A 72,089-nucleotide genomic window follows, 5' to 3' on the forward strand; every position below is an offset into this window, starting at 1 on the left:
AAAAGGCCAAAAGAAACTGCTCTAGAGTTCTAGGCAGAGGGTGTGCCAAACTTTTCGCAAAACCGCAAAATACTTTTTAAGGTACGGGCGGTCGATCTTCGTGAATGCTGTGTTCACTGCATTGCGATCAGTAGGGCGGCCGACACGGCTTCCTAAGGATAAAGGATATATGCCTATAGGGGTCTCCCAATATATACGCGACGGTACGTGGGAGAACAATCCGTACTAGCGCTATCGTCCCTCAGGAGGAATCACCCACCTTCCACGAGATCGACAGTCACTAGGCTTAACGACGCCGGAACACGTCTCTAGCCTAGACCTCTATGTTGTGAGTTATGTTGCAAAGCGTTGTTAGGTTCATTCAGTTTATTTTAAGTTGATCTTTTTAGAAGTTTTCCTTTCAGGATCACCACGAGATGTATGGTACAATTCCTAAATGCAGTCTAAGATGATAAGCAAGCTTTATTATCTTTTCAACTTTGAAAATCCCAGCTACTAAGGGAAAAGAAAGACACCATCTTTTCTCAAAGAGCAATCAGCACACTCTAATGCACTCTTCCCTAAATCAAGCATGCAAACTTATAAAAATGCAAATGCACAATGCGGGTGTTTGTTTTCCGCTTTCTTAGTATCGATGCCTACAAAGAAAGCTTTTTGTACAACTTTGAATTTGCTTTTAAATGACAAGTACAAACAAGTTCACTTTTCGAAAACAACAAGGGTAGAAGAGATTACAGCACTTAACGATTTTCGAAACAAAGACTTGTTTTGACACTTAAAAGAGACAAATTCAAACCAATAAGCAAAAGTAAATGTATAATCAATCTACAAACAGCCAATGAACTCTCTTCTAAGATCACAATCAATCAGATCTGAATCAAAGGCTACAGGATGACTACTTTGCTCATGCAAAGGAAAACTGTAAATGACGCCACAAACACATAAAAACACTCACAGTCTTTTTGTACAAAAGGAGGTGGAATCTAAGCAAAGAAAAGGGGTTATCTGACTGGTACCTATGCTGGTTAAAGGCTGCAAAAAACAGAGATCAAAACAGGGCAACAGACAGCAGAGAACCCCAGCCGCACAAGGCAAAACTGGTTCAGCGCAACCTAAACACTGAGGACTTGACATTCAGCGCAGGTAGCCTTCACGGGACCTCCGTTGAAATGCAGACTGCCTTCACAGTAGTTGCGCTGAAGGAGAAACTCTCGTTTCCCTCAGGTTCTGGGCCACAGATTGCTCAAAAATCAACAGTTTCAGGCCAAATCAGAAACACAAGCAAGGTATAATCAAAGGGATGCTTTGAGAGGGTACTAAAGACTATCACAAAGGATCATCAAATCATTTGTGAGTCCATTATTCAGATCATAGACAAAATCCAGTGAAGGATCAAGGCAGCAACAGTCTACTTTGCAGAAGCAGTTCGATTGTTGTTGTTGAGTCTATGAAGCAAACAATGATGTAAACACAAATAAAATGACTAAAACAAATTTCCCCAGCGGAGTCGCCAATTTTTTGTGGGGAAAAATGCCTATGCAGGACGATCCTATCCACCTAAGGTGTGACAAAGCCTTAGCAACAAACAGATACAGCTATTCTGGTTTCTTCCTTTATGAAATGTGAAAGAGGGGAGATTAATGGACTCACCGGTGTCTTCCGTTTGTCCCTCGATCTAGATCCTCTTCTCTTTGGATGTTCACAGCTACTTGCCTCCTCGCTCGCCCAAGAGAACAACTACTTGATTCCTGCGAGATCACAAGAGAACAACTACTTGCGACAAGAGAACAACTACTTGCGACAAGAGAATAACACAACACAAAGGAAAATATTCATATTCATAAATGATTCAGGATTAGAAGTAAATCAGATACACTAATGCAATCATACAAATACACCAGTATATAGGAGAAAACCAAGTTAGCTTTATTGATAAATAACAAGGTTCAGGAAGAGATACAACCCAGAGGGCTCCAATCCAGCATCTCCTTCCCAGCAGAATGGAATTCCTATCTTCACCTCCCTTCAAAGCATTAATCACCCAATGATTCCAGTCTCAAACCAACAGCAATTCTTTGCAATAACAAAATTCCAGCCTCCAGATCTCATGGAGTAGAGATCCATATATAGATGTTTGGAGAGAGGATGAGTCAGCTTGAGATCTGACTAGAGTCCTCTCCCTCTGTCATTTCTTGAGTCCACTTGGAGGTTCTTACTTCCACTTGGAGATTTGGAACCTCTTACTCATCACCGGTCGAATTCCCTGAGGCAAGTGTCATTTTGGAAGCTTCCTGGCTTCTGACACCTTGAGGAATGAGTCTGCCACATGTCCAAACTCGCTCAGGGCAGGTAGCTAGTGTTGGAGTTGAAATTCAACGCAGGTAGCCAGTGTAGCAGTTGACATTCAGCGCAGATGCTTAGTGAAGCAGTTGACATGATCCTGAATTGACTTGTTTTTGAGCAGTTTCAGGTGGAGAACTTCTGTGAATTGTTGTGGTTTGTTAGCCTTGTTCCTCTAGGGGTAGGAACAACATGTTTAGGGACTTTGGATCCCTTAGATTATGGACATTTCATGCTCAATGCTGTAAGGCACAAAAATGTCTATAACAGATGGATACTCCGTCCATCATGACGGACCAAAGAGCATGAGTTGATGGATGGAGTAACCCTCCAAAACTTTAGATAGACTAAATATATTACACAATTCTCTAAGGAAATATCACCCAATAAATATAATTTATTACAAAAAATTACAAAATAAAATGACTAATATCTATGAACCTACTTATTTTATATGTTTTCGTTATAAGAGAAAAAACTCACAATGAAAATATCATGCATATAAATATTCCATGTCTTAAAAAATATATAATTTGATATTATAATATATCATTTTAGCTCATTCATGTTTTCGTTATAAAAGAAAAACTCACAATGAAAAATATCATCCATGTAAAGATTCCATGTCTTAAAAAATCTATAATTTGATAGTAAAATATATCATTTTAACTCATTGATTTCTCCTTGAACATTGGAATGTTCTCAAAAACATTGGAATGTTTGTTAAAGCACCTTTGTTATTGACAAGCTAAGAGTTCAATTGTCTTGCTTGAGGTCAATTTTATGGTTGACCTAAATCTACTTGGTACTAAAATTCCATAGACATAATGATCACTAATATCAAAATACCATAAACCACATTAAATCAAAACACACAAAAACTTAATTAACATTTAAATTATAATTATAAGTATTACCTTTTTCAATTACAGTTAATAACTTTTCAACTAAAAACCTTACTATTTACATATCAATATATCAATTATTATATTTCAAAGTGATATTCATAATATTTGAAAAGGAAAGCCTATTCTTTAATTTTTATTAATATATTTGTAACTGTTGTTCATAACTATTTAAAGAAAAACACTGTTATTTCACTTTTCCATATTGTGTTATTATGTTTACAATTTTTAAATAATACTAAATTAATTATAATTTTGAATTATTTTTTCTTAAAAAGAAAAAGTGGTAATAAAACTCAATAATAATATATTTGATATTACACATTTATCAATGAGAAAAGCAATTAAACTAGTTTTAAGTAAGATAAAATTCATATGGAAAAATTATACAAAATTGAAGGGAAATAAATAATTATATTTTTATTTCTCAAGAAAATATAGTTAAATTTGTTATGATGTTGTATTATTTGACATTTCAATAAATTAACATATTGCCTAAGAAATCACTTTATGTCCCATGGATTAGGGCCTTCAATAAATTTTAGAAAAATCAAAATTGGGTTTTACCATTTCAACATTATTGATAAATGTTAACTAATTTACTTATCATGTGTTTCTTTTATAAGATGTTAGAGAGAAATATGGTTCAAGGTATAAAAAAACATGAAATGAAACTTTATGTTTTAGTAATGACTTCTTGCAATGCATACAAAATTTTCGATGTCATATGATGTGTAATCAATAGACTTTCATTAAGAGGACTATGTAGTTGAGGTGTATGAAAAGTTGTGTAGGATCATAAAATCTTAGGCTACAAATGATATGCACTATGTTATGGATTAATATGTGATATAGGCTTGAGGTCAAGACATAAAATAAGACAATATAATCAACTTAGATATTTACATAAGTTGAGGAAGCTAAAATAAGTAGAGGACTTAATTTTTTAGAAGGAAATATGAAATGAGCCCCAACAAGTAATTATACGTAAAACTATTTGGATATAAAATCATTGAGTCACTAAAACATATTTTTAAATACAACTACAATATCTAAAATTCAAAAATGCCTGATAATATAATTACTAGTAGAGTTTAGGCTTCTGTGATCCATATCAAGTTTACAAAAGATTTTTCGGTGAAGATCACATGAAACATCATTTGTCGACGCGTTTACGTCTAAAAAGACCAACAGCTACTTTTGACTAGGTACCGGGGTCAAAACACTTTTTAATAATTTAAGGGAAAAAGTAACCCTAGGGGAACCAATCCCTTAAAATAAAATAAATAAAAATAATTTTATGATAATAGTTAGTTAAAAATAGTAATAAATAATTAAAATATTAAGTAAAAATTAATTCATGATAATAGTTAGTTAAAAATAAATAATTAAAAAATTATATTTAAGGAAAAGAATTTTCCCCAGGGGGACCAATCCCTTAAAATAAATTAAATAAAAAAAATTTTAAGATAATAGTTAGTAAAAAATAATTAATAAATAATTTTAAGATAATAGTTAGTTAAAAATATTAATAAATAATTAAAATTAGTAATTAAAAATAATACATGATAATAGTTAGTTAAAATAAATAATTGAAAATTATATTTAAGGAAAAAAATTACCCTATGGGGACCAAAAATAAAAATAATATATAAATAATATAGTAAATAAAAATAATATATAAATAATTAGTTAAAAATAATTAAAATTTTATAAAAATAATAAATAATTAAAAATAGTGAGTTAAATTAGAGGAATTAAAAACAGGACTATTCTTATGAAAAATTAATATAAGTAAAAAAAAATATAATAAAGTAAGTAAAAATAATAATAATAATAATAATAAATAAATAAATAAATAAATATAAATAAATAAATAAAATAAATAAATAAAAGTTAATGAATAATGAAATAAAAATCAAAATCGCAAAAAAATAAAAAATAAATAAAAGTTAATAAATAATTAAATAAAATAAAAAAAGGATGACTAGGTCGAGAGTGCTGGGACCCAACACTGACTGATCTTCCAACCATCATCTCTATTGAGATTATTCGGCCTCTTTTCAATTTCAAACACCTCCCTAAATTTCCGATGATGGAAGTGCGAAACCTTAGCAATAACACTAGCTTCCTCAATACAAACATGATGATTGGTTTTCTCAGCAAGCTCAGCTAAAGCGGAAGACTTAGTTCGCCTATGCTTAAGGTCTGTTGCATGCTCACTAATCCTCTGATTAATGGAGCGACCAGTTTCCCCAATGTAGGGGGTCCCACAGGAACAGGGGATCAAGTACACACCTTTCATATCTTTAGGGTCGATAGGATCCTTCGCTGATCGGAGGGACATGCGAATGGTGTTTAGGGGCCTAAAGGTCACAGGGACACTATGCGTCCTGAGAATCCGATCAATCTTATTAGTGGTCCCCTGAACATACGGAAGATGGACACCTGGAACTCGCTCCTTTGGTTCTTGTTGAGACAGCGAATTTTTGGAAGCTTTAAGGAAAGCCCTCTGACCCATGAATCTACTATAGCCATTCTCAACAAAGACATCAAGGAGATGGGATTTTGATTTCTCAAAACTCTTCTTATCCGAGATCCTTAGAGCCCGAGTAGCAAGGGTATTGAGAACACCCATCTTTTGAGTCGGGAAATGATGGGAACTGGCACGAAGATACTGCTCAGTATGTGTTTTCTTCCGAAAAACTTGGTCGCCAAGGGAACCATCACTGTTCTTAGAAATAAGAATATCGAGGAACGGAAGGCAACCATCGACCTCCTTCTCCATAGTGAACTTAATGGCAGAGGATTGATTATTGAGATGATTGAAGAAGAGATCTAATTCTTTTTGGCCATGAGACCAGATAACATTGGTGTCATCCACATATCTTCTCCAAAGCTTTGGCAAGAGCTGGGAAGAGTTTAGAGCCTTGGACTCAAAATCTTCCATGAAAAGATTAGCAACGACAGGGGAAAGGGGTGAGCCCATGGTTTTAGGCAAAGGTTTAAATTTTGCCTTAGCTCCGAAGAAAGTCCCTGTAGACAATATCATTTGTGACATTGAGTTTGGGATCATAGATATACCTGATAGGGTCAAGGACACCATTAGGCAAGACTGTACGGTTGTCTTAAGAAAGGCTAAGCCCCCTAAGAGCAACCTTAGCAAGGAAGAATCTGCTGCTCTCAAATCCTTAAACCAGAACAAGGATATCATTGTTTTAAAGGCTAACAAGGGTGGTGCTGCCGTCATTCTTAACAAGGTTGATTACTGCAGTAAGATGTTGGATCATCTTCATAATAGTGGTAGCTACAAAAAGCTTCCTAAGAATCCGTTAAAGAAGGTTGCTAAGAATGTGGCGCTTGCCATTAAATCCATTAGCTCAATGAGTTCCCTACACCATAAACTCATTGAAAGAAACGCTATCACGCCTAGGATCTATGGTCTCCCCAAGATTCACAAGGATGGGGCTCCCTTGAGGCCCATTGTCAACACCATTGGTGGTCGTACCTACCTTCTTGCTAAGTTCCTTGTGTTAAAGCTTAAGCCCTTGGTTGGTCGTATGAAGTCTTTCGTAAAGGACTCTGCTTCCTTCACTAGGGAGCTCAAGGACATCAAGCTTGACCCTGGGGAAATTCTTGTTAGTTTTGATGTTTTTTCCCTCTTCACTTGCATCCCTATTAGTGTGGCCATGGAGGTAATCAACTGCCTAACAGATCCTCACACTGCTAAGCTAGTTGAGATCTGTCTCACCTCTACGTTTTTCTGTTTTGAGGGAGAGTTCTTTGAGCAAACCTGCGGGGTTGCCATGCGCTCACCCCTTTCCGCTGTCGTTGCTAATATTTTCATGGAAGATTTTGAGTCCAATGCTCTAAACTCTTCCCGGATCTTGCCAAAGCTTTGGGGAAGATATGTGGATGACACCATCGTTATCTGGTCTCACGGCCAAAAAGAATTAGATCTCTTCTTCATTCATCTCAATAATCAATCCTCTGCCATTAAGTTCACTATGGAGTAGGAGGTCGATGGTTGCCTTCCGTTCCTCAATATTCTTATTTCTAAGAACAGTGATGGTTCCCTCGGCCACCAAGTTTTTTGAAATAAAATGCATACTGAGCAGTATCTTCATGCCAGTTCCCATCATTTCTCGGCTCAAAAGATGGGTGTTCTCAATACCCTTGCTACTCGGGCTCTAAGGATCTCGGATAAGAAGAGTTTTGAGAAAGAAAAATCCCATCTCGTTGATGTCTTTGTTGAGAATGGATATAGTATATTCATGGGTCAGAGGGCTTTCCTTAAAGCTTCTAAGAATTCGCTATCTCAACAAGAACCAAAGGAGCGAGTTCCAGGTGTCCATCTTCCGTATGTTTAGGGGACCACTGATAAGATTGGTAGGATTCTCACGACGCATAGTGTCCCTGTGACCTCTAGGCCCCTGAACACCATTCGCATGTCCCTCTGATCAGTGAAGGATCCTATCGACCCTAAAGGTATGAAAGGTGTCTACTTGATCCCCTGTTCCTGTGGGAGCCCCTACATTGGGGTAACTCGTCGCTCCATTAATCAAAGGATTAGTGAGCATGCAGCAGACCTTAAGCATAGGCGAACTAAGTCTTCCGCTTTAGCTGAGCATGCTGAGAAAACCAATCATCATGTTTGTATTGAGGAATCTAGTGTTATTGCTAAGGTTTCGCACTTCCATCATTGTCTTTCTTCTCGTTCTAATAATAGGGTTTTAAATCTTTCTAGTTTCTCCTTTCCCCCTTCTGTTTTTAAAGTTTTAGGAAAAGGTTTAAATTTTGCCTTAGCTCCGAAGAAAATCCCTGTAGATGATATCATTTGTGACATTGAGTTTGGATCAGAGATTTACTTGATAGGGTCAAGGACACCATTAGGCAAGATTGTGTGGTTGTCTTAAGAAAGGCTAAGCCCCCTAAGAGCAACCTTAGCAAGGAAGAACCTGTCGCTATCAAATCGTTAAACCAGAACAAGGATATCATTGTTTTAAAGGCTGACAAGGGTGGTGCTTCCGTCACTCCTAACAAGGCTGATTACCGCAGTAAGGTGTTGGATCATCTTCATAATAGTGGTAGCTACAAAAAGCTTCCTAAGAATCCGTTAAAGAAGGTTTCTAAGAATGTGGCTCTTGTCATTAAATCCATTAGCTCAATGAGTTCCCTGCACCATAAACTCATTGAAAGCAACCCTATCACGCCTAGGATCTATGGTCTCCCCAAGATTCACAAGGATGGGGCTCCCTTGAGGCCCATTGTCAACACCATTGGTGGTCCTACCTACCTTCTTGCTAAGTTCCTTGCGTTAAAGCTGAAGCCCTTGGTTGGTCGTACGGAGTCCTTCGTAAAGGACTCTTCATTAGGGAGCTCAAGGACATCAAGCTTGACCCTGGGGACATTCTTGTTAGTTTTGATGTTGTTTCCCTCTTCACTTGCATCCCTATTAGTGAGGCCATGGAGGTAATCAACCACCTAACAGATCTTCACACTCCTAAGTTAGTTGAGATCTGTCTCACCTCTATGTTTTTCTGTTTTGAGGGAGAGGTCTTCGAGCAAACCTGCGGGGTTGCCATGGGCTCACCCCTTTCCCCTGTCGTTGCTAATCTTTTCATGGAAGATTTTGAGTCCAAGGCTCTAAACTCTTCCCGGCTCTTACCAAAGCTTTGGAGAAGATAGGTGGATGACACCAATGTTATCTGGTCTCACGGCCAAAATGAATTAGATCTCTTCTTCAATCATCTCAATAATCAATCCTCTGCCATTAAGTTCACTATGGAGTAGGAAGTCGATGGTCTCCTTCCATTCCTTGATATTCTTATTTCTAAGAATAGTGATGGTTCCCTCGGCCACCAAGTTTTACGAAAGAAAACGCATACTGAGCAGTATCTTCATGCCAATTCTCATCATTTCCCGGCTCAAAAGATTGGTGTTCTCAATACCCTTGCTACTCGGGCTCTAAGGATCTCGGATAAGAAGAGTTTTGAGAAAGAAAAATCCCATCTCCTTGATGTCTTTGTTGAGAATGGCTATAGTAGATTCATGGGTCAGAGGGCTTTCCTTAAAGCTTCCAAGAATTCGTTGTCTCAACAAGAACCAAAGGAGCGAGTTCCAGGTGTCCATCTTCCGTATGTTCAGGGGACCACTGATAAGATTGGTAGGATTCTCAGGACGCATAGTGTCCCTGTGACCTTTAGGCCCCTGAACACCATTCGCATGTCCCTCCGATCAGCGAAGGATCCTATCGACCCTAAAGATATGAAAGGTGTGTACTTGATCCCCTGTTCGTGTGGGAACCCCTACATTGGGGAAACTGGTCGCTCCATTAATCAGAGGATTAGTGAGCATGCAACAGACCTTAAGCATAGGCGAACTAAGTCTTACGCTTTAGTTGAGCATGCTGAGAAAACCAATCATCATGTTTGTATTGAGGAAGCTAGTGTTATTGCTAAGGTTTCGCACTTCCATCATTGGAAATTTAGGGAGGCGCTTGAGATTGAAAAGAGGCTGAATAATCTCAATAGAGATGATGGCTGGAAGATCAGTCGGTGTTGGGTCCGAGCACTCTCGACCTAGTCGTCCTTTTTTATTATTTATTTTATTATTTATTAAATTTTATTTATTTGTTTATTTACTTTTTGTTATTTTGATTTTTTTTTATTTTGATTCTCATTTAATTATTTATTAACTTTTATTTATTTATTTATTTATTATTATTATTATTATTATTTTTATTTTTATTTTTTTTTACTTACTTTATTATATTTTTTTTCACTTATATTAATTTTTCATAAGAATAGTCCTGTTTTTAATTCCTCTCATTTAACTTACTATTTTTAATTATTTATTGTTTTTATAAAATTTTAATTATTTTTAACTAGTTATTTATATATTATTTTTATTTACTAATTTAACTAACATTTCAATTATTTATTAATATTTTTAAACTAACTATTATCATTAAATGATTTTTATGAATTATTTTAGTTACTAATTTAACTAACATTTCTATTATTTATTAATATTTTTAACTAACTATTATCATTAAATTATTTTTATTTATTTTAAGGCATTGGTCCCCATAGGGTAATTTTTTCCCTTAAATATAATTTTTAATTATTTACTTTAACTAACTATTATCATGGATTATTTTTAATTACTAATTTTAATTATTTATTAATATTTTTAACTAACTATTATCTTAAAATTATTTATTAATTATTTTTTACTAACTATTATCTTAAAATTATTTTTATTTAATTTATTTTAAGGGATTGGTCCCCTAGGGGAAAATTCTTTTCCTTAAATATAATTTTTTAATTATTTATTTTTAACTAACTATTATCATGAATTAATTTTTACTTAATATTTTAATTATTTATTACTATTTTTAACTAACTATTATCATAAAATTATTTTTATTTATTTTATTTTAAGGGATTGGTTCCCCTAGGGTAACTTTTTCCCTTAAATTATTAAAAATGGTTTTCACCCCGGTACCTAGTTAAAAGTAGCTATTGGTCTTTTTAGCCGTTGGAGGCTCTGCTCTGTCTATTTAACTTGCTAAGCTGGATCTGTTTCTTCAACTTGTCCTGACGATGTAGCACACTGGTTGGTTCGAAACGCATCGACAAATGATGTTTCATCGACAAATGATGTTTCATGTGATCTTCGCCAAAAATCTTTTGTAAATATAACTACTAATTTTGCAATTTGATTGATTTAGTAGGAAATGAAAGATTCCAAACGAATTATTTAATTACCATTACATGGAATAATAACTACAATAGAAAAAGGACACACTCAAATACAAAATTACAATACATAGAGTTGACAAAGATTGTTTCAAATCTATGAGGAATTATTAATGTATCCTATTTACTTTCGCTAGAGAATACTAAATACTACTCAACACTTGTTCACTTTTTCTTGTTTTAAATCAATTTGGGAAAATTCTACTATCATTTTTTAATCGACTTGATTAAACCATATCCCAAATTCACCCTCACCTCTTATGTAAAACCCCTTTTTGTTCCTTATCTTTTTAGTGTATGACTACGAATGGTATCAATGTTCCCATTACCCTTGATAGGTGTTTTTCTTCCACATCCCATAATGACACATGAATAAATCCCAATCCTCACCAACACTACACTCTCAATTCTTTGTTAATCCTTATTGTTATAAGAAGGAAGACGTTGAATTCTCAAAACCATATTCTTTTTAGGCATGTGTTATTGATAAGCCATGGTATTGGCCCATGGTATTATAATAAAGCTTATTCACAAGTTCATAATATTAATAGCAAAGTGGGGGTGAATATCCATGGTTAAGAATATTGTCATATTGTTATAAAAAAAAGATTGTGAAATAAGTTATGGTTTTGGGCATGTGGTATTGATAAGCCATGTATTAGCCCATGGTATTGTAACAAAGCTATAACGAAATGAAAATATAAAAAAATGAATTACATTATTGTTTTGACTTTAAATTTTTATTATTAATTGAGCTAACATTTAAATGTTTACACCCATCAATATAAGGTTTATATTACTTTAAACTCTTTATTTATTACTTTTTAATGTTTTATTTATTACTTTTAACTCTTTATTTAACCACCAACATTTAAAATTGTTTACATACTTACATTACACCTACATATCTATAATGTACCAAAACTTTTGACTTTGTTTTTAAAATTCAATAAGCCTTCCATAATTCTAAGAAAAAATAACACAATTATATTTTAATATTTGATTTTTAATATTTTTAAATCAACGAGGAATTTTAAGTCCAAATAGTTTGTTATTCTAGAAAACACCAAAAAAATCACTTTTCTGGATTCAGTCAAATTATTAATTCCCCGTCATAGAAAAAATAGAATATATAAATTCGTTTTAGGGTAAACCCAACCCTAAAAAGTATATATACTCAAACCTATCTCTCACCTATCTCTCACATCCATTTGGACAATTATTCTGTTCGTTCTTATGTTCTTTCGGAGAGCGAAGCATAACTGCGGAGGCGAATCCATTAGATCCACTAAAAACCCATCTTACGCCTCTCAGAGCGAAGCGTGACTGCGGAGGCGAATCCATTAGATCTACAAAAAACCCATCTTACGTCTCTCAGAGCCAAGGGTGACTGCGGAGGCGAATCCATTAGATCTACTGAAAAGCCCTCGATCAGATCGCTTTAGACGTTCGTGGGTTATATCGTCTAAAAAGCCATCGATGGCTTCGGAAGCGAGCTCAAATGAACGACACTTGGTCCTTGTGGTGGAAGGAACAGCAGCCCTCGCTCCACACTGGCCCACGCTTCGAACAAATTACATTCAAGAATTGTTGAGGTGACCTTATTTATCTGAGTAGTATAATTATTTAGCTAGGTAGCTTGTTTTCGTACTTGCAGAATGCTTCTGTCTTCTGACTCGCTTGTATGCATGTTATCTGTTGCGTGCAGCGATTTTTGTAGAAAATACGAGGATGACCAGGTACACGTCTACTTATTTCTAAAGATGCTTCGTTGTAAACTGAATATCTATTTATTAATTGATCGATTCCCTTCATCAGTTAAATGGTATGAAATGATTTTGCAGCCAGTTTTTATATAGTAAGGTTTTGGTCTTGAATTTATGTTGATTGCGAATTTTAGGAATATGTTAGAATTTGAAGGTTACGAGAAAAAGTTAATAGTTTGGCTTTTCTTGTTTGTCATTAGAAAAGGGTCCAATTGTTTAACTTCTTTTGACTGCTCAGATTCTCAGATATTCTCAGAATTTAAATTTTGTTGAAGGGATGTTTGTGAGATTATTTGTCCAAATAAAAATAAATATAATCTAGGAATGTTTGGGTACAGATTAATTTTAAAATGCAAATTGTTCACAAAAAATGCATGTTAAAAGAATCATTTGTTCAAATAATAAGGTTAGAAGAATCATTTGGGTAAACACTAAGTAGAAAATGTTTGGGTACAGATTCTAAGATATTCTCAGAATCATAATTTTGTTGTAGGGATGTTCCTGAGATTATTTTTCCAAATAGAAATAAATATAACCTAGGAATGTTTGGGTACAGAGTAATTTTAAAATGCAAATTGTTCACAGAAAATGCATGCTAGAAGAATCATTTGCTTAAACACTAACTAGAATATGAGTGGTCTACTTGAGTCAAAGATGATCAAGTACCTGCAATAATTTAAATAAATTTTGTGTCTCATAATTGTTTGTCACCCATGTACCTAAATTTGTGAAGAACAATAGCTTCCTAGATTTTGTTTAAATTTTTAAATGATTATATTATAACTTCTAAAACTAGGGATTTAGAAGACATTGTAGGAATTAAAAGGTGATCATTAATATTTGTCTTGAATTTATGTAATGTTTTGGACTTGAATTTATTTTGATTGCAAATTCCAGCAATATCTTAAAATCTTGTAGGAGAAAAGGTTAATTGTTTGACTTTTTATAACCTTTATATTGTAAAATATTCTAAGAATAGATACAAGAATGGACATACCTTGGTAGTAAAGTTAATTTACAAGAATGAGTTCTTGTTTTGAGTTGAGTTTGTTATGTGCGTCTTATTTTTACTACACCATATTAAAAAAATTATTGTCTTGGAGTTTGGCTACATGTTATGAAAAAATTACACCATCTAGAATAGTGAAGTTTAGATTTTATCCCCAATATATTGAAATTCTAGCATTACAGCTAATTTATCATAAACCCATTGGATCTTATGTAATAGTTAAGAAAGATTGTTATTTTTATTAGATTTCATGTTTGATTTTCATGTTGGATAAGTATTGTTTTTTTAATGACAAGCAATCTTAATTTTGTTGTAGGCATGTTTGTAAGATTATTTGTCAAAATATAAATAATCATAGTTTTAGGAATGTTTAGGTACACATTAAATTTTAAAATACAAATTGTTCACAGAAAATGCATGTTAGAAGAATCATTTGCTTAAAAACATACTAGAAAATGATTCTTTTACTTGATCAAAAGATAGAAAGACATCATTGTAATACTTTATACTGATTTAGGCTAATGAACTAGGTAAATAACTTAAAATACATGAATGAGTTTGTTAGCCTCGTTGACAAAAGGCCCAAAATTGGATCCATATATGCTCTTAAAGTCTTCAAATTTTCTTAAAAGCGTCCCATGGGATCCATATATGCTCTTGAAATCTTCAACATTTGCTCAAAATCATCGAAGGTTCAAAATGTACACAAGAGGTGAGTCCATGGAAGGGTAGAAATGCACTATAGGGAGGGAAAAACGCTTGAAAACGATGAAAAACCCACAATTGCACGCTTAAACAGAGGAGTGAACAACAACTGTTAGATCTCGTTGATCAACATCCCAGATCTAAGCAGCTAATCGCAATCTGCTGAGCAGAAGGGACACTTTAAAGTTAGGTACATGACACCGTCGATCAACAATCGCCGATGATCGGATTGGTGGGTTTCTTCGGCGGGGAGCATATGCTATGTTATATAAAGTACTCCTGAAGTGAGCGACGCACGTTTGCGATTTATCGCATCCTTGATATCACATTGACACTAGACCAAGGAGCGGGGCCTATGCACATACATATGGGCGACCCGATAGTCGGACCTAATAGCATTATATATGAGAATTCATAAATTTTGAAGTCTGCCCCAAAGCCATTTTTATAGCATTTTCCATGTATTTCATTATATAATGAAATACAAAGGGAAACAAGGGCAGTGCAATAGGGATGGAACTGGACCCAATGGGTTTCACGAAGCAAAATATATATATTTTCAAGTCTACAAAAGCCGAAATTTTAATGTATTTCATGTATTTTTGTTATGTAATGAAAATATGAAAGGAGCATTGGCCGGCATTGATTGTGATGAGTCTCAAACCCGAAAGGGTCTGGGATGTGAAATATTTGAAGTCCGCCAAACCCATTTTCATGCACTTTTTAGGGTTTTTCGCATACTTCATAATATAAGGGAAATACACACGAGCAGGCATTTTGCAACTTGCAATGGCAATAAGTCTGGACCCAATAGACAATTAAACCATATTTTAGGACTTTTGAAGTCCAAAATACATAGAGAAGGTAGAATTTTTAGAGTAATGTTGTGTCTTTTGTATATAACAGAAGAATAGCCATTTATAAATGTTTAAGGGATTATATAGACCCAAAGACCCTTCCCATTATCTAACAGATGCCAGGAGATAAGGACAAAGGCCCGAACCAGAATAGAAGGAGCCACAACACGTGCAGCTCCCCTCGGGAAATTGAAAAAGCAGTCATGGAGCATCTCTGGCATAGGAGAACTCCTAGACACCGCAACAGGCTACCAAAAATATCTGAAAGTAGTTACTATGTTGTCAGAAATAGAAAACTCTGATCCCATGCTTGCTTAGAGGGCATCAACTCACTTAACAATGCAGATCAGATAGATTAAGACTCCTAGCTCTTAGAGCTGAGGAGCATTGTAAACAGGATATAAAAAGCTGAGAGTAAGATATAATAGGGGTTCGAATTCTCGAGATTGTCCTCCTCTGTTCCTTCAAGCTTCTCATCTTCATTCTAGAAATATAAGCTTCTTTTGCCATTATATGTTTAATGTCCATTCTCTTTGTTGTTCTATGCTTTCACTTGAACATTTTGTTCATGTTTTCTTTGTGTCTAAGGCAAGATAACTGTCACCTTGTCTTTCCTTTGATAAATTAGATTTGCAAGCTTCTTTGTTGCTTGTAGCTAGCCATAAATATGTGGTCATATATGCATCTGCCAGTACAGTCAATATTCTCTTTTGCTGCGTGTAGCTATACATTCATTTATGTTTATGTATGCAATTTGCTGGTACAATTAGTATTCTCCATCTATCCATTGAATCTATAAATTATTGAGCATTAGTGGTCTAAAGCCTTGTATTGGTGAGAGTGTTCATGCATGCCTTGAGTGAAAAAAAAGCTTAAATGGTTATCAAATTTGATCCAAACCATCATTTATTCCAATATTTCAGAGAATAATATTGAAGATTATATGTTACGAGGCATCTCCAAGCTACAACCTACGAGATTTTCCTAGACTGTTAACATAATTGGCGCCCTTTCCGAGGAGAGGAAACTGAAGCTCAGCTTCCCTGGGAAACAACATAGATCCAACTTTGATGATAGACAAATTTTGGGCACTTTTTTGGTTGGAATTATCTATCAGGCGACTCTACAAGAAGCCGAACCTCTTGGCAACTCCACTTCATAGTTGTGGCTTAGTTTGTGAGGCATACTCGAAGAAATCCTTAGAAGCTACAAGCTGACCGAGTACCTGATTGTGAAAAAATCATCAAATAGAGAAAGGTATTGCAGAAAGGAGCATCAGGTTTAGGTAAACCTAAAAAATATCCTATATCTCGTCAAGAATGGCCTGTAATAGAACAAATGCATGTTGAAAGTATAGAATCTAATACTATCAGTGAAGAAAAACTCTCATAGATTAATAAAGCTCCTTATTCTTTAAGTTCTCCTTTTGCTTTAAGCCTAAAGGAAACCTCACCTCCTATAAATCATACTCCTTTAGTCTTATCAATCACTCCTTAGCCCTCTATCATTTAGACTGCCAGTACCCTTTTATCCACCACAATTATGGCAAGTCCACAAGCACCTACCAAAATGGAAAGAATCACAGCTGCTAGGTATGGACCTATAATACTTTCCACTCCTTTGAATGCCATGCCTACTGGAGAATATCAGAAATATAGCCCTAAGTTCACTGGGACTAAAGATGTTACTACTAAAGAACATCTTAAGTCATTCTTTAGTTATGCTGACAATTTGGACATTAGTGAAGATGATGTGTGGATGAGAGTATTTTTCCAAAGCCTAGATGGAGAGGCTAGAAAGTGGTTCAAAGAAGTAACCCAAGATCTATAGCAGATTTGAAGTTTTATATGATGCATTCTTAAAGCATTGGGGGGATAAGAATGATCTCCTCTACTACCACACTGAATTTGGGAACTTAAAGAGGGAAAATGGGGAGTTACTGTCTGATTTTAATAAGAGGTTTAACCATATGTACACCAAGATACCAGCTGAAGTAAAACCCACTACGACCTCCCCTAAACTCTCTTATGCCAGTGGTTTTGATTCTGACTTCAGCCTACTATTAAGGAAGAGGCGATGTGTTACTTTGGCTAACATGTAGGATGCATCCTTGGAAGTGGAATTAGACATGACGGCTGCAGAGAAGCTCAAGGGAAATGTTGATAGAAGAAGATAGAGGGGCGAGTCTTCATCATCCTTTGATCTTAAGATAGGTAAAATGACCAAAATGATAGAGTCATTAGCCTCTGAAATCTCCAAATTAAAGGTTGAGCAGCACTTGGGAAAGGGAAGAGTGCCTAATACCTTTTCTCCTAGAATCCAAATCCAAATCCATATAGAGGAACTAATGAGCAGTTGCAGATTTTGCAAAGAAACAAAGATGCCAATAAAAACCAAAGGGTGAAGCCTCCTTTTCAAAATGTAGTCATGGAAGAAGAGTAGTTTGAAGAAGATGATGAGATCCATTGTCTGGAAGACAAAGGCAATGCTTCCTTTTTTACCTTAGCTTCCTTTGAAAAGTCATTATGCAATGACCAGATCATCCAAGAATGGGATGGTGAAGCTATTCTACAAACTGTAGATCAGCAAATATATAATTTGAGGTCAAAGATAAATAATGGCAAGGAAACAATTGTTCAAATAGTTGTTTTCCATGTAGTACAACAAGCTAATAAGCAAAAACAACTGACAATTTATCGCATCATCCTCAAAGCTCCAGCTCATGAGGTAAGAGGCCTTGACAAGTCTCCTTCTCCTTTCAGTTTTCAATCAGATTCAGAAGCTAAGGATACCTATGCCTCTGGTTGAACTAATGAAGAATGAGTCCTCGAAAAGATCCATCCTTGAGGCTGTTGAGCCTAAAGACATCCAAGCCTCCACTGAATATGTATATTTGCAAGATGACAAGCAAGTTGTTATTCTCATCCCAATGATTGAAAATTGTGAAGACAACTCCCCATGATTCTATATCTCTCTCACGATTCATGAAAAAATCCTTCACAATTGCCTTTTGGACATTAGAGCTAGCCATAATTTAATGCCCAAGGCTATCATGGATGAGTTGGGTCATGACATCACCAAACCTTATCATGAACTGTTCTCTTTTGACTCTAGAAAAGTGAAATGTCTAGGATTAATCAAGGACCTAGCCATCACTTTGTCTGAGCTGCCTATGAAAAACATGATGATGAATATTGTGGTGGCAGATGTACCCCGAATTTTGGCATGTTACTTTCCGGAGGTTGGATCAAGAGATTAGGTGGATCATTACAAAATGATCTGTCCTATGCTGTTGTCCCTGTTTTCGAAGGTGAGAGCAAGAGATTATACAAAGAAGCTCAACTGGCTTATATAATCAGTGATGAAAAGAATCCCACCAATCATCCCATCTATGCTATCGACAATCATTTTTGATCTTGTATTCTTCATATTGAAGAATCTCAGTTGGCCTCCACGTAGCTTAAAAAACCGGTTTGCTAGATCACTAAGGAAGAAGGCCCAGAGATTTGGGACATGTTCTATGACGGGGATTGCTCTAAGGAAGCTGTAGGCACAGGTGTAGTCCTTGTGTCCCCAACACAGGAATATATTCATTTATCTTTCAAATTAACCTTTCAGGTCAAAAAAACATATCAAAGTATGAAGCTTTGATTTTGGGCTTAAACGTTGCTAAAGGAATGGGTATCAAAAGCCTGAAAGTGTTTGGAGATGAAGACCTCATTATTCAACAAATCAATAAAAATTTCCAAGCTAAGCATCCAAGGCTGAAAGCATATAGAGATTTAAGTTATGGAGGCTCAAGGATTCTTTTAATAATTTCAGGATTTCTTACATTCTAAGAATGAAGAATTAGCTTGTCGACTCCCTTGTTGTGTCTACTAGCACGTTTATTCCTCCTTTGCATCCTAAATTGACATATGAAGTTTAGGTGAAATATAGACCATCTCTGCCTGACAGTGTCAAATATTGGAAAGTTTTTGAAGTCGACGATGAAATTGAGGGGTTTTTGCAAGTTGTTGAGGAATTTCCTGAAATGCACATCAATTAGGAAAATGAAGCCATGGGAGAATGCGGCCAACCCAAGTTAAAAACCGAGATTGACCAAGAAAGCATTGTCTAGCTGCCTAGAAACCATATACTAAAGGGATTAGTGCCTCCAGAGAAGATGTTCAATCAAAACGATGTGCCATATAAGCCTGCCGAAACAGAAAATGAGTCTCTTGTTCGTAAACACAATATAGGGAGCTTATCCCATCCGAAATACATGAATTTGTCCACTCAATTGTCCTCTACCCAGAATTCTGAGTATTGCACCCTCATGAAGCAATTCAATGATGTTTTTTTCTTTGGAATACAATGATCTTAAAACCAATGATGTAGACATCATTCAACATAAGATTCCACTGGAAAAGAACACCATCCCTTTTAAACAGAAATTAAGAACTATCAACCCTGTCTTATTGCCTTTGATTGAGAAAGAAATCAGCAAGCTGTTGGATGCCAAAATCATAGTTCCCCTAAGGTATTCAAAGTGGATAGCTAACCTTGTGGTAGTAAGAAAGAAAAATGGAGAAGTCAGGCTTTGTGCTGACTTTAGAAATCTGAACAAGTGCTCTAAAAAAGATAACTATCCCCTGCCTAAGATGGAACACTTGTTGCAAAGAGTTTTAGGGGCTAGAGTCATGTCTTTATTAGATGGATTTTTAGGTTACAATTAGATTGTTGTACATCCTAAAGATCACAAAAAGACCACCTTTAGTACTCCTTGGGGCCTTTTGGACAAATGAATTCTGGGGCTACTTTTCAGAGGGCCATGGAAATATCTTTTGTGGGAGAGAAGGACATGTTTGTCCTTATATATCTTGACGACATAACAGTCTTCTCCAATAGCCACAAAGGCCATTTACAACATTTGAAGAAGGTATTCCTAAAATGCAAACAGTTTGGAATTTCAATGAACCCAAAGAAGTCACTGTTTGCTCTAGAAGAAGACAAACTTTTGGGACATATTGCTTCTGCTGAAAGTGTGAAGATTGATCAAACAAGGGTTGAAGCCATTCAGACATTGTCCATCCCAAGGTCAAAAGGGACATTCAATCCTTCTTGCGTAAGATTAATTTTGTAAGGAGCTTCATTCCAAACTTTGCAGAGTTAGTAAATCACATCACTTCCATGCTGAAGAAAGGATTAGAAATAAAATGGAAAGATGCTTCAAGAAGCTCTCTTGAAGCCATCAAGCAAGCTATCATGGAAGCTCCCACTCTAATCAACCCAGATTACATTAAGGAGTTTTGTATCTTCTCTTTTGTCTCTTATGATACACTTGCAATAGTTATGTTGTAGAAAAATGATGAAGGCATAGAGCGCACTGTGGCCTTTTTTAGCAAAACTCTAAGGGATGTTGAACTAAGGAATAACCTTATTAAAAAACAAGTCTATGCTCTCATAAATTCTTTAAAGAAATTCATAATTTATATTCTGCATTCCAAAGTAGTTGCATATGTACCTTCAGCTTCACTAAAAGATGTCTTAACTCAGCCAGATGTTGATGGAAAGGGAGCTAAATGGATTGCAAAATTCATAGAGTTTAACATAGAGGTGAAGCCCACTAAGCTTGTCAAGGGCCAGGGCTTGGCTAAAATTATGGTTGAAGAAAATTACAACTTGTTAGACCTAAATTGCACGGGTCTAAATTTAGATGATGGATAGACACAGGGAGAAGCAGAAGAGCAAAAGAAGAATCAATATCTGGTTGAAAATCTAGCCACCTGTGAATGGTATTCCAACATAGTTCATTTTTTGCAAAAGCTAGAAGTCCCTCCAGGACTTAGCTCAAGTCAAGCCCAGGCCATTTAACTCATATCAGCTAAATTTTGCATTGACAAAAATTTGCTTTATTGGAAAGACCCGTCAAGAATTCTCTTGAGATGTCTAGATAAAGAACAATTTGTGGATGTCATACACCAGTTACATTCTAGCATCTATGGAGGGCATCATTATTGGAAAACCTTAGCCCATAAAATCTTGAGGGTTGGATATTATTGGCCTACTCTATTCTCTGATGTGTTTTCTTTTGTGGAAGTTTGTGACAAGTGTAAAAGGTTTGCAGGAAGACAGCAACTAAAATCTCTTCCCTTGAAGCCAGTACATGTCAATGGTCCCTTCGACCAGTAGGGCTTGGACCTTATAGCTAAGATCAACCCATACTCTAGTGGGCAACACAAATGGATTTTAGTAGCCAGTGATTATTTCACCAAGTGGATTAAGGCTATACCCACTAAGAATGCCAATCATCAAGTTGTCATAAAGTTCTTGAATGAGAATATTTTCACTAGATCTGGCTCCCCAACCAAACCAGTCACTGGTAAAGCAACAACTTTCAAGGAAAAAGAATTGATGGACATGACTAAATCCATGGGCATTCAAGTGGCACATTCTACCTCATATTATCCTCAAGGAAATGGCTTGGCAGAATCATCCAATAAGAGTCTGGTGAGGGTAATCAATAAATTGCTAGAGGACAACAAAAAGAGCTAGGATTCCAAGTTGAAGCTCGCACTATGGGCTGACAGAGTAACCATCAAAAAATCCATAGGGATTTCTCCATTTAAACTGGTTTATGGCACTGATGTTGTTTTCCCTATCCAGCTGATTCTCCCTGTAGCTAAATTCTTGCAAGAAGAACAAGATGAAGAGAATGACATGGTAAGAAGAATCAATAACTTGGTCGAACTACAACAGACCAAAGAGCAAAAGTGGACAATTTCCATTTAAGGAAAAGAAAGGTAATCATGGAAAGTTTGAATCCTTATGGACAGATCTGTTTGTCATCGCTCAAATTCAGCAGAACAATACATTCATTTTACACAGTCTCGAAGGAGGAGATACTTTTGGTAGCCTAGTAAATGGGCAGTTCTTGAAACATTATTTCGTTTAAGGCTCTAAAGCCTTGTCATTGTAAATATGTTTTTCTAGTTTTTATCTCATTACAAAATAGACTCCATGCCCAATGGAATAGTAGAAGGAAGATTTGATTTTTGTTTTATAGGAAAGGCATTGATATGTGATCCTTGAAACCTCATAGGGAGAATTTCATCCCCAAAAGTAGCCAATGTTAGCCTCACTGACAAAAGGCTCAAATTGGATCCATATACGTTCTTAAAGTCTCCAAATTTTCTTAAAAGAGTCACATGGGATCCATATATGCTCTTGAAATCTTCATCATTTGCTCAAAATCATTCAAGGGTCAAAATCAGTGCAAGAGGTGAGCCCATGCAAGGGCAAAAATGCACTATCGAGAGGCAAAAAGGCTTGAAAACCATGAAAAACCCACAATCGCGGGCTTAAACAGAGGAGTGAACAATAACCATTAGATCTGGCTGATCAAAGGCCTAGACTTAAGCGGCTAATCGCAATCGGCCGAGCAGAAGGGACAGTTTAAAGTTGGGCGCATGACATCGCCAATCAACAATCACCAATGATCAGATCAGCGTGGAGCATATGCTACGTTATATAAAGGACACAGGGAGTGAGCAAAACGCGATTGCAATTTATCACATCAGCACTATACCAAGGGGGGAGGCCTATGCAAATACATATGCGTGACCCGAAAGCCATACCCAACAGTATTATATATGAGAATTCATAAATTTTGAAGTCTGTGCCGAAGCTGATTTTAAAGCATTTTCCATGTATTTTGTTATATAACGAAGTACAAAGGAAAAGAGGGGCAGTGCGATAGCGATGGAACCCAGACCCGATGGGTTTCGGGAAGAAAAATATATATATTTTCAAGTCTGCAAAAGCCCAAATTTTCATGTATTTGAAGTATTTTCGTTGTGTAAAGAAAATACAAAGGGAGAATTGGCTAGCAGTGATTGCGATGAGTCCCGGACCTGAAAGGGTCTGGGAAGTGAAATATATAATATCTAAAGTTTTCCAAACCCATTTTCATGCACTTTTTAGTGTTTTTCGCATATTTCATAATATAAGGGAAATACACAGGAGAAGGCCTTTTGCGACTTGAGAGGGTGACAAGACCGGACCAAATAGACAATTAGACCATATTTTAGGACCTTTGAAGTCTAAAATACACTGAGAAGGTGGGATTTTTGTAGTAATGCTTTGTTTTCTGTATATAACAGGAAAAACGATCATTTATAAATGTTTAAGGGATTGCACAGTCCCAAAGACCCTTTCCATTAACTAACAAAGGCCACGAGACAAGGACAAAGGTCGGAAGGGGAGCAGAACAAAGCAGCTCATGGAGCATCAATAGACAATGCAACTCATCCATAACAACAGAATCATCATGGAGCATCTCTGCAACAGGAGGATTCTCAGACATCGCAACAAGATACCAAAAATATATGAAAGCAATTAATCTACTATTAGAAGCAAAAAACTCTAATCCCATGCTTGCCTAGAGTGCATCAAAACAATTAACAATGCAAATCAGACATATTAAGGCTCTGAGCCTCTTAGAGCTCAGGAGCATTGTAAACAGGATATAAATAGCTAAGGGTAAAATGTATTAGGGGTTCAACTTCTCGAGATTGTTACTCCTCGGTTCCTTCAAGCTTCTCATCTTCATTATAGCAATATAAGCTTCTTTTGCCATTATATTTTCAATGCCCATTCTCTTTGTTGTTCTATGCTTGCATTTGAACATTCTTTTCATGTTTTCTTTGTGTCTAAGGCCAGATAACTTACATCTTATCTCTGCTTTGATAAATTATATTTGCAAGCTTCTTTACTGCCTATAGTTAGCCATCCATATGTGGTCATATATGCATCTGCCAATACAGTCAATATTCTCTTTTGCTACCTGTAGCTAGCCATTCATTTATGTTTATGTATGCAATCTGCTGGTATAGTCAGCATTCTTCATCTGTCCATTGAATTTATAAATTTTTGAGCATTAGTGGTCTAAAGCCTTGTATTGGTGAGAGCGTTCATGCATGCCTTGAGCGAAAACAGAGCTGAAATGGTTATCCAACTTGATCCAAACCATGATTTATTCTAATAGTTCAGAGCACAATATTGAAGATTATATGTTACTAGGCATCTCTGAGCTACAACCTAGGAGAGTTTCCTAGAGCGTTAACAGGAACTATGGGGAATATTGATTGTAAAACATTTAAAAAGTCAAATATGATCAAGTATTTTTCAATAATTAAAATTAATTTTTTGTATGTTTCTTTCCATGACCCATCATTAACTTCTTGAGATCTTAGAGTGTCATAATTGTTTGCCACCCATGTGCCTAACTTTGTGAAGAAAAATAGCATCCTAGATTTTGTTTAAATTCTGAAATGATGGTACTATAATCTCTAATGCTTCTCATGGCTTCTCACAGATTTAGAATACAGTATATGAATTAAAAGTTGATCATTAATGTTGCCATTGAATTTATGTAATGTTTTGGTCTTGAATATATGTTGATTGCAAATTCTAGGAATATATTAGAATCCTACATCACAAGAAAAGGTTAATTGTTTGATTTTTTCTTACTGTCACATTCTAAAATATTCTCAAAGTTGACACAAGAATGCTCATACCTTGCTAGGAACATAGATTCACAAGAATTAATTTTTTTTTTCTTCGAGCTTCCTTGAATGTGTTAGAATTTGACAACGAATTATGTAAATATGTGTAGAAATTGTATTAGTTACTGCCAAGTTAGTTTTATACTAAAAGAAAGCTATATAACAGTGGCTCTCATATAGCTGATGAATTCCCGAACTATTGTAATCATGGAGAATCATTCTTGATCAAATAAAGAATCAAATCCATTGACTTGTGGATGCTTCCTTGACACACTTTCAAGGTTTTACTAGTCAAATCTTGTGTTTACTCGTGTGATTCTTTTGGTTTCCAATCAGTTAAGTTTTCATTTCCTTCTACAAACTATTGAGAGATAAATTTTTCAGGCCACAGAGGAGCAAGAAAGTCATTTTTAAATGTTGTCATTGTCAAATGCAGACAAAAGATGTTGCCCTCTTTAAATGCATAAGCCCTACTGAGATTTCTTAAAGGAGAGGAGAGCTGTCCCGCTAAGATTTTTTGAAAGAAGAGGATAGTTGCCTTTGAAAACTCTACCAACTAAGAAAATGAGGGGTCCTACAGCTAAAAAACACCAGTAAAAACTAGCCCTTTGTGATAGTCAAACGATTGCTGAGCCCAAAAAGAGAAACCGTTTTTTCCGTTTTTTTTTTGAAGGAGAGTCATGAAAACCTGAATGCAGAGAATCGGAACAATGTTGTTGTTCATACAAACTTGGTAATGTAGGGAATATGAATCTAAGAAGGAGTTGTACTGTGGAGAGTTAAAGTCCTATGGAGGTTTTGTGTGTTCTGTGAGGGTTTATAGGTAATTTTTTTTAATTTTGAGTGCAGAAAGAACAATTTTTTTTATTTTTTTTTGTTGAATGCAAGGAGCAGTGAAAGTCAAAGTGGTATAGGGTTTCTATGAAAATTCTGGAATTTTTTTTGAACAATTTCAGAAATGTTTTCTTTTGAGAATTGAATCAAGAAGTAGGTATGAAACTGAAGTTGGAATAGGGAAATTTTTTGTTGTTGTCTGAAATAAAAAGGGAAAAGGAAAATAGGGGAAGCCAAGAAACTAGAAAATATTCAAAACCCTAGTTGGAAGAAGGGAAATCAAAATATATTTTAAGAAACCCTAGTTGAAATACAGAAATCCTAGGAGGAAATAAATGGCCAAAATGACAAATGTAAAGTTCTAGGTGGAGAAATTAACCAGCAAGAACAACTTTGCTTTATGGAAACTGAAAGTTAGGGATTTGCTGGTGCAACAAGGGTTGCACAAAGCTTTGGACAGAGCAAAGAAGAAACCTGCAAGCATGATAGATTCAAACTTGGAGGACTTGGATGCTCGAGCTCTCAGTACCATCAGGTTATTCCTGGCAGATAAACTTCTCTTCAACATTGTTGAAGAGAGTACTACTGCAAGTTTATGGGAAAAACTGGAAAAACTATATATGACAATATCATTAACCAATAGAATTTATTTGAAAAGACAGTTTTACAGTCTACGGATGAAGGATGGTAGAAAAGTTGCAGAACATTTAAATGTTTTTAATAAACTTATATGCCAATTATAAGATATGGAAGTTAAAATTCAGGAAGAAGACAAAGCTATAACCTTGTTATATTCTATGCTTGAGTCATCGGATCACTTCATAACTTCAATCAGTTTCACCACTGTTGATTCTTTGAAATTTGAATCAGTTGTACGAGCTCTCTCATCTTAAGAAGTACGAAGGAAATCCAGTACTGAAACAGCTACACCAAAAGTGAGGATAGTGAGAGGATGGTGAAAGGAAAGAGGAAGGAAAATAAGGGGATTTTTGAGATGAAAATAAAAGGGAAAGAACTGTAAGGCAAAATGTTGGTACTGCAATAAACTTGGACACCTTAAGAATGACTCTTGGAAAGGAAAAGAGTCTGATAACCCAAAGAAGGAAGCGAATCAGGTTGATTCAGGTATGATAGATGAAGTCTTATTTGTTGTTATGTATGATAGATGAAACTTTACCTGTATGTAATGTCTCCCAAGATTTTGAAAGTTGGCTATTAGACTTTGGTGCTTCTGATCACATGTGTCCACAGAGAAATTGGTTTACTTCATATGAAGCTGTAAATGGTAGTTTTGTGTTTATGGGTGATAATGTATCATGTCAGACTGTTCGGATGGGAAATATTAGGATTAAAATGTATGATAACCTAGTTAGAACATTAACTAGTGTTAGATATGTACCTCAATTGAAGAAAATTTTGATTTATTTGGTAGTTTTGGATTCATATGTATATAAGTTTACAGGTCAGAATGGAGTACTGAAAGTCTCAAAAGGCACCCTAGTTGTTATGAAAGAAGAAAAGGTTGGAAATCTTTACAGACTCAAAGGAAGTACTCATGTCAGTGAAGCAGCGATTCTGTCAGAGAAGCAAGAAGAAGGTACTCGTGTATGGCATCAACGATTGGGTCAGATGAGCGAGAAAGGTCTTCACATACTAATCAACGATAAATTACTTCTTGATTTGAAATCCTTGAAGATGGATTTTTGTAAACATTGTGTATATGGAAAGCAATGTAAACAGAGGTTTAAAACTGGAAGTCTTAATAGTTAAGAAATTTTGGACTATATTCATTTTGATCTATGGGGACCATCTCCCCTTGTACCATATGGAGGTGATTTATATTTTTTAACATTTATTCATGATTTCTCCCATAAATTTTGGGTGTTCATGTTGAAAAATAAAGTTGATGTATTCAATGTCTTTAAACAATTTAGAGAAATGGTAGGAAAAAGAACACGCAAATCAATTAAATGTTTAAGAACACACAATGGTGGTGAATTTACTTCTATAGAATTTGAATAATAATATAAGGATGAAGGAATTTTTAGACACAAAACTATTGTTTATACTCCTCAGCAAAATGGTGTTGCTGAACATATGAATTAGACTCTTATGGGAAGAGCGAGAAGCAGGATCAACAATGCTAGCCTGCGAAAGGAGTTATGGGCAGAAGCATTGTCCACTCCTTGTTATTTAGTTAACGCATCACCTTTACTAGAAATTAATTGTAAAATTACTAAAGAAGTTTGGTTAGGTGAGTTTTGTTATTATTCACATTTAAGGATATTTAGCTATGATGCCTATGCTCTTATTCCTAAAAATCAGTGTTCAAAATTAAATCCAAAATCGAAATGTTATTTCTTCCTTGGGTATGACTGTGCAGTGAAAGGATACATGTTGTGGGATCCTACATCACGGAAGATAGTCATTAGTAGATATCTAACATTTGATGGACCTTCTCTTTTAAAATAAAATGTTGAAATAATTGAATGGGAACAAGTATCGTCAAATCGACAACTTCAATTGGAGGCTAGACCTTTTTTTGAAGGTCGAGAGGAAGGAGAGACTTCTTTGATTACTGAAGATGGGGAAACTTCTTGTTATCAGAAATAAGTAATGATATGAATATTGAAAAATGGAAAATGGCTATGGAAGAAGAAATGGATTCCTTAGCCAAGCACAATACCTCAGATTTTGTAGAACTTCCTAAAGGAAGAAGTGTTGTTGGATGCAAGTGGGTCTTCAAATTGAAAAGGAAAGCTGAGGGAAGTATCGAAAGGTATAAGGCGCGGCTGGTAGCAAAAGGTTATTCTCAGGATGAAGGTATTGATTTTCATGAGATTTTTTTAGCATTTGTAAAACTTGTTTCTATTTATATTTTCTTGGCATGGACTGCATTACTTAACCTTGAGTTAGAACAGTTAGATGTTAAAACAACTTTTCTACATGGTGATTTGGATGAAGAGATATATTTGGAACAACGATAAGTATTTGTACAAGATTGCAGTAGAAGATTAGTTTTCAAGCTCAGGAAATCATTGTGTGGCCTGAGGCAGACTCCTAGGCAATGGTTCAAGAAGTTTGACTCCTTCATGGTGAGCCAGAACATTATTAGAAGTGAGTATGATCATTGTGTATACTTCAAGAGTTTCAATGGAATATTCATTATATTTGTTTTGTATGCTGATGATATACTTATTGCAAGCAAAAGCGTTGATGAGATTAACAGGTTAAAGTCTCGGCTCTCTAGGACATTTGATATGAAGGATATTGGAGCAGAAAAACATATATTGGGCATGGAGATACATAAAGATGGGAAAAATGCTAAGCTTTGGTTATCATAGGAGAAGTATGTGGAAAGAGTACGTGGAAAGTTCGGTAAGAACAATGTGAAACCTATTAATGTTACATTAGCTTCACACTTTAATCTCGCTTCGGTTTTGAGTCCTCGAACTCATAAATAAAAGCAGTATATGTCTCGTGTACCATATGAAAATGTTGTAGGAAACTTAATGTATGCGATGGTATTTACAAGACCTAACATTTCACATGCAATTGGAGTTGTTATCAAGTTCATGACAAATCTAGATGAAGAACATTGGCGAGCAGTGAAATGGGTGCTTTGATATTTAAGAGGCACAAGTGATTATTGCATCATCCTTAATGGTAGTGAAGGATGTGTGTGCAGATATGTGGATGCTAATTATGCAGGTGATTTGGACAAAAATAGATCTACTACAAGTTATGTCTTTACCCTTGTAGGTGGAGCAATTAGTTGGATGTCAAAGCTTCAAGAAACAATTGCGTTGTCCACTACCAAAGCAGAATATATAGCTGCTTCAGAAGCGTGTAAAGAAGAAATCTCATTAAAGGGTCTACTTGATGAAATTGGAAGGATGCAAGAGGGAGTGAATGTACACTGTGATAGTCAGAGTGCTATTCACTTAGCTACAAATCCATCTTATCATAGAAAGACCAAGCACATTAATGTAAGGTGTTACTTTCTGAGACATGTGATCGATGGCGGAAAAGTAGCTCTCAAGAAGGTCCATACATGGGAGAATTGTGCAGACGTATTCACAAAGCCAGTTATAGTAAAGAAGTTGCAATGGTGTTTAGATTCTCTTGGATTGCAAAAGATATGATGAATAGGCATGGGCAAAGGGATTACAAAAATTGTTTTCAAGGTGGAGTGTGTTACAATTTGACAACAAATTATGTAAATATATGTAAAAATTTTATTAGTTATTGCCAAGTTAGTTTTATATTGAAACAACAGTTATTTAATGGAGGACACTCTCATAAAAATGATGAATGCATGAACTATTGTAATCATGGAGAATCATTCTTGATCAAATAATGAATCCAATCCCTTGCCTTGTGGATGTTTCCTTGACACACTGTCAAGGTTTTATGACGTAAAATCTTGTGTTTACTTGTGTGATTCTTTTGGTTTCCAATCAGTTATTTAGTTTTCATTTCCTTATTGTTTAATTAATTCTCTCAAACCAACAACATGTTAAGAAAATTTCACAGCATCGAGAATAGTGAAATTTATGAATTTTCCCAATACATTGAAATTCTAGTGTTACAACTAATCTATCATCACCCATCTAGCATCCAAAATATTGCACATGTTGGACAACAATATGGTTTAGAAAAATTTATAACCTTTGTCCACATGAAGGAGAATACAAAAAGACACATGGGCAAAAAAACGTGTTGTTCACTAGGGTAGTGTCTCTAATTTTAGTGTAGGAAGCATTATCACATTCTATGGAATATTTTCTAAGTAATAGTTATGAAATATGTATGGTTACTATTGTGGGAATTAAAACATGACTTAAAGTTTTTATTTGGTATAATGTTATTTTTAGGTGTGTTCTATGCTTAAAGCAATTTATTTCAATTTTCACAGTTAGCTCCATACCTTTTCCAAATTAGCAATCACATCAGCATTAAAGTAAACTACAGATAGAACATATAGATAAATCACAGAAGACAAGTTAAGACAAGAGGACACAAGATGTGGTGCTAGCCATGGAGAAACCCCAATGTGGGGAAACACTTGATCAATTTTTCTTATATGTTCTTCAATAGTTCAGTAGAGATAGAGAGCGGGATAGCATGTTTACAACACAAGTCAACAATTTGACTTCTCTAGATAAGAGCATAGATCGTCTATAAGAAGATGATACATGAGATTAGTTGAAGACGTGCTGCTTCAACTAATTCTCCAAGGTGACTCCTTCACCAATTGTTGTGTTGCATTTCGTCATCATGCTGCGCCTCATCGCGCTGCACCATGCTGCACTATAATCAATATGTTGCATCTCATGACGCTTCATTAATCATGACTATACCCATCACTGTACTGCATTATGTGCCATTGCTACACCATGTTTCCATCCTGACCTATGTGTTGGCTACACCTTGCTTGCTTGTTGTCCCTTGCTTCCTTGTTGTCCCTAGCATGCTTGTTGTCCTTAGTATTCTCGTTCTCCTTAGCATGCTTGTTACTGCATGCTAGTTGTCCCTTGCATGATTGATGTAACATTGAATGCTTGGTGTATTTGCTGCTAAGTACCATACAAATATCCAAATTTTAGTTAGCTTTCCCTTGCATGCTGCTCTCCTTCAGAGGCAGATGCTCCGGTTGTTTCAATGGTTCCCGACAGTTCTGGCTATTCCTGATAGTTCCAGTTATTCCGGTTGTTCCTCGCAGTTCCAACTTTTCTAGCAGTTCCAGTTTTTCGAGGAGTTCTGGCTTTTCTAGAAATTCCATCTTTTCTGGCAGTTCCAGCTTTTCCATCTTTTCCAGCAGTTCTGTCTTTCTGCCCTCTAGATCAGGGAAACGTTATTCCTTAGCATCTCTCCTCCTATTAAAATTGAAAGACAAGTAGAGAGAGGAAGAGATCCCAAGTGTGTTGAAATGACTTGAAGACCACCTCTGTTGAGCACATGTGGGGTTTATTTGGTTGTTGGCTGACCTTCACGAATTGTCTTATAACAGAAATAAATTCATATCTCCATGAATGCTTATCAGAATCAAATGATCTTTAGATCAATCCTACACTCCCTCTCAATTAGGGAGAACTCCATCGATTGATCCACATGTCCGTCGGTACTATCTCTTCCATCAGTGCCCTGTACTGCTCTGTTTTGATCTGATGAGCTCTTCTTTGTCAAGATATGCTCTGCTTTAATCTACTGAGCTTTGCTATGGTCTTCTTTGCTCTGCTCTACTCTGCTCTGCTGAACCATGAAGAAGAAAAATTGATGGAGAATGTCTCATACCATTCTCTACTAACCCAAAGTCAGTTTCATCTGAAGAGAGTGTGTCACATCACTCTTACTGACTCGAAGTTAGTTTTATTTATCCTAGATCAATATCACAAGAGAGTGTCTCAGACCACTCATACTGATCCCAGATCAATGGAGGTCATCTTAGCATAGGGAGTACGGTAGATACAACGATGCGCCCATTGATAGTACTACTATGGATGCTATCCTCATTTCCCTTCTCATTGATCACCTGAGAGGCACTTCCCATGAGTCCCAGACTACATGGCTAGGATGCGTCGATAGGAGAACTAATCATCCTGTCCACAGGAGAATGAATCATCCTATGAGTGGATGCCACAGAGAACTAATCATCATGGCCCACAGGAGAACTAATCATCCTATTCCACAGTCACCATAGAGAACAAATCATCCTAGCCCATGGGAGAACTAATCATCATGTTCCATAGTCGCCATGGAGAACAAATCATCTTGGCCTATAGGAGAACTAATCATCCTGTTCCACAGTTGCCATGGGAGAACTAGTCATCCCAGCCCAAAGGAGAACTAATCATCATATTCCACAGTTGCCATGAGAGAACTAACCATCCCGGCCCACAGAGGAACTAATCATCTTGTTCGTAGTGCACCACTAGGGGAGGGTGAGTCGCCCAGTGGTCATATGTTGCTCCAGTAAGTACCCCAAGCCCCCCAAAGCTCCCAAAGCTCAATGAATGCAACATGGAGGACCCTAATAAGAAGGTCTCTCAATGACTCCAGGTCGTTCAGGAAAGTCACAAATTTGACCTTTCCCTGGGGCTTTAACAAAATGTTTGTGACCTGTACATCACTCTCAATGTGATGGAGCCTCCTCTCTCATCAACTTACCATGTCACAGATAGGGCAATATTTGACTTCTATCTACTAGAGCAATCATCGAATACGGGATGCATCAATAATCGAATCCACCCTTCGGTTGTCACAGAGAATCACAGTGGTATTCATCATGTGTACAAACATCTCACTTAAGAGCTTCTGCAACCATGCAGCTTCACATGAGATCATACTCGTAGCTATGTATTCGGTAACGGTGATGCTTATAGTAGCCAACTTCTGCTTCCTAATCACCCATGATACCGAAGCAGAATCCAAAGAGAACGAGCACTAAGAAGTGCTCTAGTGATCCTCCACACTGCCTGCCTAGTTAGCATTCAAATAATCATGGAGTTTCATATTTCCTACTGTGTATCTCAATCCATGAGAGATTATGCCCCAGAGATATCTCAGAAGATTCTTGGCACCAATCCAGTGAGGCTGAACTTAATATGAGCTCACCATGCTAACTTCAAAACATACGTCGGGACGAAAGTTCACCAAGAAACTCAGAGGCATTTCCCAAATCTGGTCTGACATCACTACCATATAACTTCTGAAAGTTAATATCCTTGAGGAAGTCAGAGGCTTGCAGTTTATCATTCCACGTCTGGAATCCAACTCCCTCTTACTTCTACAAATGAGAGGGTATGCACTTGTCATAAATAGGTTGTCCTCATAAGGTGCCGGTATGAGAGGTCTATCATCCACAACCTTCTAATGGTTTGGATCGGTTTCACTCCTAGTGAATCTCAGCTTCATCGGACAGCCATCAATCCTCTCATACTATGCTCGTGGTGTTATGCTTCAAGCCATATAGGGCTTTCTTCCACCTGTATACATGAGATTCCCGATCATGAATCTCAAACTCCTTGGTTGTTCCATTCCTGTCGACCTTCATGCTCTACTTGAATTTAGAAATCCCTTCCATCGATGAATGCCACCCTGAAACCTTTGATTTCCATTTCTGAGATGGACACCAGGTTCTTCTTGTGATCAAGTACAAAAAAGAGATTTTGTAAATGAATCGAGTTACCCTTATTCAATTGAGAGTTAACGTTCCATACACCCTTTCCAGGATAGGTGGCCTCGGCTCCAAGTATAATCCCATGATTGTTTCCATCTCTACCAAATTAGAGAGTGCACCAATCTATCCGATGAAGTGCCTTGAAGCACTACAATCTATCAGCCAAATTCCCAAAGAATCTGAAGGAGAGGGCCAATACAAGATAACACTTCTTTATCTTATTAGAAACAACATTTGATTCTTCATACTTGGGGTTCCTTGCTTTCTATGAAGAGTCGGCCATTTCCTTGATGACCTCCATTACTTTTCATTCTTTTGATCATTGAATATGTCCCTGGAATGATTGTTATCATCATTGAGTGATGTGTTCCTGCCATTCAGACACTCCTTTGCATAATGGCCGAACTAGTTATCTTCCTTTCCTTCCACCCTAAGATCTGGTCTTCCAATGAAGTGATCTTTAGGTAGGCCATATTCTGTTGCACCATTCTAATATTATTCTCTTCTTCAACTTCACCCTTGGTGAGTTTGAAGAGGGATGAGGAATCCACTAATCCTTTTGTCCTTTCCCAACTGTCTTCGATGATTTCTCTTTCACTCTTGCTTGGGCATTGTCTTCACCTCAAGTGTGATACCATGTTATTTTTAGGTATGTTCTATGCGTGGAGCAATTTATTTCAATTTTCACTTTTAGCTCCATATCTTTTCCAGATGAGTAATCACATCAACATTAAAGTAAGCTGCAGATAAAACATAAACATAAATCGCAGAAGACAAACCAAGACAAGAGGACACAAGATGTTGCACTAGCGAGGGAAAAACCCCAATGTGGGGAAACCCTTCATCAATTCTTCTTATATGTTCTTCAATAGTTCAAAACAGAGAGAGAGAGAGAGAGAGAGAGAGAGAGAGATAGTATGTTTACAACAGAAGTCAACACATTGACTTATCTAGATAAGAGCATAGATCATCTCTAAGAAGATGATACATAAGATCAATTGAAGACATGCTACTTCAACTAATTCTCCAAGGTGACTCCTTCACCTATCATTGTGCTACATTTCATCATCATGCTGCACCTCACCGCATTGCACCATGTTGCACCCATCATCACTATGTCGCATCTCATCACACTTCATTAATCATGACTGTACCCATCACTGCACCGAATTATGTGCCATTGTTGCACCATGTTGCCATCCTGATCTATGTGTTGGTTGCACCTTGCTTGCTTGTTGTCCCTTGCTTGCTTTTTGTCCCCAGCATGTTTGTTGTTCCTAGCATGCTTGTTGTCCTTAGCATGCTTGTTGTTGCATGCTAATTTTTGCTGGCATCCCTTCTGTAACGTTGCATGCTTGGTGTATTTGGTGCTAGGTACCATACAACTATCCCAATGTTAGCTAGTTGTCCCTTGCATGTTGCTCTCTTTCAAAGACAGATGCTTCGGTTGTTTTGGCAGTTCCCAGTAGTTCTGGCAGCTCTCGCTATTCCCGGTAGTTCCAGTTGTTCCCGGCAATTCTGGAATTACCGACAGTTCCTACTTTTCCAGCAGTTCCGACTTTTTCGGCTTTTCTGGCTTTTCTAGAAGTTCCATATTTTTTGCTAGTTTTGGCTTTTCTGACTTTTCTGGCAGTTTCAACTTTCTGCCCTCTAGATCAAGGCAACATTATTCCTTAGGATATCTCCTCCTACTAAAACCCAAAGACAAGTACAGAGAGGAAGAGATCCCAAGTGTGTTGAAATTACTTGAAGGCCACCTCTATTTATACTAAAACGTTGAGCACATGTGGGGTTTATTGGGTTGTTGGCTGGCCTTGACAAATTGTCTTATAATGCAAATAAATTCATAACTCCATGAATACTTATCAGAATTGGATTATGTTTAGATCAATCCTGCACCTCTCGATGAGAGAGATCCAAGAAAAATATCAGCTGACATAAATAAGATGACCCACATGGAGTTTGGCCCTAGTTGCCAATTTTAACATAGAACAATAATATCCCTCTCAGGATAATCTCCTTTATTTCTATATTTCTATACAACATATGTTGCATTCAAAAAAGATTAGGGGTTGAGACTCTAAAATTATCTATGTGTATAAGCTAAAAGATAAGTTAACATTGAATGGCTATATGAAACTTTATATTTTTTATTTCGACATATAGAAAAAGGTATCTCTCTCTCTCACACACACACACATATGTGTGTGTGTGTGTGTGTGTGTATAGTGATTTAAATATATACAAAAAGGTATTGCTCAAATAGTCCTGAATGGTTGCCTAGTTATTGCATGTGTGTGATAGAGATGGAAATATGAACAAATGAGTGTATAATACAGTACTTAACTTTAACTCTTGGGAGTACTTCTAATTTTCTTTTAAGATACATTATGTTCAATTTATTTTTTTATAGTGATCATTGTAAATATTTTTTTATGCTAAATATATATAGTTTTAAAAGGACATACGTATGATGAATTATTACACAAAAAACGAAAATTGTGGAAAGAATTTTGATATTGTTATTATTATTTGATCTTAATATTTGGTCAATTTTTGTTTTAGTTATGTATGTAATGTTGGATAATTTAAATTTTTTTACATAGATGTATTTAATTGCAGGGGGTTTCTCAAACACCAAATGTTCGAATGGCACTAATTGTATTCTATACACATGGACGTGATAGTGGTATGTAAATGGCATGTGAATTATTTATATTTATATTTATTTTATTTTGTAATATTCTATATTTTGACATAGGTTTACGTGTATTTGCAATTCACTAGTTTGAAAAGTTAGTATTTTAAACATAAATAGATTCCATACTCTTTACAAAATTAAGCATACTTGAATATAACAATATTTCATATTTGATTATGCATATTATTTTTGTGAAAGGTTTATTTTTTGAGATAACATATCTATTCAATATTTTATATATATATGAAATCACATTTCCATTTTTTTTTGTAGCTGGAGGGGCAAGAAGGAGCCCCTGGACAAGAAATTTGGAACTATTCATGGGTTGGCTTTCAGGAATAGATTTTTGTGGAGGTGGCTATGGAGGAGACTCTGATATAGTAGGAGGACTAGGTGAAGCATTAGCGGTAAGCTAACCACTTATTTTGAAAACAAATTAAAGAAATATCTATCCTAGATTGAACATGGTTTTTTTAATAGTGTAAATGGTCATCATCCCTCTCTGTTTGGATAGCATTAGGCCTATAGAAACTAACATAGTCATATTTTCGTTTACTTATAAAGTAAAATGTCATATATACTTTTTACCTTACTTTTGATTTGATTTGTATTACTTTGGTGTGATGTTTTTAGTTTTTCGTTCTTTTTCTTTTTTCTTAAAGAAAACTAATCTGTTTTTACATTCAAATTCAATTAAATGTATATTCTATAGGTTCCTTCATTAAGAGCGTAAATAGAAACCCTTGAAAAGGATTCCTAAATCCTATCTAAGAGATTTGTATCTTCATGCATCAATTAGTCCCATTTGTGGCTTAAAGTTTGAAGGTTAGCGAAAATGTTTACTGATATCCAAAACAAACACTAGCCTAGAAACCTATTCAATTCCTTGCAAACCACATCCCTTGACCCTCCAAAATATTCTTTTGGAGAAAATTACATGTCAAAATTGTTACAAATCCATGCATGAGAGCTTTGGTCTATATTTTAGTTAGAAAATATACCACACTTAAATGCCTAACATTACTAACAACATTTTCATAGTGGAAAATGTATGAGATATCATATCATGCACACTACATGAGAGCTAATGCCCAAATGTAGTTTCCTTTCTTAGTTGTAGATAGAGTAACTAACCCTACAACTAGGGCTTGAATTCATATTTTCTTATTGTTGACCCTTCCTAACGGCATGAAATTATTTTTTAGCTTATGTCTAGGTCTCTTCTAGACCTCCCACCTACGAACAGAACAAACCAAAATCCATTCCCATAATGTAAATAGTCGTCTCCAAAACAATCATTTCCCTAGTTGCAAGTTTGTGGCTTCCTTATTAAATTTGAAAGTTCAATTAATATGAACCCATCACATCTTGTACATATTATTTTCTCCTTATGCCTTTCCATTTGCCTGTTATTTATACTTGACAATTTGTCCCTTTGGAAGCCCCCATCTCCTTGAAGAAACCTCCAACCTCAAACTCAAAAAATATTCCCATTGAGTACCAACCTCATTATTATGATGCTTTTAGGTGGCATCTTAATCTTACGAAAGGGTTTACGCAATGCTTTAGGGTTCATGATACTCTCTTCCATGATGGCTTGGTATCCATCTTTTTTTCTATACAAACTTATAAATTTAGTATAATCCTGTGAAATTTCATATACTTTCTCTCTAATTATGATGTTCAAACTATAAATAGCATGAGAAAACCATTCCCATATCAACTTCCTTTGGTAAAGAAAACCTATCTAATCAGATGATAAGAAACCTTATTTCCAAGTGGAGGTTAAATTTTATTCAATAATTTTGGATAAAGTAGGTTGATCTTGACATTGAAAAACATAATTATTTATTCAAGAAGAAAATCATCAACACTACATTCCAAAATACCATCAACCCAAACTCAATTTTTGGTACCCAAGCCTACCTTCACTGCTAGCAATTTGTAAATAACAAGGAAGGACCGTGCTGAAACTTCCATTGATTTGAGACCCCTAATCTAAACAATCTAAGTATTAAGAACAATACATTTTTTTGAGAAAAATGTTCCTTCGCGCCTTAATATTTGTATTGGATTTCTATATGGAAACGTTTGCAAGAGATTTCCCTAATAGATGGATGACATTTTAACCTTAAGTAACCAACCTATATGGGAGCATAATCCTATAGAGGTTCCTCAAATGAAATCCATTATATTTACTTGTTCTTCTCCATTAGTGGTTAAATGTAGTTTCTAAATCAAATAGAGTATTTACTTTATCATATGAGTTAACATACCCCAATATACCATAATAAATTTTAACATGAGCACATTATGTATGCCTTCTTGAGCCATGCCAATTTCCTTGTCAATTTTCCTTCCTAATGAAAAATAAAAGTATTTTGTGGAGACACAATTTGATAAAGTAGGTTGCATTTTTACTACAAACAGTTTTGAAATTATCTTGTAAAGCACACATTCCATGGGGATATTAGTCAATAATCCTTCATATCTAGATCTAATACTCCCAACGAGATTAAAAAATGAAGGAAACACTAATCTCTTCAAAGGTTATTTATTATAGAGAAATCTCTTCTTCCATAACTACCCAAAGCATTTCATCATGTTATTTTTCTTTGACAAGTCTGAGATGCTTGTTTATGAGTTGAAAAACTTACAAAAAGGGGTGACATTTTAGTTAGCCAAACATTTTAATGTTTTTATTTCAATTCCTTCCTACAAGAGATTGATTTACAAGAGATTTCTCAATTCATACAAACTCTCCTCATTCAGAAGACACTCTTTTGTTCTCTATATAATATCTTTAGCATCCATCTTTTTCAATCAAGCACCTTTGAATATTTTTTTAATGACCCCATTGGGTCATGATGTCTTTTATTATATTTAAGGATGGGACATTAGTGTTGCATTCTCATTGAGGAAGAAGAGAATGATAATTCTTATAATGAAAATTGAAATTTTTACTAAAATCCTCATCTTATAACTACCTAAAGTTAATTGATCAACGGTATTTTTCCTTATCCTCGTCAATACCTACACTCTGAAAAAAGATTAGTAAAAGAGCATACAACCTAACTCTTCCCTTAAACATTTTATATCTATCAATTTGTCTTCATAATTCCTTCTGTCAATTAAACTAGTCCAATCTTTTGGAGACAACTTCCCCTACTTGATTATTAATTCGACTTGCAGTATTGGTAACTTGAGTGATGTTTATAATATTTTATTTTTCTATTCACATTGTAAGAAAAGCATATAGGATAATAGGTTATGAACCATGTCGTTATGTTTCATTAAAATGCAAAGTAAAGTTTAAATCCTTGTCTCTGTTATAATGGAGAGGAAAAAAATTAAAACCACAATGAAACAACATGGAGTTAATATACAAAATCAAATTTTTCATCTCATCCATTTAGAATATTAATGTAAAAAAATCATGACATATTTTCATAAGACACTCAACTCCTTTCTTAATAAAATAATTAGCAGAAGAAGTGCTTGAGAGAATCCCTGGAGATCATAAAGAACTTAGATGACCTAGATAATATGAACAAAGATGGTAGCTTGGAGTTGACCCTTAGGGGAAAACTATGATATAGGATTTTCAATGAGTATAAGAAAAAATAGGAGCTTTTCATGAGAGGTATGTGCAAGCATTTTATTTTATCTTTCTTTGTCAAATTGGCGTACAAGAATAGTAAATTCAATTGTGTTTGAATAGTAAATTCAATTATGTTTTTTCCAAGTTTTTATAGGTTTTCTCTAACCTAAAAGTTTATTTCTTAAAAAATTCTGAAACGTGTTCAATGTTTCGGTATTATCAGATATGTCCTTACGGCCAAACGACACACACAATACAAATGCATTGTGTGCTAGTTGCAACATCCAAGCCATTTTTACTCCCAATGGTAATTACTCGACCAGCTTGTTTAACTCAGCTGAATGAAAATGAAGAACCTGTAATACAGCCGTGGACGGTTGATCCAGAAACAATTGCCAAGGCATTTGGTGAGGTATGTTGATGGCTATGTTGAGGTGTTATTTTTTCAAACAAAAATTGGTGATATGGTAACATTATTCTTTTGTAATTTATGAAGTATTTTTAATTTGCATAACGTTTTTAGAATATGTGAGATATTTTTTAACTCATGCCAATTCACTTGCGGAAGCTAATTTTGTTGTTCTTTTATGCCAGTGCGGTGTTTCTCTATCGATAATTTCCCCGCGAAATCTTCAAGTATTTTTATCGTTATATGATTGGGTAAGAGCTTGCAAATATTAGTCTCCGTTGTGGTTGTCATTAAATGCTTTATTCATGTATATAAAATTTTCAATATCTATATTATATATTTTTCTTTTATATGTTTCGATTAATTCAGGTAATTTGTTTAGTGAGAGAAAAACAATGAAAATAAATTAAAATATTTTCAGAAAAGCTTTTTATTCAATGAATTTAACAATGAAATATGTTAATATTTGGCCGTGAGTCTCTTCATTTTCTTTTTCCTCCTTGATATATTTCTTGCTACCAATCCCTGATTTTGTTTTATCCATGGAAACCATAAACTAAACTCATAGTCAGTGCAAGAATACATAATTCCTTGTCTTTACATGTGTCTCCACTTTTGTTAGGAGACTTTCCAATCTTTGTGTTAAGATACTTGCCAATGTAACCACTTCTTCCACAAAACTAAAGATTTAATTGAAAGATTGAAAAAAAATATAAGGCTTACTTTGGACAGCATGCATATAAAAATAGTGCATAGAGATGTTAAGAAATATGTACTAGTTTTCTTTTGCTAGAAAGTTTGCTAAAGAAAGTTATATTCCTATGTAACAATATTAAGATCTTCATATTATTATATATATTGATTACATAGAATAATCACATAATTATAGTAATAAATATGGTTGATATATATAGTAAGAAGTAATTTAATATATAAATCTAATATTAAATTTCAAAAATACTTTCTTATTAAAAGTATTTAAATTATAATTAAAAATCAAAATCATTTTTACAAAAATGTATGGATTAATACTAGATAAAAACATATAGAATAATAAAATAAAGAAATATAAAATAATAACTATAAATGTGATAATGGTGAAACTGGTGACCTTAAAAGAGCAATTGTAAATATGGCTAACAGAGGGGCTCAAATAAAGTAAACTGCAATTAATCAGTGTATAAATTAACCTAAACCAAACTACATTGATGAAGAACGTGAAATTAATGTGCAAAGAGAGTCGCAAGAAGAGAAACCTAGATTTGGATTTTTCTTTGAGTATTTGTAAGAACAAGTACACTCTATATAATAAAAAGGCCTATTCAGAGAATATAATAAGCAACAATGGAGGTGTGAGAAGAGAGACTAAGTTCACTTAGAGGTGGGAACATAGAAACCTGGAATAATGGGTAAGTAGCTAGTTTGGTAATATAATATCACTGATTAACAAAGAAATAATGATAGTAAGTTGTATGATAGGTTTTGACATGATAAATGAAAATCAAGATTGTTTACATGTTGGCCACACAATTTGATCACAATCTTCACATATTGCTTAGCATTAGTGTCTTGTCCAAGCCTACCAAATGATAACAATACATGAAATCAAAACAAATTATATAATAAAGAAAATAAATTGAATTACTAATCTCCAATTTTATTAATTTCTGTATAACCTTGTGCACCATGTTGTAATCATAATTTCATCTTAATCATCCCATATAAACTCTTCACCACATTATCTCTATTCAAAAATATATTAAAATATTTTAGAAACAAACAAAATTGAAAATAAACAATACAACCATTGTAACTATAGAAACAAACACTAATCCATTAAAAATATTTTTGGTAAAAGCTCTTTATAAGTTTTTCCATTTATACGAAAAGATGATCTTTATCTATACCAAAAGGTGATCTTTGCGTCATTCAAATCTACCTCTCCTCTACATCGCTAATGTCTCTAAATCATCCTCATTTATGTATAAGTAGGCCTCTTGATCACCACCCATCACTCATACACGGTGTCGATCTCGTCCAGACAAATGACATCCCCATTCGAGATCTCTCAAATTATTTCACTAATGCCAAGTTATTTTAGTAAATGAAAACCATATCACTAAACCATCTATATTATAACTTGTAAAAATGGAACGCACAATTTTAATATTAAAATATTTATTCACATGAATCCATGAAATGTTGCAAATTTCTATAAAAGTGAGGCTTTTAAATGCTGTGAGATAGAACCCTATTCGAACCTCCAATTTTATTTCCTCCAACATGTCGAGATTTTCGAAGAAATTATCATGTTTTGTACCATAGACAAAACATGAATCTCGGAGATTCATGTTTTGTCTGTATATTAGTATTTATTTGAAAACATAAAATAATTATGTATTTTTGTTTGCATTTCACCGATCTTTTGTGAGTCAACGATTTTGGATCCAATGATTCAAACATTTTATAGCAAACGTAAACATAAAATCGGGGCCATCTAAAGAATTGTTTGGTTAATAATAGCAATGAGCTTCTCTTCCAAAGGGTACATGCTTTTCTAATATTTACATAACGAATTTCTAATATTTACCGCTCTGAGAATTATTATATGTGCACCTATTCTGCGTTCTTATCTCGCAACCTTCCATTGGAAATGCTTTACGAGCTCCCCCACATATTTGGATTATATTTGGACTATCCTCCATTGAACATCTGTGTAGATCAATATAATTTCTTTCTAAATACTTTTCTTCCCAATCTTTTGCAGGCCAATGCAGAAGAAAACAATGCAAAATATTCGGGAAACTCGGCACACTTGGTTCTGATTTCAAAAAAGTTTAAGGATGCTTGTTCCATTCGAAGATCCTCTGGAACAACTTCCTCGAGTATAAGCCCAACATCAGTTTCTGTTCAATTACCGGCTGCAACATCTTCAGTTTCTGTTCAACCACCGGCTGAAACGCCTTCAGTTTCTGGTCAACAAACGCCTGCAATATCTGAATCAGCAACTACGCAATCAGTTTCTGTTCAACAACCGACAGCAATGCAATCAGTTTCTGTCCAATCACTGGATGCAACGAATTCAGTTTCTGTCCAACCACCTGGTGCAAATGTGATACCCTCATCATACCAAACAGGTAAACATTTCACTTTTATTTATTATACATTTTAACGTTAATAATTGATAAGCATAATATAGTCGACAGTCAATTTCATCCATATCGTGATATACTTCTGTGAATACAGTAATTTATTTGAATATGGTAGTAGGACAACTTGCAGCTTTTAAAAAGTAGTCAAATCGTTAAGTTGGATATTGAATATTTATGTGTAGTTGAAACAATTTAGCATGAAATCGTTATCCGTAAGTAGTGTAAGCTGAAGCATTCAAATTCCTAGAAAATGTAATCTCTTTTACTTGGTTTGGAATGGATTTGAGGTAAGTTTAAGATAGAGTATCCTGAGTTATTGAATATAATCTTAACCTTTATCACCAAAGTCATTTATTCTTTTTATTCATTTGATATTAATAGTTGACACTAATTTAATTTAATTAAGTAATGCAAATAACTTTTACATTTTATTGGAGTAAGTCATTTTTTAATAAAGGTCAATTACATTAATAATTAAAGTAATTGTAAAGGTTAAGGGTTAATTATGTGACTTTTACATGCCTAGGAACTTAAGCCTATGTGAAAGTATCCGCCCAAACTACTCTCATCAAGACACCCTCTTAACCAGAAAGGTACTTCCTAAAGAGCTTCTTAAAGGTATTTCTTCAAGGCTTCTTGAAGGTACTTCCTCTTGAAACTTATTGTCCCTCTAATCTTGACACAAAGCCCTATGCATCCTCCTTTACAAGTGGTTTCCTCCAAGGTTGTCCAAGTATACTTTCTCTTGGATGATGTTTCTCATTAGTGCTATGTAGTTTAGGAACTTCCTTAAAAGTATGCACTCCTTGAATGTGCTCCTATGAATATACATATGCTCATGAACATCCCTCAATGTCTACTCAAACCAGCTAGAGCCTCATTGTACCTCAATTGATCAATAATAAAATAAATATGCATAGAAAACCGTTGGAGAAAGGATTCACATTGAGAGGAGGGTGGAACTAGGATAAGAAGGGAATTCCACAATATGTCAAAATGAATATGTTGCCATTAACAACTTGGAAATATGAGAGGGAAATATAAAGGGCTCCTCTACTGGTATATTAGAGAAATTGAGCATGGAGAGAGAGGACCATAGTTTGCATATGGCATAGAGTGATCCATGAGAGCCCAGAAAAAGCTTTGATACATAGCTAGTGTCAAACACTTGCTACCATGCTTATAAACAAGTGCATGGAGCAATTATTACAAGTATTGACCGTTACTCTTTCATATATTTGTGATTTAGTTTAATTTTACATTTGGCATAGCCATTACCATAACCAACCAACTATTATTTATGTGAATGCACATGATCATATTTCCTACCCAAACTATTGCTCTAATCCAACCAACTAGTATTTAAGTGAATGCTCATGATCATATTTCCTACTCGCTCAAACTATTGCTCTCATCACTAATCAGAAGCTACATTTAATTTGCCACATCACTCTACAAAGTGTAATAATATGGAAATGTGCCATGGTTGTACCCTCTTTCAACTCTTTAAATGTGATGTTAGTTAAACTCCAAATCCCTTCCTATACTAGTATTAATTCATTGACTAACCAATCCATTTAACTTGCAAGAGGAATCAATTCCAATGTATAATTCTTTACTACCCGAAAGTGTGAGAGATACTTAGGATTTAAGGAACATTTATACCAATTTCTTATCATCATTCTTCACATACTCATGCAAAGACATTTCTTAAAACATGATAGCTTTTGTAAATATTTTGACAATTCATAGTAAGGGATGTGTAGTAATTATGAGATAAAGCTATCTTTTATTCTTGACATCCTTAGCTAAGTTGAGTCTTATGATTTCTTGCTTATTCTCCTTCATGTTGAGTTTGCAAAGAAAAAAATAATATTATGTTCTGAAATTTCTTCCTAGAGGAGATAGATCATTGAAAAAATGTGGAAATAGAGAAATTTCATGGGAGGTTTTGATGATAAAAAGATCTTATAATTACTGTTATATTGCCAATAACTAAAAGAGTGTAGGATCCATTTTTGTTGAGAAGGGTAAAGCTCTTTAGAGAAATCAACAATTATTCCTCATTGTTAATACTAACCAACCCACATAAGTATTCCACATCTTTTTTTCCTTTAATCCCTCTTTCACCAACCATCCTTTATAACTATATAACATATTTAAATATAGTTGAATATATTAGATGATATTAAGGGATATTAGTTTTCCTAAACAAATTTAGACATATACTTAACAACCTAAATTTTATTAAGAAAGTATAAAAATATGAACTGTAATAACAAAAACATATCATGTAAATATTCATTGTATTCATTGAATATGAATATTCATTATGTTTATTTTATGCATATTTATTAACATAGTTATATAAATTAAATAATTAGTACTATGTCTGATATATTTCTATATTTCTAGGTAATGAAATCATGGTCGAACATCAGCCGATGTCAAATGCAGCAACTCCTGCGGAATCTATGGATACGGTACGAGATCTTCTCCTGCATCGTTCCTGTCTGCCTAAGTATTGGGTTATCGTTTAATGTCTTTTCTCATAATATATTAATATATGTTTTTTGGATTATTGACTTGTCAGGAGGGTATTACGATGTCGATGGAATCGGCCCCTTTATTTTCAAGTATGACTCCTGCTTCACTTTCAAGCACGACTCATGCTTTCACTTTCACATTCTCTACGCCTTCCCGTCAATCCAGTGGAGATAAAAAGGGAAATGTTTCCTCATCTTCCGGTCAGTCAACTCGAGGTGAAAAGGAAGATGTTTCCTCAGCTTCTGGTAAGTCCACTCGAGGCAAAAGAGCAGGCACACTAGGCCATCAGACACCAGGCTCAGCTAGATCTAGCGGATTTCGTACCCCTGCAGTACCCACCGCTCGCACTGTGTTGGCATCTCGACAGTCAGGATTGACATCTTCTGCTACCTCTGTTAGCTCGGTGGGAGCTGGGCAGATAACTCCAAATCTGGCGCAAAACACATTTGGCGGTGGGCTATTAGGGTCGTCTGTTAACACAGGTTTTACTGGTAAGAATGTAGTTGGTGGCCTGGGCCAACAAGCTCCTGTGGTAGGCCGTGAAGGAGTTACAGCAGGATCACAAATCGGGCAATGTCAAATTGGGAGGAGCCAAGATTTTTTGGCCGACATAAGAGTTGTTGGACCAAGCTCTCTTGGTTCACCAGTCCTTGGTGCAGATGACAGTGCTGGAGGTAATATTCAGTTGCCATCAACTACCACAGTGGCTGAGCAGCCAGGAGCAACTGCAGCAGATATGCACAAAGTGTGGGAGGTACTACACTCTGCTAACTTGACATTCCTTTGATTTTGGTTGTTGAGATACTTCACATGTACAGTATCAATAGGAAGCAAAAAGTTACCATAATTACAGAATGTATAAGGTTTATACTTAGCCAATTTTTTTCAAGTACTGGAACTTAATATTAGGTGTTTCTTGAATAGGTAATTTACCTAGTAAAAAGTGTGGCTATATTTGTTCTGCACAGGTTGATATTGCTATGGATGTAATAACCAATTTGTTCTGCACATGTTCATATTGCTATTGATGTAATAATCCAACAAATATTCTAGTAATATAAAATAGAATTGACCAGTTCCTGGCCTCCAACGGACCATCCCTAAATCGTCTATTCACAAATATACTGTCATCTATGGGCACCGCTCTTATTTCTTTGCTTCCCTCACCTCTATAGACCAGAGACAGTGCGTTGGCCCGGGTTATCAGGGACACTATATTACTGTGCTAGCATCGTAAGGATAATGAAAGCTCAAGACTGATAGCGTATGATCTGCCAAGAAGGCTGGTAAAGAGAATATTAAAGTCAAAATAGTGTTGTCGTTAAGCATGGGACGATATATTTGTTGAATCTAAGTATGTTTGTTGAAGAGTGTTTTATTTTGGATTTTGTTATATGTTCGTGTGAAATGTAGTGTCATATTTTGCATAATCACTTCTCAAATAAATAACACAAAAATAATTTGTTTTACCAAAAATAATTTGTTTTACACAAAGACAACAAAATTTTAGAAATGCTGAATTTCATATCTAGAAGTATGTGAATTTTTCGAAATAGCATTTTATGATTGGGATATCATATCTTTTGTGTAGGGTCTCCTGCGTATTCGAGATCGTCATATGCCTGACAGCCATATTTCTATATGCAGACTTCAGGTGAGTGAACTCTGACCATTGTAAAAGTGATTTATTCGTTGAAGATATATAGAATTATTACATAGTGCTTGTATTTAGGTGAATGTAATTAATGAGTCGTAATAAAGATTTCAGTTAACTGTATGCTATCATTAGTTAATCCTAATAAAATAATTTTTAATTGTATATTTTTAATATTTTTTTACATTAAATTTTATTAATTTTAAAAATAAGAAATTATATTAAAAAATTATTATAAGTTATATTGATTTCTTAAAAGGGAGGTCTAATCATTGGAAATCAAAAAAGTTAATAGAACTAAATTCAAACAAATTTAATTAGTATATTAGAATATCTGGCTATATACATAATCAGTTACAAAAATAAATCCATAAACATGATCCATCACATGGTCTAGGAAGCTGTTCAAAGCTTGCTACTGGAATAGGGAGCTGTTGGGTTTGGTTGTTAGAGGGTTTTTGAGATGTTGTTTAAACTTCATCAATATCAGATTTATTATTTCTAAACCTCAATTATAATGTTTTAGGAGTCTATAAATACAGTCCAACAATTGTAATAAGTCTCTCTTAAATTCATGATTGTCCAATAATGTGTGTCTCAAAAAAAACTTCAACTACCAATATAGATATATTGTCTATATATTAATTAACTTTAAATAATGTGTGTCCCTTGACAAAGATCCATATTGTCTACTCTACCATCATTTCTGAATATAAGAGAAAAATTCTTTAAAAAGAGTCTTCCCCTTTAGATTGGGTCAATTCTTCTTGCAAATACACAAGAATCTACTCCCCTCTATCCATCTTATTTAGTTTTTCCCAAATTTCATTAATATTTTTTTAAAGATTTTCTGATATTTCATTAATATTTTTTTAAATAATTTCAATCTTTATTTAACCGTTTTATAGAACGAACTCAGAAATTTGCAGTTTTACTTTTAGTAAACATCATCCTTCGTAATTGTGTATCTGTTTCGTCCATATGTTTGTGTACCAATTTTACTTTATATATTATGACTCCAGGAATTGAAGATGCTGACACTTTGTATTTTTTTTCCAGGCTTTCTGCAGAGAAGCTTCATCTGAAAAGTGAGTATTGTTTCTTCTTCCATGGTTCATCTCAATATCTTGGCTTCTTGTATATATTTCACAGAAATAGATTTTTGCCACATCCTGATTGGGAATGGATGCGAGCGCATTATTTCCTTCAAAGAAAATCTTCGAGTGTGCACATTATGGGGGTGCATAAAGAGTGATTATGTTAACCAGTTTCAGAAACCAAAATGTTTCTACGATGAGAAATTATTATACTAGAAAATGAAGAACTTTTGTAATAGATTGGCCCCCAGCTATATTTAATCTTCTAGGTAGTGTATTTACACAACAACGTATAAGTAAAGTGGCCAAAATGTCATGATTATTTACGTTTCAGAGTTGAAATATTTTGGCAGATCTATTTTATCCCTATTAATGTCATACTTTGTACCCTAGACTTATGATATGTAGCTCATCAATACCACCACATCCTAATGATGCAAAACTTTTCTTGTACAGTATTGCTGCGGATTGGCCACCTGCAATGGATATAGTAAAGCTTGTTCCTGAGGAAAAAGTGGAAAGCGAGTATGGTTTTAAATACTTTCTTAATATTTGCATTCTATTAAAAATTCTTATTTTTTATTTCTATTTGCGCTTAACCTACTTCATGATTTCAGAATGTACGAAGGAAAAGCAGTGTTCCTATCATTCAGAGCGCTTAATTATCATGAAGCGCTAAGGAGGCTCGCTGAGCGTAAAGTTGTAAGTATAGCAGAGATGCCCGTCCTGATTACCTTTTGTTTAAGCACAAATAGATAGAAGTCATGGTGCCTTTTCCTCTTTCCTTTTTCAATAACTTATCTTTTATAATCATTTTGAGGAATGGAAATAACATATATAAATAAAGTAAATAAGGATTATACTAGGTATTTGACAGAATGGGGAAATAACACATGTTTTTATCATATTAAATGTGAATGCAGAATTCTCTGTTTTTTTCCCTGAATTAGATGACAAGTTCCGAATTTAAAGAAAATTGTAGTTTACTATAAATATTGGTCATAATTAACTAATAGTGTGCTTCATGAAAACATTTTAAAAGCTGTCATTGAGTATCTAGCAATAGGTTTAGAGAATAGATCTTATTACACCTAATAAAAATGAGTTGAAGACTCTTTATTGTAATTAGTTTTAATAAGTACAAACATAGATAAACAAATGTTGTTTTAGGATAGACAAATTATATTTTGTTGGAGTAATTGTTACACTCACCTCATTGGGAAGAGATCATGTGGACTAATGACCTCACTAGGATGCATCTAGAACTTGGGATTAATTTCCCACTTAAGGTAATGCTAAGGGTTTACAAATTTAATAATTCTTGCAGGTTTTTTGTGTAATAAGAAACCTCAACATAACAAAAACATTTAAGCAACCAAGCTAATATCTAAACCATACACCAACCTACGAAGCTAGCTAGTTCTTGCATGTTTTTGGTGTAGTAAAAAACCTCAACATATTGGAGGAAAATATTTGATCATCCAAGATATTATCTAAACCATACACCAACCTAGCAATCTAACTAGTTTGAGAGAATCTCTGAAATTAGATAGGCCTAACAACATCCTAGAATCATATCACATTCATCTAGCTCTAACAACCTCCAAGAAACTAGAAATAGACTCTTCTCATAGAGAATTGTCTCTACTTTATAATGATCAATAATCTAAAATATCAAATATGAAAAGTAGGAGCTACATACTCCAACACTCCCCCTTAACAGTTAGTCCTAACAACCAGCTATAAACTAGCAACAAAAATTTCTCATAGAGAACTATCTCTACCTAATAATGATCAATATTCCAAAAAATAAAATATGATAACAGTACGCATAAAAGAATTAGGAGTTACATGTTGGGAATAATGCTTAATTTTTTATGTAAATTGCTAACAAATTAGTCATCAGATTTATGTAAATTGCTAACAAAATACTCATCATATTTATGTAAATTGCTAACAAATTAGTCATCAGATTTTTTGGTCTCTCTTAGGGCAGCAAATTGTTACAGTGGTGAGTTCTCGTAGTGTTAGTAGATTTGTTTTAGAGTTGATTGATAATCATTTTAGTAATCATTTTACGAGAATATAGTTAATAGTTCAATTAATATATGAGATTTACAACAGATTTACAATAGGTCACATAGTAACTCAGTATTTATTGCTCTAATTTTTTTTTATATGTATTTTTTTCATAGTTATGCTGTCTTATGAGCTGGCTTAAAGAAGTCATTTCATATTCTACAAAATTGTTTTGGGTTAAAGCTGTATTGTTGGAATTTCGCCAAAGTTAATCATGTCGAATTCTAACAGATACCAGTTCCAGAATTTGATGGGAATGATTATGATTATTGGTGCATTAAGATGCTAACATTTTTTATAGGAAAATATTTGTGGGAGGTTGTTGAATTAGGATATGAGGATCCAACTGATTGGAATGCTCTTACAGCCAATGGAGGAACAATGAGAAAGGAAGCAAGGAAGAAGAATGCTCAAAGCTTTGTTTCACATTCAGATAGCTCTTGATAAGAGCTTATTTCCAAGAATACTGGGAGCAAAAAAAGACTCTACAAGAAGCTTACAAGGTAGAGATCAAGTTAAGGTGGTCAAGCTTCAGACATTGAAGCGAGAGTTCGAGAATTCGAAGATTCAAGAAGCTTAAAGTGTGAGTGACTAGTGTGTGAGAGTTAAAGATGTGGTTAACAAAATGGCTACACTTCGAGAAACTATAAGTACTGAAGTTTTAAGTAGAAAAGTATTGAGATCTTTAACACATAGATGGAATCATGTTGCCATAATCATGGAAGAAAGTAAGCATTTGACAAAACTATAGTTTGATCAATTGTGTGCATCTTTGATGTCTCATGAAGAAAGATTGAAGGACACTTTTGAAGGTGTAGAGAAAGATTTTCCCTCTAAATTACAAATTACAAAGAATGCTTTGGATCTTTGATGTCTCATGAAGAAAGATTGAAGGACACTTTTGAAGGTGTAGAGAAAGATTTTTCCTCTAAATTACAAATTACAAAGGATGAAGATGCAAGCAACAAAAGTACCAAAAGAAATCAAGGTCGAGGTAAATGGCAAAGCCAAAATTATTCAAGAGGTAGAGGAAGAGGTGGCCCAAGTGGAAGAGGTAGTTTCAGAGGAAGAGGTAGAGGTAGATTTGATAAGAGACATGTTCAATGTTATTATTGTAACATGTATGGCCACTTTGAAAGAGAATGCAGATTTAAGGAAGGTAAAATTGCTAATTATGCCCAAGAAAGTGGTGAGTATCCTCGAGATCACTTATTTTTATCTTATGCCAAAGGTGAAAATACTAGTAAAGATGTTTGGTACCCAGATTCTAGATACTCTAACTATATGACAGGGAATGAGAAGTTGTTTTCAGCAAAGGATGGAAGTTTCAAATCCAAGATCAAGCTTGGTGATGATAAATCATTGGAGGTTGCTGCGAGAGGAGCTATATAGGTCCAAACAAAAGGAGGTATAAATAGTATCCATGACATTTCTTATACTCCACAGTTGAAGCATAATTTGTTGATCATTGGGGAGCTATGTGAGAAATATTATAAAGTATTCTTTGAAGATAAGACATGTGCTATCTATGATCAAAATAACGGAAATACGGTGATCATTGTTGTGCCTATGACAAGAAATAGGATGTTTCCCTTGAGGTTTGATGAACATAACAACAATATTGCGAATATGGCTTATGAGGATTCAAGTTGGTTATGGTATCTCAGGCATGGGCATTTAAATTTTCTTAGTTTGAAGTTTCTAACCTCACATGCATTAGTTTCTAGTTTTCCCAAGTTAGAAGAGCATAATGAGGTTTTTGAAGGATGTGCTAAAGGAAAGCATGAAAGGGGAAGGCTTCCATAGGGAACTGCATGGAGGGTTCATCACCCACTTCAGCTTGTTCATTAAGACATATGTGGTCCTATGCAGACTAAGAGTTTCGGTAAGTCATCACATTTCATCACTTTTATTGTTTATTACTCACGAAATTGTCGGGTATATTTTTTGAAGGCCAAAAGTGAAGCCCTAGATACATTCAGGAAGTTCAATGCCCTTGTAGAAAATGAGAAAGGGTGGAAGATCTACTCAAAAGCTTTCCAGATTTATTATGATATGAATGGCATGAGGAGGCAACATGCTACATCATACACACCCCAGCAGAATGACATAGCTGAAAGAAAGAATCATACTATGGTTGAAATTGCGGATGCATGTTACAAACTAAGGGATTGAGCAATTATTATTAGCGAGATGCAGTTGCTATAGCAGTGTACATCTTCAACTGTAGCCCCACCAGTGCACTCAAAAAGATGACTCCTTATGAAGCTTGGTATGAGAAAATGCCTAATGTTAATCATTTCAAAGTTTTTGTTTGTTTGTCTTATGTGCATGTACCTAATCAGAATAGAAAAAATTTAGATAGGCAAGGCTAGAGAGAACCACGATTGTGCAAAATGAATTAATGAAGCTTACCTCATTCATAAACATGCCACCTATGGTATACCTTTCACGCCACATAAAATTAAACAGATAACATTACTGAGTGGGAAGATCTATTAAAAAAAGAATGTTTCTATTCCTAAGGTACATTATGTAGTCTGTGGTAAATTAATTAGCATAGGGAGCCTTGTTGTACCATACAGTTTGACTGAGAATTAATTCTCAGTGTGGAGAAACATTTAGAAAGCCCATTCCCAGTGTTTAATGTGTATATATGTACATGAGGAGGTAAATTGAAGTATTCTTCAGCAATAACAAGAGAATGAACATATCAAACTCTTATATATAAAAATATATTTCGAAAGGATAGAGATTGGGTGCTTTATCTGACTCAAGATCATAGGAGAATCAGATTGCAACAAAACTGGTCAAAAAATTAGGATTGGATGTTGAAGGTCATCCAAACCCATATCCGCTAGGATGTGGGTTTGTTAGGATGTGGAAATAAAGGTAAACAAACTATGTAAAGTCATATCTTATATGATTTATGATTTATTCATGAAGTACATCTATATTTAGTTCACCTTAATCTATATGCATTATCTTCATCAAGGATGGAAAATGTTTTACCATTAATGCATAAAATGGAAAGTAAAAAATTTCTCTAGTAAGTGTCAACATAGTGAAGAAACTGTTTAATCCAAGCAAAAAAATATTTTTTACTAGTTTTAACAGACAACTCAATTTCTTGAAGAGTCAATTAGAGAAAAATAATCTGTGGAGTAATGTACTAAGAAATAGGAACACTAATTAGAGGAGCTTTTATAGTCATATAAGGGTCTGTTTAAGGATTCTAAATGGATACCACATAAGAGGTAAGCGGAGCACAAGGTTTAGTTTTTTATGGACTCCTTGTCAACAAACATTTGGTTGTACAAGTAATCCATTATAGAAGTAAATGAGGTGAAGAAGTAGTTGAAACAACTATTTTAACAAAGTGTTATTCGAAAATGTACATCCCCATTTGGGTACCCCATTCCCATGATAGATAAAATTTTGGATCAACCACAACAAGAAAAATGACTCACATGTTGGACAAATGGAATTTCTTGCATAGCTAGTGCTAGCAGGTGTGTTGCCATTGATTTCAACAAATTTGGGGGAGATGTGTTAAACAATTGGCATTGTTTCACAATTGGGAAGTGTGTTAGAATTGATATCAAACTAGACTAGCATGGTTGTTGATGACAAATGTCCTAGTATTAATGTGCATTGTGTGTCAAGCTCAGGGGGATCCCATGGTCGTTGCAGTCTTACATAGAGGACCATCATAATAACAGGATATGAAAAGCATTTATAGAGTCTTATAGGTATGATGGTTGGGAGTCCTCGTATTTTGGGGAGGCTCTAACTCAGTAGATTAGCTTAAATGCTCATGGAAGTGGCATAGTTGGCTAGTGCTTAGAAAGAGCCTTGCAAGGGTATGTGGAAGTCTGCAAATTGCCTACTAGATCACAACTTATTTTTCGTCAAACTTTAGGTGCCCGTAAGTTAAATGGCATAGTTAAATCTGGCCTTGAGTGAAAGTGGTTACCATGTTTGGAAATCCGACAAAGTTGGAAGACCCTTTTAGCGAAGCCACTAAAGGAGGGTTGGGTGGGCATGGGTTGCAAAGAGAGGCAGTGGGGAGCATGGTTATTGACCATAAGGTGGAGCCCCCATTCCAACACATTGTAACAAAGCTATCATAAAGGTAACATCCCGAATAAATCTTAAGGCACACAAGGGAATGCCGCGGGTAGATGTGGAGCAATTACATAGTGGGGAGGCTTCCCATTGGCCTTAGGTGAAGCCCACCTACAACTTAGCCCAGTGGAGGAACCCTGACATTATAAGCCCGTAAGTGTTTTCTGTGCGCACTAAAGAGGTACCGTGAGTTGTGCATGAAATAGTGATAGGTATCTTAGAGGATTATTAGAGAAAAATCAAAGAAATGGTCGGGAACCCTTTCGAAATTTTATAAAGGAAAAACGTGAAAAAAAACACATTGACTATTTTTTCTCTACTCTCTAATAGTGGGACACATGGCAACATTTGATTGGTCTAGGTGACAAAGAATGATGATGTGAGGACAACCCAATGGGAGTGTGACATGCGGCAGGAATATTTGGTGTTTTTGGGTACCCAAATGACCCATTTCTGAGTGCAATGTGGACCAATCTCCACATCACATGTGGCACAAATGACATCAACATGATGTCATCCTGCAATTTTTAGCCTAGAAGGTTTGAGCACTGTGCATAGAGGAATGAGTGGGTTGACTAAGAGGATTGCACCGAGACAAGTGAACATGACAACACACAAGCAACATCTAATGAGAGAAGAGAGGGAGGACCCCGTACTATACATAATCTGGGCGGACCCCATACTATACATAATCTGGGGTGGAATGCTCAAGGCTATGGCTATGTTCAAGACTTGGTCTTGAGAGATTAATGAGCGATAGTTAAGCTCTCAAGACTATAATAAAAAATGTCCACAAAGTTATATTTGGCAGCACTGCCAATAGAAATCCTTTATGGTTTGGTTGAATGGATCAAAGCTACCTTGGCATGAATCCTCAATATTTAGCAGCTTTTCCATGTTTAGGTTTGCACCACACTTGCAAATGAGTCAACAACTATTCTTGAAGTATTTTTGGCACAGGTTAGAAGGTTTGATTTGGTCAACAACTCAAATACTTATTTGAGTAAATAGTGAATTTTGAGAGCTCTAGATTGAGACAAAGAGGACCATGAGTGTGTCAAGTGAATTAATGAAGCCTATCTCGAACATAAGAAAGCCACCAAATATCTACCTTGCACGCCTTGTAGACTTAAATGAATAATATTGTTGACTCAACAAGATTTAATCACAAAAGCATGGATCCATGCGTCAGGTACATTATGTATTCTATGGGAAATTAATTAGCATGTGGAGCCTTGCTGTAGGCTGTAGTTTTACTAGGAATTAATTCTCAATATGGAGAAATGCTCAGAATTCCCATTCCTAGTTATTAATTGTGTTTTTGTCGCCAAACAATTAGATGCAAAATCAAGATGGAGATAATTGATGCGAGTACTCCCTTGGGCAGTGTGATTTACTGAAGAGACAACATCTGTCACTGTGTTGCAGTCGAAAAAAAACTTGGGATTACGATTTTGTAATTGGGGGAAGCAACAGAGTTGTGTGAGTTGCATGAAGAGATTTGTGATCAAATACTATTGAGAAGAAGGGTAAGTGTATCCAAGTTGTTAAGAAGTGGTTGAGAGTTCTTCTGTAGAAGAAGAGGATCGAGAGAAAAGAGTTTTATTTGAGAGTGTACACCAATGTAGAGTGTACAAAGTGGTATGTTTGTGGAGTATGAGAAATGGATTGTTGAGCAGAACAAAGCACTAAATGTAGTGTGTTGTTGGAGAGTGAAAAAAGGATAGAGAAAGCTACATATAAGTGCAGAGATCTCAAACAAGGAAGAATGAGTTCTAAGGAGAGTGAACATTAGTTCCTTAGTGAATGTGGGTTGGAGCATCTAAACTAGGAAATTGGTGCTTCAATCTAACAATGTTAAATTTGGAAACTAGGGCGAAACATCACTTTGGATAGCTTTTATGAGGTAGCTGATATTTTTCTTGGATTCCTCTTCCTAAGAGGTGTTGGATTGATCTCAATATCATCCCATTCTGAGATGTACAAATGAAGTTATGAATTTATTTTGATTATGGACAAATTGTCAAGATCAACTATCCCTCAAATTAGCCTCCTCCAACCTTCAACGTTGCATATGAATACAGGTGCCTCCTGCTTATTTTTCTATATCATCTCATTGGTATTTCTCTCTCTCATCTTGATTGGGTATGAAATTTTGGCCCTCTCTCTCCACACATGTGAAAGGAAGATTGTCTTTTCTAGCTGTTGCGTTGACCAGATTTGGCCGAAATTTCAGGAGGCTAACTTTGACCAGCATTGACCATGTTTGAATTTGGTTTTTTTAGGGAGACTTTTGTTTGGGAAGGCTACAATTCTAGGCACAAAATTTGAGGATTTTTAACCCCAGCGTTGACTTCCTTAATTATGGTTTTTGTGTTGACCTTTGTTGACAAGGTTTGACTCGTTATTCTCAGACTGTTTTGGGCTGCATTATCTTGTTGTTGGAGGCCGAGTTGACAAAGTTTGAGCAAGCTATTTTGGAGGTCTATTTCAGTGTTGTTAATGAACATTTACTTTCAAGTTAGAGATTTATGTTTCTTATATTTTGACTGATTAGATTGGGCAAGTAAATATTGTAAATTGTACTCTCTCTCTCTCCTGAACTTTTGAAGAATAATAAGAATAATTGGTCAAGGGTTTCCTCTTTTTTTGGCTTGTCTTATACTATTATTATTTATGTTCGATCTGCATTTTACTATCTTGATGATGTGATTGCAGAACTGGATATTGATATTAGGCTAATAAAGAATTTGAAGTAAAATTTCTCTAAGCATAGAACATACCATTGTTATCCTAAAATTAACATGGTATCAGAGTTGAGGTGAAGACAAAGCCAAGAAAGAGTGAATTGAAATCACTAAGTGGAGCAATCACTGATCAAGAACAATTGTCAATGGCCTCCGCATCGTACTTCAAGTCTGATGATAAGCTTCATGGTAAGTCTCATTATCATGCATGGACGATTTCTATTGATTTGACTTTAGAAGAGGAAGATTTTATGGATTATGTGTAGGGAAAGATTCTGGAGCCTCCTTTAAATGCACCATTTGTAGCTAAGACAAAGTAGAAGGAAAAAGGTGAGAATATTCCATCCTACTTCGTGAGGATTACTAAGATAAAAAATGACCTTTCTATTGGTGAAGCTATTGCTAACAAGGAGCTTACTATCATTTCCCTTGGAGGTCTTCCTCCTCAATGATGTGTGTTCAACACTATTATTCTCAATAATGACAGAATTCTAGGTTTTTGAGGCATTGCTGACTAGATGTTCTAAGAAAGAAACAAGGACAATGGAATTGGAGATGCCTTCAAATAGGAATGATCCTACTACATTCTTTGGTCATGCTAGAGAGGAACAATATAGGTTCAAAGAAAAAATGTCAATGAAGGTCGAGTTTTAAAAATGGAAGGAAGGGAAGATGCTTCATTTACAACAAGTTTGGTCACTATCGTAGGGAGTGTACCAATAGAAGGGATAGACCTCATGATGATGACAATCACAACAACAACAATAAATGTAATGGTAGGTTAAACAAGAAGGGAAAAGGGAATGATTCCGCTACCCAACATGGAAATGGTCACCCTTAAAAGAGATCAATAAACACCAAGTATGATGAATCTAATGTTGTTCATAACAAGAAAAAATATTTCTATCTGATATCTTCCCTCTCTACTACATCTCCTATAAACACATTGGGAAATTGGTTGATTAATAGTGGTGCCTTAAGGAAATTCACCGGGTATAAGGAAGATCTTTCAATTCTTATTGAAAGGGATACAAATTTAGAAATTATCCCTAAAGATAATCCCACCTATCTCGTAAAGGGAGTTGGGAATTTTAATCCTCAAATGAATCAGAGTAACACCATTCATCTAAAAGAAGTACTATATGTAGCCGATCTAAGGAATAACGTGGTATCTTTCAGAGTGATGGAGGACAAAGGATTCAAGGTGGCTTTCATCAATGGAAAGGTACATTTGTGGAACAAAAATTTCAACGATCCATTTACACTTGGCTTCAGGGTTGATAGCCTATATCGATTTGGAAGAATCCCATTGGGAGCTATGCCCTACGACACATCACTTCAATCTGAATTATGGCACCAAAGGATTTCTCATCTACGTTATAAGGCTCTACCTGATGTGAGGAAGATTGTGATAGGTATGCATGAATTTAAAGTAGAACATGAAGGTGTTTGTTAGGGGTGTGCTGGAGGAAAGCATACAAGGGGACCATTCTTCTCAAGTGATAGAAAGACTACTGGCATATTGCAATTGATCCATTTAGATCTATCTCTTGCAATGCCTATGAACTGATTGGGAGGATAATTATATTATGCAAACTTTATAGATGATTTCTCTTGCAAGAGTTTGATATATTTCTTGATCAAGAAGGGTGAATTATTCACATGGTTCTATTCTTTCAAATCTTTGGTAAAAAATCAAAATAGGAACAAAATCAAAATATTGATGACCGATAATGGAACTGAATACAAATCAAATGAGTTCAAAGATTATTGTAGAGAAGCTGGAATTAAGAGGGAGAATACTACTGCATATACTCCTAAGAAGAATGGTGTTACTAAAAGGAAGAACTCTTCTATCGTAGAAGACATTCATGCCATGCTTGATGATCAAAACCTTCCAACATTTTTATGGGCTGAAACTGCAAACGCTATCCTGTATGTTTAAAATAGATGCCCTCATCAAGCATTGGACTCTAAGACTACCGAAGAAGTTTTCACCGGTAAGAAGCTTAATGTTTCTCACTTTAGAATTTTTGGTAGCCTCGTATATTTTCATGTGCCAAAAGAAAAGAGGAGAAAAATGGGTGCTTCTAGGAAGAAAGGAACATCTGTAGGCTATAGTGAAACTTCTAAGGCATACAAACTTTATGTGCCTCATAAATTAGAAGTGGAGATAATTCATGATGTCAATTTCAATGATGAAGTTTTCCTTGTGAAGATTAGTAAACTTCCTCTTCCAAGGAAGGACAAAGAAACACATTCTGGAGAGAAAGGAGAACTGCAGGATGAGCATATGCTCGATGTTGAAGGACCAATGGATCCCATTGCTCCACCCCCTTAAGAACCATCCTCGTCAAAAAGGAGGCCCTCATGGCTTAGGGAGAGACTCGAAGATGCCTAGAGATATGTTGCACCTAGGGGGACATTTCGTGAAATCAAGAAGTTGAATAGGTACCAAGGGTAATTAACTGCTATGGGTGCCATTATTCAATCTAAGCCTTGCACATTCAATGAATATGCCAAACACAAGGTTTGGAAGGATGTAATGAATGAAGAGTATGATTCGATTATGAAGAAGGATGTATGGGATGTGGTCCCTAGAGCCTACAACAAATTTTTTGTCACCTCTAATTGGATCAACAAGGTCAAGCATGGTGTTGATAGAAGTGTTGAGAAGTTCAAGTGCACCTGTTACTCTCTATACCACCATCTGTTCAATTATAGCCCTTCTTGCCTTGCAAGGATGGAATCTACATGAGATGGATGTCAAGATTTTCTTCTTTCATGGCTCACTTAATGAGGAAGTCTATGTGGAACAACATGAGGGGTTTGAAGTTCAAGATCATTAGACACATGTATGCATGTTGAAGAAAGCCCTCTATGGGATTAAGTAAGTACCCCGGGCTTGCTATGAGATGATCGATAGCTATTTGATGAAATTGGGGTTTACGAGAAGTGAAGCTGATCTGAACCTTTACTTTAAGGTTGAGAATAATAAACCTCTCATCTTGGTACTCTATGTGGACAATCTATTTCTAACAGGTATAGATCCTCTTATTCATCAATGGACGAGGAAGTTGGCTTCTGAATTTGAGATGAAGGACCTAGGTTTGATGCATTATTTCCTAGGGTTTGAGGTCTCACAAAAGCTAGGCGATATTTTTCGTTCTCAAGAAAATATATTGTGAAGATGCTTGAAAGATTTGGGTTGGTGGACTACAAGTCCATGACAACTCTGATGGAACTTAACTTCAAGAAGTGATGTAGAAGTGTTGCTAAGCCCAATTTTGGAAATCCTTTTGACTAATGTCAACTCGTGGGGATCTCAATGTTCTTGGTGAACTCCTATCCAGACATATGTTTTGGAGTGAATAAATTGAGCTAGTTTATGATCGAGCAGAATCACATACATTGGATTGCTACCAAGAATCTCTTGAGATATCTTCGGGGCACAATCACTTATGGACTGATATACACTGTCGGGAATGTGGGGCTCCATGGCTACTTTGATGCAGACTGTGGTGGATCGTAAAAGCACATCTAGATGTTGCTTCTCTCTAGGTTCTGCTTCGATATCATGGATGATAAGGAAGCAGAAGTCAGTTTCCTTGAGCATTGTTGAGGATGAATATAACACTGATAGATTGGCCTCCTGTGAACTTTTTTGGTTGGGGAAGCTCTTTAGTGAGTTGTTTGGACATGTGCTGGATACCACCGTGATCTTCTGCAAAAATCAGAGTGGGATTCATCTTTCGGATAATCTCGTGTTTCATGACCGCTTCAAGCATATTGATATCAGGTACCACTTTATCTGGGATATGGTACAATGGGGGAAAATAAGGCTCCAAAACATTGGGACTGATGATTAGTTCATCGATATTCTCACGAAGCCCCTTGGGAAGGTAAAATTCTTAACCTTATGTGAAGGAATTGGAGTTGTCAAGGGACCCTCTTATTAGGGTCCCGTATGAGATGAATGTTGAGCTCTAGGAGCTCCGGGGTGCTTGTGGTGCTTCTTAGAGTGATGAGTGACCGTAGGTTGAGTGGTTCACCCTCCCCAGTTGGTGCACGATGTGCAAGGTGAGTCGTTCACCTTCCATTGTGATACCCCATGGTGGCATATGCATAGGACGAGTGGTGAACCTTCTCCTATGGCATATGAGCAGGATGAGTGGTTCACCTTCTCCTGTCAGCGCATCCTACCCATGCAGTCAATAACTTATGGGAAGTACCTCTCCTCTGGCTAATAAGTAGGGAAATTAGGATACGGACCTTAGGATGATGTAGGATGATGTGGATGGGTCCCAGGAGGTCTCAGGTGACCTTGTAGGGGCTTTTCCCACAATCATCCTTCAAAAGGAAGCCTACAAGAAAATCTACAGGAGGACATAGGAAATCTAGAGGAGGAAAAAGAACCTTCTACAGGAGGCCTACAGGAGGAGGCCGAGAGCAGTTTTCACTATTTTGAAGGTGGGAGAGTAGGTGGAGAAGCTAGATGAAGGTTGGAATGAATTTTTTGGGCACCTAGCGTCTACCAAGAATCATTAGGAGAGAGAAAGATGATTGGATTTGCTCAAGGAGACAGAGGAAAGTCCATGGAAAATGCAGGAAACTAAGGCAGAATTGAGGGGAGACTTGGGTGACCTATAGGGCATGGATCAAATGGAGGATGCGGTGACTGATAGGTTGACCTACTGTTAGAATATATCTATTGCATAAACAATTAACAGTCAACCAATGAGATTAAACAACCAAGGAAATAAGTGCACCTAAAAAGGTAGAGTTTTTGCATCAAAATAAACTATGATCTATGAAACGAAATATTGATAACAATTGCATGAAAGAAGACTGTTGTAAACAAGGAAATGATCATGATGAAGAAGTTGTGAAGCAAAGAAAATGAAACTGTGAACCAACTATAAGCCTGCAAACACTGGAAGTCCTATGAAGGAGAAAAAACTGTGTTTTTGGGGCAACAAGAGGGCCTTTGCCTCAAATCATTGTCGCAAAGGGAGGAACAGAGGCCAAGGCATTGCTACTAGCCTTTTGGATCTTTTCTTTATCACTGCTTAACCTACTATTGAAAATACAAATGGAAGAAAACTATTGAATCATCAAAAGAAACCTATTCCTAACCATAAAAGAAATACATCTAACAACAACCTAATCTACAAACTAAAATCAAACATATAAATACATGTAAAGAGGAGCTTGGCTACTTGGATTGGGCACTAACCCAAGAACTTTAGCCCTTTGAGGTAACTTAGTGCTAACTCAAGAAGGATTCCATCTTTATTCCCAAAACAATAGCAGGATTACATGAACTATCAAAATAATAAGCTCAAAGTTGAGTAGAGTTTACATAGGCAAAACTGCAACAAAAATTCAAAAAAAAATTGACCAACCCCCTAGTGAGGCCCTAGGCCTCTCTACTTATGCAAACAAATCTCCCAATAGCTTCCTCAAAATCAGGGAGGCTTGGCTCCCAAAACTCGAGATAGACATCAGTTATCCTCCACTTTGCTTGGCTGCCTGCTAATGCATGACTTGGTTGCTTGTACTCCGAGCTGAATGAAGGGAAATTCGAAGTGAGGAGTAATAAATGAGTGAGATTCCCTCCTATAAGTCATCTCCTTTGTCCACTTCAAGTTATACTGCCATTTGTCCACAAGATCCTTGACTTTGACCACAAAAATCATTAATAATATGCATTAAACTCATATTAGACCTCATGGCGTTATAACTAACTCAACTCACTTTATAAGCATAAATATAATCAGAAAACCATGCAATAAGCTAAGAGAATGGTTGATTTGACTAGGTTACGAGGTAAAATGAGCCCATATAATTACCCATTTATGAGGCTCATCATCACCGCTACTAAAAGTGTTGATCATCCTATGAGAAACTTAGTCCATCTCCTCATATTTGATGGCCCTGGTGGCCTCCCTAGCATCCCATGCTTCTGATGTGGTCTCCTCTTCCTTGTCATAGAATCCTACCTTTATGTCTACCTCTTCCCACTATTGTTGCTCTTCTTCTTCTTTTCTGCCCTCTAGCATTCCTAGCAGCAGTGGGGGACTCAATTTGAGGCTAATCCAATTGACCTACAGCCTTTGCATGGAGCACTTGTAAATTGGAAGTCTCCTTACTGCCTCTTTCATCCTCATTGGGGAATGATACTCCCTGATCTGCAAAATGTGTGGTAAGGTATTCCATCTCCTCATACAAGCATGAACACAGTCATCCCCAAGTAATCTTTCCATATCCTCAGAATGTGCAATGGATTGTGCCTGGTCATTAATGTATCTAGGGGCAATTTAAGGATTATGTGCAAGTAGGTTATGTGTGTTGATGATGGCCATGGAATCTGATGGCTCAGCTCTAATCATTAACGGCTCATTCTGCTCCTTTATCATCAACTTTCTTATTTCTGCTACCCCTAACTCTTCATGGTTCATCCATGAGGCCATTGCCATTAGTTGCAGGTCCCCTAGCCTAGCATTGGGGTCCCACACATTCATGTCTGTGAGGGCCATGTTATGCATATAAAATTCTGCCATCTTTGCCTTATCTTCTTATGTGATTTGGTCACACAGATCCATAAACTACATGTAATGTTGGAACGACATTGTGCCTCTTTGTGCCAAAGTCTTGATTTGAAATTTCATCCATTGGTCCTTGAAATATAGGCCATAGGATTTTTCTGGTGTCCTATATTGCCATGCCTCCATGGACTAGTTGGGCATGCATGCCAGTTGGGTGTCTTTCTCTTGCAGTTGTCTTCTTAGCAATTCATTTTCAATTTCCAGGTGACTTCTTGAGATTCCTTCTCTGTGTCTGACAACACTTAATTCTTTGCCCATTTCTCTGAGCTTTTTCTCCATGGGGCCAATATCCTCAACTCCCTTAGATTTGGCTATTTGCATCCACCTATGGGTCCTTATCCTTTCTTTCTCCAACTCAAAGAATAGTGGAATTGCAAACTTTTGTGGAATGGTTCTCCCCCCTCAAGAAGATTGTAGTAAGAGCCATGACAAGGCTAGGGGTTGGGTTCTTGGGCCTCTGTTGCTTCCTCCTTCCCCTGTGGATGTCCTTCTACCGTTTTTTCAAGTTTTTTGGTCTCTTTTAGTTTTCACAGGGTCTCCTGTAGAACAGTCAGTGCCTCTTGTAGAATTGTTTTTGAGTCCTGTAGTTCTACTTTTTCTTTCCATGTGGGAGATCTAGGAGTCCCCCTTTCATAAGTAATAAGTGCCTTGCAAGGGGATTCTTTTCCTTGGGTAGAGGGTGAATCTTCAATAACAATAGGCATTTTAGAAGAAGGCTAGGGTTTCCCTGTTTTGATCCTTGTGCTCTTCCTAGCCCTGAAATACATTGAGGTCTGCCTCTTCCTCTTTTGTTTTGGTTTAATTGGGGTGCTGAAAGTAGTGAGAGCAGTTGTTGCCTCTCTTTCTAGGGTTTCAGGAGGCACTTCTGTCTTTTTTCCCCTTTTTCTCCTCGTATATTTTTCTTTGTCTCTGTTTGTTCTCTTTATCCCTGCTCAATTTTGGTTTCTTTATTATTCCCTTCTTGTTCTTCTAAATCACTAGTTTCTTCTCCTTATCCCCCCTGCTGCTCTTCCTCCTCACTACCAGTGGGGTTAATATTGTAGGTAAGGTCCATGATGCCATCTTCAGTAATCATGTTTCAGAAAATTTCCGATGCTATAGGGATTGTAAATGTATGGAGGGCTTCTTCCACTAAAATTTTTATTAACCCATGGTGAGCTAGCTGGTCTGGATTTCCTACTTTTGCTTTAGTACTGGAGTCAATGAGGGACCTCAGGAGGAAGTAAGGGATGCTGATCTTCTGAGGTGCTGGAGTGTCCGTGCCATACCTTAATTCATGCATGATTCTAAAGTGGTAACCATAGACAATGCTATACATCCCCTCACAGTAAATATACATGATTATTTGATAGATAATTTCATCCCAAGGGTATGTTATGCTAGCCCTTCTTATGCCATTCTTATCTTCTACAAGGGTTTCATTGTTTTGGAAGATTTTTTTCTTGGCAGCCTGGCCAATTGGTTTTTCATCCTTTCTCCAAGGCAACCCAAGAGGAAGGGTAGTGACCCTACTGATGAATTCAGGGGTTATCTCCACAGAAAGGACTCTAAAAGTGACAGTGGCATGTGTTCTGGAGTGAGGGACCAAAGAGTTGGAAAATTCCTGCGCAATTTCCTCATCAAACCCTCAGAATTTCTCAAAAACGTTGATCCAATTGGCTCTTGTGAATATGTCCACTACTTGGGGTGTGTATGGAGCCTGGAGGAGTTGGTTGGTTCCTTTCTCATGAAACCTCCTGTCATTTTGTCTATGCTTCCTTGGAATACCAACTATGGAAATTGGGAGAACAATTTTTTTTTAAGAAAAACAGAGAGATAGAGACTATGTTTTTTTTAAAGAAATAAATAGAAATTCTTTTATTAAATTCCTCCACCCAAAAGTTCTATTTTCTCCTCAAAAACTAAACCATTGTTAGCATATTTTGATATTCAATGGAGGTATGCCAAGAACCTACCTCTGCAGCCCTAGAATTGTGCTAAAAACCATGTTTTTCCTCTCTAAAACAACTTACTGGCCCTCCTGTAGAACACTGCCAACCCTCCTGTAGGATTCGTGTAGATTCTCCTATAGAACCTGTAAGTGCTCCTATAGAACGTTGACGGCAGGGATATTGGAGAGATCAATGGAGAACGATGGGTAGCAGGCTTATAAGGGCATGAGAAGGTAACAAGAGTGGAGTTTCGAGGAGAGAATGAAGGAGAAAGGTGGTGAGAGTGCTTTGGCAAGGAGTACTTATGTCTTTTTATGGATATTTCCAGTGATGGAGGGTGAGCTAGCCAAGTGTATGTTAGCCCCATTCAGACCATTGGTCCCCACCTACCTTGTCATCATTTCCCTTTCCTTGTAATCACCCATCATGATTGCATCAGATTTCCCACTGCCTCCACTACCTGTGCTCGACATCTCTCTTGAGTTTCACTAAGCGCACGTGTGGTGGCATCTTCGGATGAGTGAAGTGAACTAGGTGAACGTTACCAAATTAACTGGCCACCTCAACCCCAACAAACCTCAACCATCTCACTGTTGTTACATGCTCTCTAATTATACCAATGTAAATAGAGGAGCGGGTCAGTCACTTACGTGGGATCTGAATGCGTTTTCTGTGAGGTGCTATGGCTTTTCCTTCCGCTGCCTTTATTTCTTTTGATGCATGCTTGTCTGCTTGCTAAGATATGGCTGTGCTGAGTGCAGGTTCCTTTCTTGTTGGATCTGATCTTTAGGTGTCTGCTTCCACCTTCAGATTTTCACCCTCATGCTACTAATGCTAGATTTTAATGGGATCAGCTGCTACAGGAATTCCTACAAGAGCACCTGTAGCTGCTTCTCCCTTTGAAATTTAAGGTTTTTTTGTGCTTGGAGCTGTGAGGATGATGCCAAAATTGCAGATAGAGATGGAGAGGTAAATGGTAGGCTTTAGGTGATGTGAATGGTGTTGTTCCTTTTTAATTTTTTTGTTCTTTTCTTTTCCTAGGAAAACAATTTTTCTTTGTTTTTTTCCTTGGCAGGGGGAAGAATGGTGCTTGGGATGTTATGCAAGTCTAGAAATGATGGAAGAGAGCTACAGGAGGATTTATAAATCCTTTATGAAGCTTCCATGCTACTCGAACTGCTTTTAAAATTCATTTCTGGCTTTCTGTAATTTCCACAGGAGCCTCGTATAGAAAACACAGGGCCTCTTGTAGAAAACACAGTTTTCATAAAAGGATCAGAGTGAGGTGAAAAGAATGTTAAGAATGATGGAGAAAGGTGAGGGAAGGTAGGATAGGTTCTGGTATTGGTTTCAGAGCTCCCTTGGAACCTGTTATTGCTTCTTGTAGTCCTCCTACACCTGCAATACAACTGGAAATTCATTTGTCTTTTTCTTTTTCTCTCTTTTTTATTTTTATTTTTTAGTTTTGAAAACAACGAGGGTGCTAGGGAGGTTTTCACCCTAGCTGCCTGCCTTGGGTGCCTCCAAGGGAGGTTTTCACCCAGTGATCTTATCTTCTTTCTTCTATTTCTTTTGACATCATTGGGCCACCTCAAGAGAGGTTTTCAACCCAATGATGGGACTCAAGCGCCTCATGGAGGTTTTCACTTGAGTCTTTATTATTTCTTTTTCTTTTTCTTCTATGAGTGGGTGAAGTGGAGGCTAAGACATGATCCACTACCATCACTAACTTATTCAATCCTGCAATGAACTCTTTCTTGGAGAGGGGTTTCTTGTAGATTTTCAAATGGTGTCCATTGACAAGCATGATGATGGCTTCATCATTAATGGTTCTAATCAAAACTGAACCATTGTCATTGCTTTTCTCCACAATGTAGGGTCCCAGCCATCTTGTCCTCAACTTTCCCTAGAAATATTTATATCTTAAATAATAGAGTAGTTCCTAATCTCCCTCTTGGAATTACTTCTCCTTGATGTTTTTGTCATACCATATCTTCCTCTAAAGATGAACTACCTCTGTGTGGAGAAGTGCCTACATTCTGTTTTCATCCAATCCATTGATACGGAGTAATATTTATTTCTAGGCATGGCTAAGGTCTAGGCCCAACTAAGTTGTCATCCTCAGGGTATTGAATTCAAATTCTATTTATAGCAAAGACTTCTTCCCATAGACCAGCTCATAGGGTGTGAACCTTGTAGTGGTTTTCCGTGTCCTGTTGTAGGCCCAAGTGGCCTCAACTAATTTGTCTTCCTAGTCTTTTTACTGCTAATCACTACCATTGTTAGGATCCCTTCCAACGCTCTGATAGTGACCTCCACCTTCCCATTGGCTTGTGGATGGTAAGGGGTGGAAGTCCTGTGCTTGATTCTATGATGTGTGAGAAGTTCTTCAATCAGATTAGTGGTGAGCTGGCTGCCTTAATCTGCGACCAAATCTCTTGGATACCCAAACTTGTAGAATATATTCTCCCTAAAAAATTCAACTATTTTTTCCTCCGTTGTTTCTTTAATTTCTTTTGTCTCTTCCCACTTCGTCAGGTAATCAATGCACACAATGATGTATTGATTATGTTTTTAACGAGGGATAATAGGCCCCACAAAGTCCATGCCCCACTTCTCAAATGGCTCAAAGGTTGCTTGAGGTTGCATTGGAATTTCATCCTTTGGAGTAGGTTTCCCCATCCTTTGACATTGATCACATTGGCTGGTATATCTCCTCACATCCTGATGAAGAGTGGGCCAATAGTAGCCTACTTGTAGTATCTTCAATGCAGTTCTTTTTGCTATAAAATGACCTCCACAAGGCCCATCATGAGAGGTCAGGAGGATGTCAAAATATTCCTCCTCCCTGACACATCTTCTCAAGATCTGATCTAGGCCAAGTTTGAAGAGATTGCACCCAATCCAGGTGAAAGGGGCGCTTTTCCTTACTATCTGGCTCTTCTCTTTTCAGGATAAGTGTGGTGGGAACTATGCTGAAAACAAGTAGTTTGCTATATCAGCAAACCATCGAGAGAGTATTGAGATAGAAAACAGGTGTTCATCTGGCCTTTGATCATCCATCATTCATTCTTCTCCTATAGGCAAATTTACTCTAGACAAAAAGTCAGCAACAACATTTTCTTTACAAGGCTTATCAACAATGGTTAAATAAAACTGTTGCAGTAAAAGCAACCATCTAATAATGCGAGCATTCACATCTAACTTGTTAATTAAATATCTAATTGCAATATGATCAGTGTGCACAAAGGTTTGATAGCCTGTGATATAATGTTTGAATTTGTTTAAGCAATGCACGACAACTAGGCATTCCTTTTCCGTGAATGTATAGTTTAACTCTGCCTTCAACAAGCTCTTGATTATAAAGTATATGGCATAAGGTAACCTTTCATCATTTGTCCCAGGTTGCTCCTATTTCTTTGTTCGAGGCATCTGTGTGAATGTGGAAAGGTAGGGCCCAGTTTGGGCCTCTCAAAATTGGGGCGGTTACGAGTTTGCTTTTCAAGGTATCTAGGGCTTCTTGACAGTTTTCCAACCATATAAATTCAACATCCTCTCCTAAAAGACCAAACAATGGAGAGGCTAGCTTGCTGAAATATTTAATGAATCTTCAGTAATACCCAGCTAAGCCTAGGAAACTTCTGACATCTCTCACCTTTTGAGGAGGTGGGACCCTTTGGATGATGGCAATTTTGTTGGGGTCCATCTGCAATCCTTATTGAGATATTGCATGACCTAGCACGGTTCCTTCAATCATAAAAAATTCACATTTTTCTAGATTTAGGGATGGGTTCATATCAATACACTTGTCTAGAACTTTTCCTAGGTTAGATAAAGCTTTAAAATCAGATCCATAAGGAGTAAATTCATCCATGTATATTTCTACTGCATCATGAACTAATTCAGAGAATATACTCAGTACCACTCTTTGGAAAGTGGCTGGAGAATTACACAAACCAAAAAAAAGGACTTGCTAGGCAAAGGTACCCCAAGGACATGTGAAAGTGGTCTTATCTTTGTCTTCCAAGCTTAATTGTATCTAATTGTACCCACTAAACCGATCTAGGAAATAGAAAAACTTTTTCCCTACCAGACCATCTAACACTTGATCTATGAAAGGTAAGGGGAAATGGTTCTTTTTAGTGGCTTTATTCAATTCTTGATAGTCGACACAGATTCTCTACTTACCATTTTTCATTGGCACTAGCGCCAAAGGAGAGACCCATTCATTGTCAGGGATTGGATAGACGAACCTTGCATCAAGCAATTTCTACAGTTCTTCCTTAACAATATCTTTAAGTGTTGGGTTTATCCAAATTTGAGGCTACCTAACTGGCTTGCAACCTTCCTTGATGTATATATGATAAGTACAAATTGGACGGTGGACTCCCTTCATATCCTTATAACTCCAGGCGAAGGCATCTAATTGATTTCCTAACAAGCTACAAAGTTCCTTCTCCTGTTAAGTGGATAGGGAAGGATTGATTCTCAAGGTTCTTTCTGGGCCGAAATCTATTTTCTTAGCATAGAGAGAAGTGGAGTTGACCGCATATAGATAAGTCGAGGGTTGTTTTTGGTTTCTCTTACTATGTCCTCTAAACGCGATACACTGGGAGGCGGATTTTGAATCAGATTTTCAATCATATCATCCCCATCTTGTTATTTTCCTACCATGGCAGTTTCTAATGTACAAAGTGGTGCAGAATAAACTTCATCCGCATCTTCCTCCTCCAACCAGAGAGGCAGATCATGTTCTAACGAAGGTTGGGTAGGAGGATATAGGATTAACTACTTGGACATATGCCCGTTCTTTATGGTCATGTTCCTAGCTTGAAAGCTGATGTAGGCATCAACGATAGCCAACCAGGGTCTTCCCAAAATGAGAGGATACCCAGTGAGCTTTTCCTTGGGCTGGAGAACTAAGAAATCAATAGGGTACTCCCAAGAATCAATGGATACCATCACATCTTCCACAATCCCCTCAGGGTCACAGTGGAGCAGTCTGTTAACTGTAGCACAGTTGTGGTCTTCCTCAAGGAGCCCTGAAGGTTGAGTTTGAGCATTGTGTCCTTTGTCATCACATTAATCGCAGCTCCTAGATCAGTCAAAGCATGTGGAATCATGGTGCCATTAATGTGGAAATCAACTACTGGGCTTCCAAGGTCTAGATATTTTGGACAGATCACCTACCTAAACATCAGGTCGGACAGTTGCCCTATGACATTGATGGTTGGGGCATCTCTCTCGTGCCTTCCTGGATGCCTAAAGTACTTCTCTTTAATCGACCTATTGTAGATAGGCACATCCTTTATGTCTTGGAGAAGTGGTATCTTTACACATAGATGTTTAAATTCCCCCAGGAGTTCAATTTCTTCTGGGGTAGGCTGGACTGTCACGGATAGCATTTCAGGAAAGGGTGGAATTACTTTAGGTTCACTTTCTTGTTTATCTTCCTCAACCTCCCTAGGTGGAGGCTGACTATATGGGTGAACTTTCGCAGATCACAAGTTAATTTCTTGAATCTGC

General features: G+C 36.1%; 1 protein-coding gene across 1 annotated transcript; it reads left to right on the forward strand.

The window, feature by feature from the left end:
• The first annotated feature begins 40,515 nt into the window (after positions 1–40,515).
• On the forward strand, positions 40,516–49,829 carry LOC149237596 (mediator of RNA polymerase II transcription subunit 25-like). The gene is made up of 9 exons (XM_089369329.1): positions 40,516–40,623; positions 40,806–40,871; positions 43,388–43,757; positions 46,188–46,255; positions 46,366–47,073; positions 47,911–47,973; positions 49,033–49,061; positions 49,527–49,595; positions 49,688–49,829. Exons 1-9 carry the CDS (start codon positions 40,516–40,518, stop codon positions 49,827–49,829), a joined length of 1,623 nt encoding a protein of 540 aa, XP_089225455.1.
• The last annotated feature ends 22,260 nt before the right edge of the window (positions 49,830–72,089 follow it).

The sequence above is a fragment of the Pinus tabuliformis genome, chromosome 8 (assembly GCF_031772625.1).
Source record: "Pinus tabuliformis cultivar Carrire ecotype Pingquan chromosome 8, CPIR1, whole genome shotgun sequence".
Taxonomy (NCBI): domain Eukaryota; kingdom Viridiplantae; phylum Streptophyta; class Pinopsida; order Pinales; family Pinaceae; genus Pinus; species Pinus tabuliformis.

What these genes read in the sequence shown, in the direction of transcription:
- LOC149237596 (XM_089369329.1), top strand. Translation starts at nt 40,516, where the DNA reads ATGGTAATTACTCGACCAGCTTGTTTAACTCAGCTGAATGAAAATGAA. An exon ending in TTTCTATATGCAGACTTCAG is followed by an intron (nt 47,974 to 49,032) that starts GTGAGTGAACTC and finishes TTTTTTTTCCAG; the next exon opens with GCTTTCTGCAGAGAAGCTTC. An exon ending in AGAGAAGCTTCATCTGAAAA is followed by an intron (nt 49,062 to 49,526) that starts GTGAGTATTGTT and finishes TTTCTTGTACAG; the next exon opens with TATTGCTGCGGATTGGCCAC.